At 32.4% G+C, this 67908-nt stretch overlaps 5 protein-coding genes, 1 long non-coding RNA gene and 1 other non-coding gene across 10 annotated transcripts; 3 read left to right on the top strand and 4 right to left on the bottom strand.

Moving 5' to 3' along the window:
• Window positions 1–6665: 6665 nt before the first annotated feature.
• Window positions 6666–13402, bottom strand: LOC133701081 (probable methyltransferase PMT14). Of its 2 annotated transcripts, none has more exons than XM_062124864.1 (7): window positions 13209–13402; window positions 11427–12088; window positions 10207–10417; window positions 9050–9332; window positions 7876–8262; window positions 7527–7604; window positions 6666–7134 (listed from the first exon to the last, which is right to left on the bottom strand). In XM_062124864.1, the coding sequence occupies exons 2-7, from the start codon at window positions 12066–12068 to the stop codon at window positions 6897–6899; spliced, it is 1839 nt and encodes a 612-aa protein (XP_061980848.1). In that variant the 5' UTR covers window positions 12069–12088; window positions 13209–13402; the 3' UTR covers window positions 6666–6896. The 2 variants fall into 2 exon arrangements, with proteins under 2 accessions (XP_061980848.1, XP_061980849.1); XM_062124865.1 differs by lacking the exon at window positions 13209–13402 and adding an exon at window positions 12487–12510.
• Window positions 13403–25919: 12517 nt separating this feature from the next.
• On the bottom strand, window positions 25920–27329 carry LOC133701244 (uncharacterized). The gene is made up of 2 exons (XR_009843531.1): window positions 27166–27329; window positions 25920–26822 (listed from the first exon to the last, which is right to left on the bottom strand). It is a non-coding gene; the product is annotated as an uncharacterized LOC133701244 (long non-coding RNA).
• A 1401-nt stretch (window positions 27330–28730) lies between these two features.
• LOC133700871 (vacuolar protein sorting-associated protein 55 homolog) lies at window positions 28731–31393 on the top strand. 2 transcript variants are annotated; one of them, XM_062124573.1, is made up of 5 exons: window positions 28731–28890; window positions 29100–29238; window positions 29349–29388; window positions 30793–30877; window positions 30992–31393. In XM_062124573.1, the coding sequence occupies exons 2-5, from the start codon at window positions 29140–29142 to the stop codon at window positions 31182–31184; spliced, it is 417 nt and encodes a 138-aa protein (XP_061980557.1). In that variant the 5' UTR covers window positions 28731–28890; window positions 29100–29139; the 3' UTR covers window positions 31185–31393. The 2 variants fall into 2 exon arrangements, with proteins under 2 accessions (XP_061980557.1, XP_061980558.1); XM_062124574.1 differs by having other exon boundaries at window positions 28733–28883.
• Window positions 31394–34956: 3563 nt separating this feature from the next.
• Window positions 34957–37695, bottom strand: LOC133701940 (uncharacterized). Its single transcript, XM_062126138.1, has one exon. The coding sequence runs from the start codon at window positions 37693–37695 to the stop codon at window positions 34957–34959; it is 2739 nt and encodes a 912-aa protein (XP_061982122.1).
• A 13562-nt stretch (window positions 37696–51257) lies between these two features.
• On the bottom strand, window positions 51258–51409 carry LOC133702455 (small nucleolar RNA snoR135). The gene has a single exon (XR_009843745.1). It is a non-coding gene; the product is annotated as a small nucleolar RNA snoR135 (small nucleolar RNA).
• A 3920-nt stretch (window positions 51410–55329) lies between these two features.
• On the top strand, window positions 55330–58038 carry LOC133701518 (pentatricopeptide repeat-containing protein At1g32415, mitochondrial). Its single transcript, XM_062125455.1, has one exon. The coding sequence runs from the start codon at window positions 55383–55385 to the stop codon at window positions 57615–57617; it is 2235 nt and encodes a 744-aa protein (XP_061981439.1). The 5' UTR covers window positions 55330–55382; the 3' UTR covers window positions 57618–58038.
• A 2164-nt stretch (window positions 58039–60202) lies between these two features.
• Window positions 60203–67900, top strand: LOC133701519 (uncharacterized). Of its 2 annotated transcripts, none has more exons than XM_062125457.1 (9): window positions 60203–60384; window positions 61664–61883; window positions 61974–62865; window positions 64080–64147; window positions 64767–64828; window positions 65597–65700; window positions 66586–66658; window positions 66800–66980; window positions 67493–67900. In XM_062125457.1, exons 2-9 carry the CDS (start codon window positions 61685–61687, stop codon window positions 67576–67578), a joined length of 1665 nt encoding a protein of 554 aa, XP_061981441.1. In that variant the 5' UTR covers window positions 60203–60384; window positions 61664–61684; the 3' UTR covers window positions 67579–67900. The 2 variants fall into 2 exon arrangements, with proteins under 2 accessions (XP_061981441.1, XP_061981440.1); XM_062125456.1 differs by having other exon boundaries at window positions 60203–60397.
• The last annotated feature ends 8 nt before the right edge of the window (window positions 67901–67908 follow it).

The raw sequence follows: 67908 nt of genomic DNA, 5'->3' as shown, positions 1-67908 counted from the left end.
AATTTATATTAACATATCTCTTGTTTATATTAACGAACATGATGTTTTTACATGAAATCATTGTTTCTCTTTAAACAAAATTATTGTATAATTGTCAAAGCAAGTTAAAAAAAATCAAAATAATATGTTCATGTTTTATGTGTGATTGAAAGCTAAAAAAAATCATAAATGTGATAAAATCATGTTCAAATCTATTTAAAAATTTTAACAATAAAAAAATAATTTGAATCAAATTTTCATGAACAATTTATTATTAGTATTATTATACACAATAATTGAAAAAAGAGTTATTAAAATTATAATAAAAAATTATAATAGTATTTAAGAATCATATCAAAACAAAACACACCAAACAACCAATTACACCATGTGCCACTTTAATAGGAGGCCCATGTCAAAATAATTCCCACAGCACCATGAAAGGATGCCTTTGAAGGCTAGAGCATGCTACACATGCCTCCTCCATATGACAACTCCTCTCATATGTAAGCGTGTGTTTTATACATGCTAGTTATTTAATTTAGTTCATGATTTTATAAAACTCTTCAACTGAGTCTCAGATTGCATCTCACCTGAGTTCAGTTCTCTTTTTTCAATCATATTTATTATTCTCTACCATCTTTAATTTCTCCTTTGATTTCATATGACTCAAGCTTCATGAAGGCCTAATCAGGGAGATAATAAGGGAAGGGAAAAGAAAGATACAATTATCGAGTTAATATATTATGGTTGTGTCTATGACTCGAATCATGAATTTTTCATTTAGCTCAAGTTGAGCGAGGATGATCCAGTATGTCATCGTTTCAATATTAAAACAAAAAAATGCCATCCTTATTTTTCTAGAGTTAATCAATGTTTTTACAGGTTGTCTAGGTTATCTTTGGATCCACTAAATTGATTGGGTCATGTCTTGACAACTTATATATAATTTAATGTTAAACTTGGGCTAGATAAGCAATCAGGTTATGAGTTTTCAAGGTTAATATGCTAGACCGAGTTTAGTGACATTATCAAATAGTTTACCATTACATGCCCATATTTTTTTATGTTCAAGAAAACAATGTTGTTTAGAATTTTTTTATGTTTTAAAAAAGTTTGGATAATGTTATCTTATGGATTTTTTTAGTTAAATCGGGTTTAATCTAGTCAATTTAGTATGATATAAATATATATATGATTTTTTAAAAAATCACTTAAGGACATTATTAACATGAGAAATAGAACTAGTAACATATAGAGATGTTTGACATGAATATTTTAAGATGTATTATTAAAATGTAATTACTAGAAATAGGATATCTGTGTTTCACTGGAAATGAAAATTTTAGTTATGGTTCTTTATTATATTTGGTTCGTCATTTGAAAACCCACGAGGAACTTGGGCAAGTTAAATATCTTACCTTTAAATATTAAAGTACTTAATTTGAAAGCAAGATATTTAATTTTTAAAATATTAATACATGTATTATTTATTTTTAAAACGAAATTATTGAAATGAGTACAATAATAATAATAATAATAATTTATTTTTATAAAATTATAACTTCCAAGTAAAATAATATATTTACTAACAAATTATATATCATACATATTAAATTAATCATTTTTATATGATATTATATTAGTCATTTCCTAGCAAGCACATATAAACAAGGGTATGCTAGTCAACTATGAGTATTTAAGTCAAAAACATATCAAATGCCTCTGCATCTCAAAATTCTTCTTGTTTTAAAAATGAAATCATATTTTCCAGCAATCTAACTTCCTTATGATATTTGAGATTACATTCTATTACTTTCTTAAAATTAAATTAGGAATAAGAACATTTAACCATTCATCATATGATTGCAATATAATAATAATAATAATAATAATAATAAAAATCTGTATTTTTATGTATATAAAATAAGCAATAAATTATTTTGAATTGATTTAAGAGTCTTATTTACATTTGTTGAATATACAATACATAAAAAATATATCTTTGCAATCATATATATTATACAAACAAAAGTAATTATATTTTCATGCAATAATATAAATAAAAATATAAACAAAAGTAATTATTTTATTGAAAAAAAACCCTTTTGTGCGTTTATAAAATTCCAATCATGCTAAAAATCTTATCCATATCGAATAAAACATGTACAAACCATTTCACAAAATATATGTGAAAATTGCAACCTATCGACCTTGAATTTCATAACATGCATTTACAACGCCTTTTCGATTCTATTCACGAGCAAGGGAGAATCTCATTTATTTTAAAGTAGAGGTAAACAGCTAATAAATATTTTCCCCTCCTCTTTTTCTACTTCTTATTTTTAAATGCTAAAAAATGTTTGTGGTTATATAAGTAGAGAGTAGATAAGAGATTAAATAATGAATTATGATTAAATTTTAGTAAGTGTTATATAATGGCTACTAACTGTTATAATAATAAATTATAATTAATCAAAATAAATTATAATTAAGTCAAAATAAATTAAATATCAATTAAACACTTGTTATATCTATGTTGGATTGAAGTTTATGATATTTTGTTAGTGAGGTTAACGCAGTATTAAAATATTATTTTTTAAAAAAGCTAATGACAAGATTTAGAGATTGTATAGTAACGTAGGAACCTTTGTTGTTTTTCCAACCATAAAAAAAAAATGTTTAGTTGGTCAAATAACTTTTTTTTATACTTGATTTTATATATAATTGTGTTTCAAATTTTAATTTTGTAAAAAGTAAAATAACTTATTTTTCATGTTAGTGAATATGTCATGTAGTCAACCGGTTGATTATATGTAATACTGATTTTATTCATGTAAAACATATTTATTATTAATCAAAGTTTTTTTATCTTTAACATTCATTTATATTTGATTAATGAATCTAATGTTTAATTAATGAATTTAGAATAAAGATAAAGTTCATAAAAAAAAATATTTTACGAAGAAAATTATAAAGTTGTTATAATTATGAGATTTTTATTGTATCAAAATATTGTTCTTAAATATTTCTAGTTAATGTTCTATTAAGATTAGATATTAATTAGAGTTGTTGAGGCCAATGCATATTATGTTTTTTTTGTATGAATCTAATGTTTAATCAATGCATATTATTTTTTTAAATCTATTTTTTGAAAACATTATTAAAATCAGTTTTTTTAAACCCTCAATCACAAAAATTACTGAAATGTCAATCACGCACTTAAATCTAAATTTTTTTACTGGATGGGTTTTTTTTACTTATTATACAATGGAACCCTTTAAGAACGAAAGTTCGGTTTTTAAATCATCATCCATTAAATTACCAATCTTGGTTGCCAAAATTGGTACAAGACATGAGATAGTCAAGACCCCTAGTCATTGTCTGAACATCTAGATTAGTAGTGGAGTTAAATATTCATACCATAATTTTCAGACTGGATTTTGTGATTGGCCCGATTCAAGACCCGGGTTCTAGGTTTTGACCGGATTAATTGAATTATACCGAATTTTTCTTTTTTTTATTTTTTCTTCAACCCGGCTCGATTCCAATTCCTAATCTGCCGGGTTCCGGATCAACCCGTCAGATCAAGCCGGATTTCAAAACATGATTCAACAACAATATCAAAGAATAATTAAATTAGATTAAATTTCAAAATATCAAGTATTTTTGTTTATTCCTTTTAACCCGGTCAGATTTTAACTATATGAATAGGATTGTGAGTGCACAGCCAAGCCAGCTTGGGTCTCCCGACCCTTTAGTTGCTGGTCATCAACCTTTCCCAACACTGACATCACTGATAAAGTTGTTTATAGCCTGTTTTTATGTTTTAGAAGATTTTAAAAAAAAATTATTATTATTTTACTTTTTACTTTAAATTAATATTTTTTTTACTGTTTTTATATTATTTTAATATACTAATATCAAAAATAATTTTTAAAAAATAAAAAAAATATTATTTTAATACTAAAAAACACTTTTTAAAAAAAATCAATATCATACTCTCATGCAACCATGCATTTAAGATTAAAAGTTTAGCAATCACTAGATGGAATTACTTTATTTTTGTTGGTTTAAGATGGCCACTCCCTTCCAATCACGGGGTATGGATAAAATCTCCCATCTTTCTGGTTTAGGATACAATTCAATTGATTTTTTTAAAATATTTTTATCTAAAAAATTTAAATTGATGTTTTTTATAGTTTTTTTTATATATACTTACAATGTTCCAATGCAAAAAATACCCTTACAAATACACTTTACCGTATTATCAAACACACATTTAGTTTTGAAAAAGTAGTACTGCATCTAGAGCTGATAACAAGAAGTTGTCTTTTATCTCCTATAATTTTGAATCTCCGTACTTATAAACCATGGAAGTTCTTCGAGGTCGCAGGATTTTGAAACCAAAGTAAATTGAAAACCTTGTTAGCTTTACTTGTCCGAACATGTACATATATGCAAATTGTCCGGCAGCAAGAAGGGAAGCAAGCTAGTTTTATAATATTTGCCTTTTTGCAGGTTTCCCTGTCCCACTACAGCACTACCCAACAACATCACCATTAATTCTAGCAAGGCATGATAGCCGATTGACAATAATAGAGAAGCTTTGCCACTTTCCCTCTCAGTGGACACCCTCCACGATCCCTTATAGGATATTTGAGCTCGTTGATTTTTAAAATATTTTTAAAATAATATATTTAAATATTATTAAAAATATATTTTTTATATTAATTCATCAAAACAATTTTAAAATATTAAAAAAATTAGTGAGCTGTTTGTCTCCTTCCTCGATCCCTTCTCATTGCTATTGAAAACTTCAAAGGGCTTGATCGATTTCGAATTTGACAGGGTAATTGTCAAAACCCAATTATACATACCTGCAATAACATCACCTCAAATATCCGAAAATCTGTCTTCTTGTCTGGATGAATAGTGTAGTAATTCAAGAGACGGACGCTCTAGGAATCAAGTTCCTGCTTTACTTGAGAACCACAAATTCTTACTCCAGGCATTATCACCACTTGTTATGTTTGCGTTTTCGTTTTGCTCTTGTCAGAATTGCACTATAGGATCAATTAACCTGCTAAATGTTATTAGAGTATTTTGCTTTGTTCTTGAAAACACATGCATAACTATTTGGATGATGTCGCAAACTCTATATATCTTACCCTCACCTACACCCATAAAAAAATCTAAAAAAATCCTGAAGGGTGTAGTTCAATTGATCAGACTCTAGTTTTACTTTATAGAAACCATCAATTCAAGTCTCACAAACTTTAAAGTCATTTGAAACTTATATAATCGTTAACTTTAGAGCTCGTAGGAGTAGTCGAAGTGTGCGCAAGCTGTTCTGGATACTCATGCTAATAAAAAAAATATCTAAAAGGACTCGTTAATATTAAAGCCAAGCAAATTTAGATTTTCCATGTCAAATAAAGAAAGAGATTTTTTAAATTTAAACAATTGCTTTGCTTTGCTTTGCATGCATCAAACGATCCAAGATTGAGTAAAATCGATATATTAAAGATGTTTAATTGGATGAAAAAGATCATGTAATGTAATTGTTTAGTATATTCTTATGTTTGATCTTGGGATTATAAAGATTATAATATAATGGATAATTACATTTGCAATTATTATAAAAAAATCCATAAGAAGCGATACAATCAACCATTACATGATTGAATGTGATCTTATGGGGATGTGATTGTAAAATTGTTCTTGATCACAAGGACATCTGTATTTTTTAAGGAAAAAAAATATAAGACCCATTTGAACCCATCAAAATATCTCTAAATGGAGAAATGTTTTATCAAGTCATCACTTGATCAAATACCAAGAACCAATTGATAGTTTTCAAGATGTTCAGAAAAAAAAAAACTGATTATGAAAATATTTATAGAAGAATGAAGTTCTTCTCTGATATGGAATGGAAGGTGACGATATTTACCTCAGGACAATAGCTGTTCATGCTGTCACTAGCCTCGAACGAATGAACATTTACTTCAAAAATAGTAAGAATTTTCATTCAAGAAAACTGACCCTTCCAAGCGTGGGACTAATGGCTAGCCAAGGGGCCATAGCATGGAGTATGGACTGTGGAGGGTCTTGAATGAACATTTTCTGAATCATCCATTATTGGTGGATGTTCCATCTATCCTTTACCTCAATCAACGCGGGGCCAGTCGGTCTGAACTTGGGCAGGCAAAGAAAAGTCATACAATTTCGATGATGGTTTCAACCCCAATAATGGTAAAACTTCGTTCGTTCAGTTCAGGCACATGGTTTACAAGCCCTCAGAAGTCAGAATTATTGGTTTGAGTCTCATCGTCAAGCCGACAGATGAAGTGTTATATCATTTGGCTAGAAGAAAGCTGGCTGCTCCTGACGACGATGCGTGTAAAGATTTTCATGTACGGGGCATTATTTGACATTGATGATCACTAGCAGAACTGGTTAGTTTTGGTATCACATGATTTATAATATTATTTTTTAGGGTAAAATGGATCCATGGCCCTTCAAGTTCCAGAAATTAGTGGTATTTGCCCCTCTAGTTCAACTTTAATCACATCATCCTTTGTTGGTGCTATGCTACAGTGCTGCAACCTCGGACAACAATGGACCCAGAGATTCTTTGACTTTTAAAGTCTTGGAAAATGGAATAAACTGAATATTGGCTGTGGTTAACTAAGAAATATAATCTTTGATTGTGAAGGACGTTCTTCTTGTCATCAGTATTTGCATTCGTGAAGCTTGATAATTTAACTGATCAAGCCACTAAGTTGTGCATATGCTCCACATCAACAATAACAGATTAATAACTTAAATCAGAATTCTTCAGTTCAGCAATTTAATCACTTGCTTGGCATTGTAATTGCTGGCATAATTTTGCCCTGAAAACAATGACTACAGGATTATTGATCACTTGATGTGCTGTTTCCTCTGCCACCAACCCAGTACTGTTTAACCACCACCAGTATCTTCTCAGGTACAAGGGGACCATCCTCATGATCCATCATTTTTGTATCCCATCTCATTCCTCCAGCAATTTTCTTAACCTTGTTCAGAACATCAACCTCATCTCGGAAGATTACGGTCCCTTCAGGACGCAAAATGCGGTCCATTTCCAGAAGGATGTCTTCCAGGTTACACCTGTTTCAGTTTCCAAGTATATTTGATTACAACTCAGTGATGATCAAAGTTAGATAATAGACCAGCACATGAGGTCCTCAAATCAATATTTTGCATTTTAGAACTGGAGCTGTCTATCAGATTTTATTTAAGAAAGGTTTAAAAAAAAGAAGATTTTCATGACACTATTTAATTTAAAATCACAACTTGCTCTCTGATAATATGTTAAGCAAAAGAACACATTACCACGAACATAAATGCATCATATGACTTGTCTATAAGATTAAAAAAAAATCCTCATTGACAAATTAATAAAATTGTGTAATGCTTGTATGAACAATCATTAGATATCATTGAAATTTGACCCAACTTATGGTATGCTGGAAGAAGAAGAAGATGGGGAGGAGGCTTACTTGTTCTGGTACAAACTAAATAAACCATTGGCATGGATAAAATCATATGTCCTTGGGTATGTTGAGAACCCTTCACACCTGAAAGAAGACAACCAATCAAAATGTCATGAAGATTTGAAAGCAATGACCTTTTTAGGTATCAATAGTGAAATTCTCAAGTTCATCTCTCAATTTATTTCAATTAAGAGATGGAATTCGAATGGGTAAGAAATGGTTTGTGATTCTCAATTTATTTGCAACGTCACAAGCATTTTGCTTGAGAAGACTCATAAGGGGCCAACAACAGGAAGAAAAAAAAAATCAGACCACAATTAGCATGGAATAACTAGAGAAGATTCGAGGGCCATACCAGTCATGATAAATACCAACTAAACCTCTCTCGTAGATAACACCTAAAGTATTCTTAGCAATGGTTGGAACTACATTCATCACCCATGATTTTGGGGATTCAAGTGCTGCTGCAAATCCTCCAAGCCCTGCATTCATATCCATGATGTTCCTGTATCTCGTACTGCCAATCAACTTATTGTTCCTTTTATAAGCATTTATATGCTTTTTCCAAAGTTTATTGTCCTCCTGGAAGGATTCAGCTGTGACACCCTTGACAAGTCCCTTGGCTACTCGAGGAGGAATTGCAAAAAGCCTCTCTGGAAACTTCTTTAACTCCCCTCCTGCTACTTCATTTGCACTGTTTACTTCAGGGAGAGGAGTTTTGCATGCTTCCATTTCCTTGTACCTAAAATAAACCGCAGGGAAAGAATTACAGGGGGTAAACATTGTTACTTCTAGATATTAAAAGGGCAATTATAGCAAGTTCTATATCCACCACAGTCAAAGGGGTATCACATGAGGGAATGCTAACCCGATTAGTTCACCATGGAAATGGATAAATGAGGAAATGAATGCCTAAACTGAAAATGTCGCATAGAATGAAATACTTCATCTGCAGGTTGACCTCCAATCATTTTATTTTACTTTTATTTCATATTTGTCCCTCCATCAATTACCTAGTCAATTCATGGTTATCTTAGTTAACAGCATGCATGTCATGAGCTATATATTGTTAGTCCAACCATTTAATAAGACATTTTCTAGTTTAGATGTTTGGTATGAATTCAAAGTTGAACGAAACTAAGCAATGGCATTGCATGAAATTTCACCCAAAACCATAAATGAAACAAGAGTGAACCTAGCACTATTATGTCTAGCAACCATAAACATTTCAAAGAGATGTTTTAACCTTGAAATGGGCTATCCTCCCCTTTAAAAAATTCTTCTCTTTCTCACCCTTCAAATTTCAACCAAATAGAACATGAGGAAGCAAACTCCTCTTAAGCTTCTTCTTTTCCTTGTAAACAGCCTCTCAATTCCATCTTTCTAAAAGTAAATGCAGTGAATTTGGCAAATGTCCGCACATTCCAATGCAACATCGTACTAGATGAACACAACATCTTCTAAGAGGCTGTTCAGACCTCTAACAGGTGTAATAAAAAATAAGCAAATCAAGGTGCATGCAAACTCACCAGACATCATCAGCATCTTTTGATTCACAAATACTAGCAGACTTCCTGCGGCAGTTTTTGTTATTTGCTTTTTTCCTAAAGATAGCAATATCTCCCTTCTCATACTTCTTCTCCCAGCAAAGACTTTCAGCCAGCTCTTCAATCCTTCTTTGCTCAGCTTGGAGATCAGCCTTAGACCGTTTCCATGTTTGGTAGTAGGTCTTCCAATTGATTGGCGGGCCAGAAAGGATCCAGTATCCACCAGGTCTGAGGACACGGTCAACTTCCATCAAGTACATTCCATCTGGATACAGGAATCCACATGTTAAAAAAATTGCAAGCTTCCACCAGATAAAAGAGATCTAGTTAATACAATCAGTTTAGGTATTGAAACCTCAAATTTAATAAGATATTTTGGCATGGAAGATAATAAGATAAGTAAAAAGTTAACTGAAATGAGAATATAGTTTTTGTGGAGCACAATCTTAAAAGCTCAGTTGGTGTTTAACTGCAATAACAAAACAAACCATCTATCAAACTAGAAAGTTTTCCTGATTATCATATGGCAACAGGGAAAAAATAGTGTAAAATCCATCTGAGGGCCAAGGCACTGATACTTCTAGCTTAAGAACATAGTTTCCAATAACCTCAAGTATCAATCTCCAGCTTATGTTCTGATTTTATTTGCAAGCCTGCCCTTTTGAGTTCATTATTTTTACTAGAAATGGTTTGTTCATGCTTATGTGATGTGAGATGCATCTTATCTTAGGAGTGATGCCTAAGAATTCCTAGGTGTGATTTCTAGGAGCTGTAGTGTGATGCTAGGTTTGTTTTCTTTTTCTTAAATCTACTTGATCCTTAGTTCCTTCTTGGTACTTCGCTAAAACACAGCCTATCACCTACTTTCCATTTTTCCAACCTATCAAATCTGTCACAACTTGTAAGTCATTGTACTAGGGTGCTGTGATTGAAGATCTTGCATCAAACATTCAATTATCAATCATCTCTTACAAACTTATAATTTTCATGAAGAGGGTCTTTATTGTTACAATAGCATATCTAGACTAAGTTTCACACATACAGATATCTATAATTCCATCCATCTGTTGAAATACTGAAGCATGCTTATAAGAAAAATAAACAAAATCATCACTGATGTTAATAGTAGTAGCACTAACCATTTGCGGTCCATGGAATTAGACATCGAGAGCACTGGGCCATATCAAAGGCTCTCGATGGGTATGGAAGATGTATTGAACCTAGAACCCCAATAACAGCAGGTACTCCCCGCTCCAATGCAAATTGTACCTGCGCTTCATGATTGTCTCGTGGTGCAAATGACATAGCCAACACATTTCTTTTCATCAGGTATGCTCCCCAGCTGGCTACCTATATGATAATTGCATTCATTAGCTCAGCCGCACAAAACAATAAGAAGGCATCAATTAAAATGAGTAGCTTTCATGCCACTGCATGCAAGATGGAGGGGAAGGGGAGGAAAGTATGTTGGGACCACTAGTGCAACATATGATGCATTTTTTTTACATTGTGTCCTGTGATTAACACATGTAGAAAAAATTCTCATGATTTGTCAGTCAAACAACCATCTCAATGTAAAAATTAAGCCATTACATGAGGCTCCAGGAATGGTTTTATATTACTTTTTAAGATACCCTCTCAAGTGAAAGTTCTTTGAGCTTGAAACTTGCAATGGGTCACACTACCTTGTGCAATTAATTAAATATAATTTGAAGATAGAATAAGAATAGTGAGATTTGAACCCCTAACCATTTGATTATTAAAACTTTGATACTTTGTTAAAAAATCATATCAATCCAAAAGCTTACGCTATTGAGTGAGCTTCAAGAATGGTTTTATATTGTACTTATATCACTCCAAACTTATAGGTCCTATTACAATGGGCGAGCCAGATAGTAAAAAGGTTTTTGTCCTTTAAAGAATAATCCACCTCCAAAAGCACAAAAACAAGGGATGTAGTATTAAACATTAGCGACTCCAGAATGAAGTCACATAAAGGTATCAGATCCTTTGAAGATGTGTGGTCAGCCCTTATTTAGCCATCACATCCAAATAAAGACAATACAAAGTCCTGATTATACATAAGACGAGTTTTCTTTAGCTCTTAAACTATAGAGGAGTATACAACCCAGTCAAACATTCTAGGACTATCAAGCAGCATTTAGGGTGGCTCCATACCCATGATAAATATCTCAAGATGAAAGACAACAGCAAAACAGTTACCAAAACGTTCTCACTAACCACTGAGAGGAACTGAATTCTAAGCTATTAGGCAGCTGAACATTTATATACACATCACATGCTCATAGGTTGACAACAATTTGATTGAAAATATTGATAATAAGAGCAATCAACATACCCCACAACCAGTATCTAGTGCGGTTCTGACAGAGCCATCTGCTATAGGGATCACCGATGCAAGTTCATCAATGTATGCATCTGCACCTTGAGGGAACATGGTCCCTCCTCCAGGAAATTTGAATACATCACCCTGAAATTGAACCCAGTTCTGAACAGCCTTCTCCACAGTCAGGCTTTTATGCGGAACATTAGCATAATGGACATAATCACGGCCTTTTGGCCAAGGAAATGGAGTCGTGTACCCTTTGGGTGCTGGAATAAGACAATGCAGTTTTTCTTCTTCACGAGGACAATGCCTTTCCCGGTATATCATATTCTCCCGTGGAAATGTCATGGCTCGATCTTGTTCTTGGCAAGGAGTATAATCAGTATACTTGACATCACATGGTTTAAATACTTTGGCTTTTGGCTTAGAAGGCTCAATAATCTCAACATCATTATGATGGGTTTCAAAGTTCAGATCAGGGAAGATTTGACAATCCGTCTGCTTGGACATCTGTACAGCTATGCCATCTCCTTTTCCAAAACCACTCTTCTGCCATGCACCCAGGATGTAAAAGAAACAGCACAAACAGATAACAATGAATATAGACAATGGACTTCGTGTTTTGAACCCTGCAGAGTTGTGCTTGTTACCCATGATGTGTTTGGGAGAATACCCTGAAGCACACAACAAGATGCAATATAGTTAGAAGATTTAACTTGTTGTGGAACATTTGGCAGAAAAGCTAAAGCTAAGAGGAAAGAACTTTTTGAAAAAAAACATGAAAAAATCATCTATCACGAGATAAAGAGCAGATATGCTTAAGTTATAAGTGGGTTAAGATGCCTACTGGCATCAAAAAGGCAAATGCAGGACTATTAATATACTCAAATAAAATACAAATATGATTAACAAAATGTCTTCTGACCTCAACAGATATGACAAATAGATTGATTTTCACATGAAATCATTGCTAACTTCAGATTTACTTCAATTAATAAATAATCTGCCGTCTCAATTAACGTTTTTAAGCTGGTCTTTTCTTTTTTTTTATCAAGATGATCAGCCGACTTACTAATAAAAACAAGATGTATCACAAGAATCTCTGGCCTGCGTCTTTAGAATTTTAACATCAGCAACTCCAATAAAATTCTGGAAGTAACTCAACTATTGGGAAAAACAGTAAACAAATCTACTGCCATGGAAGGATAACTCTCAAATTATCAACCACTAATTGACACGCAATTTAAGAACAAACTTAAAGAAACAACACCAATAGTTGATATAACAGCTGAACACTTGTCTGAATTTGAGATCTAGATTTAGAAACGAAGTCATCAACTATCATGAATCGTTACGAAAGCAGCTAAAAGAAACTTAGATTCATTTCCTGGGCCTAAAAAGTCCTAACTTGTTTTTAAGCTGTAATAGCTAAAAAAGGAAAAAGGAAAAAAAATACTCCACAGCTATTGCTGCAATTCATAGGCCAAATATTTGTTAGTCCTAAAGTTTGGTTATACTAAAGACAGGCGTGAGTCTTAAAACGGTTGTGGACTTGTGGTCGACTACAAAGTTAACATTGCTAACCCAACAAGATCATAAACCAGCAAACCAAAAACTGAAAGAAAGTAACACCTTTTGATTGCATTTCAAAAACCCAGAAAGGAAAGGTAGCAAAACAAGTAAAAAGACTGAGACTTTTGAGATCGTTTGATAGCATTTCCCAAATCCATTAAGCAAAAAGATTTGAACTTTTGAAGAAAAGAAGAGTAAAAGAAGTAGAGAAATGGATCAAACCTTAGAGACGAATCTAGCTAGCTCTTCAATGAGAGCTTACTTAAACAAACACACACACACACACACTCTCTAGATCTCCACAGTGCTTGAACTCGGTTTCAGTGTCCCAGTGTGACCGTGCGGGTAAAGAAGCAGAGCTGGGAGGGAGGGAGAGTATTAGCTATTAATAAAAGACGGATTTTTAGGAGTTTGTACATTAGTTAAACCAATATCCACACTAGGACTCCGGTAGTTACATAAGATAAAACTACGAGTTGTCTACAATTTACCATTTATCTGCTGTTAAGACTGGAGATTGGAGAGCGGTGGCAGGGAGGAGGATCTAGTGTAGTCAGCTGTATTGTACAAGATCAAACTCCACATTGAGTTGATTGATTCTAGTTAAGGTTAATGGTGCATTTGGTCCCTCTATTCTTAAATTTGTCTCATTTAGTCCAACATACTATTTCATATGGTAATATCATCCATCCATAATTCTATACCACTGCTATCTTTCCGTCCACATACTATTTCAAATGGTAATATCTTTTGTGTAACATTATTTTAAGAATTATATTACAAAAGTCCTAATTTTTTTTTGTAATTGTAATGTAATTCTTCAAATATTGTTGTTGTTTACAGTACACACAAACGAGCAATATTAGCACATAATAGAAAATTATAGAGCAAATTACTACATCATCTGACATCTTTACTGTTTACTGAGACAGTTTTTTGTATTTTTCTTTGATCCTTGAAGGGTTTTTTTCAATTCAGTCACCAAGTTTTTTTTTCATTTTCATCTGTGCACAATGTGTTATTTCAAATTTGGCCCTAAAAATTTATTTTTATTAGTTTTTCATGAGATTCTCAATGTGTCAACAAATATCCCACCTTTATGATGTTTGATTTTGTAAAAACATATTTGTGTATATTGATTTGAAAGAAATTGAAAATGAAGAGACCTGATTTGATATTATTGCTAAAACAAAGAATATTTTTACTGTTAAAAAGTATGCCTTTTCAAAAATTATTTTGCCCTTCAAATTATGTTAAATTTCTTTTTGGTCCTTTTAATTTGAAAATTATATGTTTTAACCCAAAACTTTATTTTATTGGCATATCAATCTTTGAGTTTAAGAGAGGAGAGAATATTGTAAAATAGTTAATGAGAGAAAAGACTTTTATTGGGGAGATTTCGTTAACAAAAAAAATTAATTTTAGTGTCAAAAATGTTCCTCTTCATTTATTTATTTTGTTTAGTCTTCTATGTTGAAGAAAATGTAGATTGAGGTTGAAGAGGATTTTATTTTTCTATTCAATTTTATGTGTTTGAGTTGATTTAGAGTTTTTTTTAGTTAATGAATTAGTTTTTTTGGTTATAAGGTAATATTTGGTTCCTATTTCAAGACAAAAAAACATAGACAATGAGAATGAAAAGTACATGTTTTTTTGTATTTTTTATTTTGAAAGTACAAATATTCCCTACAAAATTATTCTAGAGACAATTTTTTATGTCTTTATTTCTATTTATTCAAAACTATTCTAAATATATTTTTGTATCCACTATCTCCGTTTTTTATGTTTCAGAATAGTAACCAGACTTTACCTAAAAGTGTTTTAAATAAATATAAGTTAAAATTTGAATTTTTAGGTCTAAAACATCCTGACATGATTTTCTAACCACCTCTCAGGTGACCGTAAACTTAGAAAATGATATATTATCTATTTTTTTGTAAAAAAAATAAAATTATTGGTCAGACTGTAATTTTCATAAATTAAAGGGCCTAAGTATGCTTACCTGACCTGGCAAGCCCACATGCATGAGCTTATTTTTTATGGGACAAATTTGATGGATCACCCAAGCATGCATATCTGGGTTTTTTTTTTTTGCTTTTTTTCCTTTAGTTAAATTTCAGTTTCTTAAAATTAATTAATCTAAAATATATTAGATATATTATTTTATTAAATATCATTTAGTTTTTACTTTGTTGTCGAATAAAATTATAATAGTCTTTTTATAATAATAGTAAGCGTTTTTTTTATACAGCTCATCATTATCTTTTTTTTTATTACTTTCATGTCAATGTCTATTTTTATTATCATGTAATTAAAAGAATAATATTTTCAAAAGACAAAGTTCTTAAACTCATTTGGATCCATGACCTAAGTCACGAGTTTAACAACTTTGATTAGTTCATTTAGATCCAAGTGTTGTTGTCTTGATACTCAAAAAAATTACATCGTCATTAAATTTTTTTAAGTCATGCAGTGTTTTTATCAATTATTCGAGTTCCTTTTGGTCCTGCTTTGTCGACCAAGTCATATTGGGTTATTTCTTACATAATTTAATTTAATACCTGAGCTAGATAAAAGGTCAGGTTGAGAGATTTCAAGGGTGATTTGCTAGGACAGATTTAATGACACTACCAAAGAGCTCCCTACAATAATGCATGAATGTTGTGTTGTTGTTGTTGTTATGTGTTTTAATTACCATAATGTTATTTATATATATATATATAATTTAAACTTGCTTTTGAAATAATGATAGAATGTTATCTAAAAAATAAATGTTTTGATAAAAGAATTCCAAAATAAAATAGCATGTTAGTGAGACAAAGAAAGTTTTATTTAGAGAGATACATGTTTTATCCTTATTTTAAATCTTTTTTTTTATTTTTAATGTTTTTTTTATTTTTAATAAATAAAAGACATTGAACACAAAGTTAGAATTCTTTTATTGAAATTAAATATGTTAATAAAAAAGGGAAGACTTATACTAGTAAATTAGTTTGTTTCAATGAGAGTTTAATTATTACACTTTTTAAAAAAATTCAGTACCATATAATTAAGTAAAAAAAATATAAAGGCTCCCCACAGCACAAAATTAAATATCTTAATCTATATTTGTTTTTTCAATTTAATGACTTGATTTTTTAGTTAGCGTTAAAATTTATTTTTAATATTTATTAATGTATATAATTCTCAATATATTTTATTAAATGTATGCATCAAATTTGAGTTCATAATAAAAAAAATACATTTTTTATGTTAATTCATTTTTACCCAACTCATAGCAAAACACGGACCAATTATCTAGCAAGGCACTTAATAATTACAGATCTTAGAAATAGTAGGGCCATGTAAATAAGATCATCATCATTATTAAACATGATAAAAATTGAGCAAATATATATGCATGATATTTTCCTACTTATATTTCTAATATCAAGTTTGAATTCCATAATTTTTTTATTATAAGATCATGAAACTTAGGAATTTTTATATAAAATATTGAGAAACTTGATTGTTTCATAAAACAATACAGAGAAAGCTATATATAACTTATCATTGGATATTGCAAATACAAGAGGACTTAGATTGGAGTGGAGAAAAAAAAACCTAATTGATAATGAAATTGAGCTTTTATTTTTTAGGAAACAGAAGCAAACGAAGTTACATTGGAAAGTTTAGTTCAAAATATGTGTTTAATCTCTCAAAATCCAATTAAATTCCAATGATTATTAAAAATGAAAGGTTAGCAACACATTACTACAAGAGGCTTGCAAGTGGTTAAAATGGTGAAACTTAAATTTAGTTATTGATGTTTTGTCGTATTATTTATGTTTCAAACCTTTTCATTTTATAAATCTTATCTCAAAAATAATAAACTTAAATAATATCATTATTTCAATCCATCCATTATTAGTGTCAAATTAACAATTTAAAAGATTCATCGATTTTGTAAACGATTTACGCTTGCTCATTAAATATCTTAATCTAAAAGGTCTAAACAAACCCTAATCCATCCTAATGGAATCTTTAACACTAAATTTTACTAATAAAATGGTGAAATATTTAGTATAATTTGGCATTAAAACTATGCTTTAAGATAGGTTTGAGAGTATTTTGATGCTAACAAACATCATGTTCAAGTCAAATACAAATTAAAATCTATGAGTAGCAATAATAATGCATGGGTGAAAAGACACTATAGTCATTAGTTATTTAGGGTCAAGGCAAAGTTTTTGAGACCAAAAGGAATGATATTTTGGAAACTAAATTGAGATTTCTTTATGTTTTTTCCCCATTGTATAGAAGTACTCATTTATAAAAAAAGATCACCAAGAAAAGTGATCAATTCATGGATAGAACAGGAAAAGTTTGTTTGAATTCCATATCACACTCGTTATGCCTTTTGTTGACTAGTTGAAAATTAGGCATGTTCTTTAATGTAGTCTAGTTCAGTGTTTAATATGGCTTGGTTGATTAGAATAACTGTCAAAAAAAATAATTAAAGAAAAGAGCAATGAATAATTCCAACCATTGATTATTGCTTTTTTAAAGGTAAAATATTATCGATTTAGTGTTTGAACTAGTTTTGATGTTCGTGCTCTGCCACGAAGTTGAACTATTTTTTTCTATCAAAAAATAATGTTCAGCTACCACAAACATGGTTTAAAAAGAAAGAAAAATATGTGACTCGAGTCATAGACTCGAGTGGGTTAAATAAGCTGGTTTTATTTTAATTAGAAGAAAAAAAACAATAATAGATGGATTAAATTTTAAAAGAAAAGTGTTTAGGATAATTCGGGGAAAATATTTTTTTAAAAAAGGAATAAATAATGTATCTCAATTCACAGACCATTAAACATGAAAGAACAAAATGGGGTAAGAAAAACATAAAAAATTGGTTTTGATCAACCTAGGTAAGCATGACAAACCTGTAACCCCTGATAAACAGGGCTGAGCCAACCTAAAATATCCCGCCAAATACATGGCCCATATCATAAGATTTGAATAGCCTGATAAAAAAAATACTTGTGTTTACTTTTCAAACTTATGACCCGGGTCATTCAACCTAAAACACCTAATCTATAAAAATTATGAAATTCAATTCTCAATCAATAAAATATTAAAAAAAATCAGAAAATAATTTATGTATCAAAAGGATTAAAAAAATATCATTTAAAATAATAAGAATCAAAATTAAAAAAAAAAATGAATTTTATATTTGGTTGAAATGTGCAATTGAAAAGAAAAATTAATTTAGTAAAATGATCAAAAGAAATCAAAAGAATAAGGATCAAAATTGATATAAAAAACTAAAAATAATGTTTTGATTAAAGGGAAAATTGAAAAGAATAATAACTTTTACAAAGGATTAAGAAAAAAAAATAAAAATCAAAACAACAAGGACCAAATTGAAAAACATAATACCATCAATTTAAATTGAATGATGAAATTAAAAATCAATAAAAAATTTTACAAAAATGCCAAGGAAAAGAATTAGAAACAAAAAAAAATGAGAATCAAATTAGATAATATAATATTTAGTAAATTGAGATTAAAGAATGAAATTAAAAATAAATAAAACTTTTACAGAAGAGCCAACATAAAGAAACTAGAAATTAGAAGAATAAGGATTGAAGTTGAAATACCAATAACCAAGAGGACAAAGTTATGATTTTCGGGGGAGAAAAAAAAAGGCTCATTAACGACAAACTGGACCACCACCAGAGACATGCATCGCACCAGCAGGTAAAGGACACTAAGACGCTTCAATGACAAGGTAGAAGAGCACTTTTGGATGCCAAGAGGTGTCGTACGCATTGCCTGAATGGTGTGGGCGTCTCCTACACACTGATGCGTGTTATGCAAGCACCAATAGTTTTTTTTTTCATTTGTTTTAAATACTTAATTACCCCTCATACTACAGCATAATAACATAAAAAAAATATTGACGGAAAGATGAAAAAGCTTCTTGAGGTCAATTTAAATTTTTTGGCTTTTCAGGATATTTTTATCATTTCATTGTGTTTTTTTTTTCTAGGCCTAGTGAAATAACAAAATGTCTCTCATCGGACATGATAATTATGTAAAAACCATTATGAAAAAAAAGGTTCCCTTGACTCTAGTTTTATTGCAAGTAAAATAAAAAAAAATATTTGTTAGCCTCAATCAGTATGGTAATGACTAATAGGTCTTATAGAAAAACTAAAATACCTCCAATTACCAAAATAAAGCTTTTTTAGTGGAGGGACAAAATAGTGAAATCACTATTCTAATGAATAATGATTTCACTCACATGCTAGAATAAAAATACCTCCAAAATTATCTTTTATTAATATCATATTTTAATTAGAAGAAAAAAAAAAAGAAAACAATAGTAGATGGATCAAATTTTAAAAGAAAAGTGTTTAGGATAACCTGGGGAAAAATATTTTTTTCAAAAGGAAACAAATAATATATCTTAATCACAAACCATTAAACATGGAAGAACAAAATGGGGTAAGAAAAACATAAAAAACTGGTCTTGATCAATCCAAGTAAGTATGACAAACTTGTAACCCCCGAAAATCAGGGTTGAGCTAACCTAGAATATCCCGCCAAATACACGGTTGAGATCATAAGATTGAAATAACCTGATAAAAAAAAATACTTGTGTTTACTTTTCAAACCCATGACCCGGGTCATTCAACCTAAAGCACTCAATCTATAAAAACCATGAAGTTCAATTCTTAATCAATCAAATATTAAAAAAAAAATTCAAAAAAAAAATTCAAGTATCAAAAGGATTTTAAAAAATATCATTTAAAAGAATAAGAATCAAAATTGAAAAACAAAATGAATTTTATATTTGATTGAAAGGTGCAATTGAAAAGAAAAATTAATTTAGTAAAATGACCAAAAGAAATAAAAAAAATAGGATCAAAATTGATATAAAAAACTAAAAATAATGTTTTGATTAAAGGGAAAAATTGAAAAGAATAATAACTTTTACAAAGGATCAAGAAAAAAAATAAAAATCAAAACAACGAGGACCAAATTGAAAAACATAATACCATCAATTTAAATTGAAGGATGAAATTAAAAACTAATAAAAGTTTTACAAAAATGCCAAGGAAAAGAATTAGAAATCAAAAGAATGAGAACTAAATTAGAGAATATAATATTTGGTAAATTGAGATTAAAGAATGAAATTAAAAATAAATAAAACTTTTATAGAAGGGCCAACATAAAAAATTAGAAATTAGAAGAATAAGAAATGAAGTTGAAATATCATTAACCAAGAGGACATGGCTATAATTTTTGGGGGAGGAAAAAAAAAGCTCATCGGCAACAAATTGGCCCACCACCATAGACACGTGCCACACCAGCAGGTAAAGGACACCGAGATGCTTCAATGACATAGTGGAAGGGCACTTTTGGATGCCAAGAGGTGCCGTATGCACTGCCTGAATGGTATGAGCGTCTCCCACACGCTGATGCGCGCTATGCCAGCACCAATAAATTTTTTGATTTTTTGATTTTCTTCATTTGTTTAAAAACTTAATTGCCCCTCATCCTACCACATAATAACATAAAAAATTATTGACGGAAAGAAGAAAAAGCTTTTTGAGGTCAATTTTTCTTTTGGCATCCAAGGGTATTTTGTCATTTCATTATGCTTTTTTTTTTCTAAATGTAGTGAAATAACAAAATGTTTGTCATCTGACATGATAATTATGTAAAAATCATTATAAAAAAAAAGTTCCCTTGACTCTAGTTTAATGCAAATAAAATAGAAAAAGATTTGTTAGTCCCCAATTAATATGATAATGACTAATGAGTTTTGTAGAAAAATTAAAATACCCATAATTACCAAAATGAAGCTTTTTAACTGGAGGGACAAAATCATGAAATCACTATTCAAATGAATAATGATTTCACTCACGAGCTAGAATAAAAATGCCTCCCCAATTATATTTTATTAATATCATATCAGCCAAAAACGTTTATTGGATTTTAAACAGAAATTTGTAATTTCAAAAAAAGTTCATTTTACATCCTTTTTTTTTAAATTTGAATCTAAATAATTTTATATAAATAAATATACCTACCACTGGAATCAAGTATTGAAGGATTTACCTCTAAACTATGGTGCCATAGCAAAGCCTCCTACGGCTTGCAAATCATTATATCGTATAAATATAGTTTTCTCAAAACGAAACTTTTTTTTATTTTTTTTATTTTGTACCCCTGCAGTGACTAGGAAATAAGGAACAGGATAACCTATGGTGCTCTTGCAAGCAGAATAATATTCCTTGTTGAAGTAAAAAAAAGAAAGGTATGAAATCAAGCATTAATCTGGCATTATTCGTTGAATAAAGTCCGATCTTGTAGCCGACGAGAGAGATCTCAGGATTGCCTACCGACAGAATACATTGTCAAGGATCTAAGGCAGTGTTTGGATGGCATACATTAATTAATAATGCAGCACAAGATTTCATAGACGCCTCCCTCCCTTCTTTCTTTTTTCTTTTTTTAAAAAGAAAAAGAAAAAGAAAAAAACATAATGGGTGACCACGATAGCGCCGCCCCACTCTCATCTCATGTGCTCCCTCGCTACTAATTTGTAGCCAGGCTTTTGTTTTTTTGTAGAATTACAGAACAAGTTCATTTGTACAGAAGCTGGAAAGCCATATAGAGAGAAAAGTACATTCCATTTGTAGTTAAACAATTGCTTTGTTGTAGGTTAGATAATTTTTTATTATAAAAAAATAATGTTTAATTGATATAAGCATGTTTATAAAAAGAGAAAAAATAATGTTGAATAAAAAACCCAATGTCGAAAAGATTTTAAAAAAAAGGCCTCAAAATGTAATGTCAATCCATGTTAAACTATTAAACATATGACCTGAGTTATTTATCCAAAACTCAAGTCTGTCTGGGTCAATCTGTCAAATTCACGTGTCTATTATGAGATCAGGATAACTAAATGATAAGTAAAACAAAGAAAATCAAAAAATTCAATTTCTTAAAAAAACCATCGTTAGGTTATAAAACCCGTGACTCAAGTCACTTGACTAAAAACATCAAATATGAAAAAATCACGAAGTCTAATTTTTAACAAATCAAATATTGAAGGGTGATATTAAAAAAATACAACCACACAAAAGGATCCAAAAGAAGAAAGAGTGATAAAAAACCAAGAAAAATGGCACGAGCCCACTTGAGTTAATTCACCAAACCCCGCGGGCTGGGTTATGCTATTGTGAGAACTTGATAGAAAACAAATCCATGTAACCTATTTGATAAAAAAATCAATGTTGAGTAATAAGATCGTAAAGAAAATAAGTCAAAAAACAACAACATTAACTCATGTTAGCTCATAAAACTCATGACCCAATCTATTTTATTAGAAGCATCAAACCTAGAAAAATCAAGAAGCCTAATTTTCAATAAATCAAATGATGAAATTGAAAAAAAAACATTATACAAAAGAATTCAAAAGAAAAAATAGAAATTAAAAAAACAATGATCAAATTTGAAAAAAAAAAGAGGATGAATAATTTTGGATTGAAGGGTTAAATTGAAAAAAAATCAATTTCACAAAAGAATTAAAAGAAGAAACCACAAAAAAAAATAACAAATAAATTAAAAAAAATAACAAATATTTTTTTTCAAAGGATAAAATTGAAAACAATTGAAAGAGGCAAGAAAAAAAAAGAAATAAAAGGAATCATGACTAAAATTGAAAAAACAAAAAATGATAAGTTTAGATTGAAGTATGAAATTGAAAAAAAACAAAAACAAAAACCTTATCAAAGGGCTAAGGATAAAAATTACAAATCAGAAAAATGAGGACCAATACTTAAATACTAGCAACTAAAAGGACTTCTCTGGAATTTAAAATGATTAGCATGAATTTCAAGAAAAAAAAGAGAAAAATAAAAAAAAAATACATTGTCAGCGACAATTTATCAATAACCAACTTACATGCTCTAACTCTAGAGGAAGAAAGCCACAGAGAATCTAATGACTTGGTAGAGTAAAGTTTCTCACCATCAAACTTAGCCATACACGTTGCCTGAAAATAGTGAAGCAACTGATATGTGCATGAGTTAACAAATGTTTCCTTTTTTATTTTTATTTTTCAAATTATTACATTGCCTCTAGAATCAAGTAATTACTATGAAAAAAACTTTTATAAAATTATACAAATGCCCTAAAAGTTATGCTTTAAAAATTTTAATTTGAAAAGCAATCATATCCTTACAGTGTGCTTGCAAGAGTAAAAAGCCAAAAATAACTATAGATCATAGTTAAGTATTTTTATTTTTAAGGATATTCAAATAATTTTATTATGCAAAAAATCAGAAAAGAGCTGAGCTGCCCCTTAACAAATATAAAATGACAAATAAACCCTCTGAAAATGCTATTTCACCTCTCAAAACTAATTCATCCTACTTTTTTGTCAAATGCAAAGGTGTAAATTCAGTGTTCTAGTCGACGTTACAGTACTTTTGCCACACCGCATAGTTTTTTTTTTTGTTTTTTTTTCCAATCAATGGTAATTAAAGGGTCAGGTTTGAATGCATTAATTGTCAAAATCAGGTAGAAAAAAGAGGCAAATCCTGTTTTGGCTAATTAATCAGTAGTTCAACCATGCCATCAATTGAAAATAGAACCATCCGAATTTTGGAACTTCCGTTACCAAACAATTTCAGACCACAATATTGTGTTTGCATGTTACAATCGTTAGAAACCAAAAGTTTTTTTTTTTTTTAATCTAAAAATAATCAATAGTATTATTATTTTCATATGGCATATTTATGGATGATAAGGATTGCCATATACGTGTGTTTCTGCTATAATTTTCTACGATTCCTGTCGTGGTCCACTGGTTTGGACGGTTGTCTTGGTTTCTTGGATCTATTCCATCAATTTCCAAGTCATATCCATACATTTAAAGCCTTTTCTGTTTAATAACGTGTTTTTTTAGGAGTGTGGTTGTAATTATTTTTTAAAATATTTTTTATATTGAAATATATTAAAATAATATTTTTTTTATTTTAAAAAAATTATTTTTAAAATCAGCGTATCAAAACGATTTTAAAAATATAAAAAAATTTAATTTTTTTAAAATATAAAATGACCGACATTTCCAAACAAGCTCTCCACTTTGTAAAGAGCTACCCAATTTATTTCTATTGAGCAGATATCTCCACTTTGCATTTGGTTGGTAAGCAATCTAGTCTCGGGTCATCTTTCCGGATGCAGCTGCTTGCTCCATCTAAAGTAATTTGCATCCAAACAGGAGCCCAACTTGCAGAAAATCACATGTTAAATTGAATTACTGGCATTAATGTTCCATTTTTTTTTCTTGCTTTCAGGGATGGCACCATGATGTCTTTAAAACAAGATTAGAAGGAGCGAAATTGATGTATTCTAGCCTACAATAATAAAGATTTTGAGCCATAAGGTATGAGTCTATCATAATTAAATAAGAATTTTCTCCAAACAGATTACACAGATGACTTAACATATGTGTTTATAAATCAGTGGGATATGTTAAGGTTCAAGAGGAGACCTGGTTATATTGGGCTAAAATAACAATTCAAAAGGATCATGACTTTTAATCTACCTGTTGAATCACATTCAAATCTTTATAGGAGTTTGTGAAGGTTGTTTTTCCTATAGTAACCATTACGTTGTTATGTAGACCATCGAATCTTTAGATATTAAAAATATCGTTAAAACTCCTTATTTTGATAATTTTTGTTTTTTTCCCTTTTTATTTTTTAATTTATTGCTTATCTTGGATTTTATGCTTTTTTTTTCCTTTGTAATTTTGAATTTTTGTTTATGTTTTATAGCTGAGACAGACTTTGTAATTTCTAGTTTATTTAAACCTCTCATACACAGCATGGAAGATTCACAATATTAAGAAACGCGGTCCAAGAATGAAGAAGGGGTATAATTACTGAATGAAAACACAGCTATACCCGAGGCATAAAAGAAGAATTTTCTAAGGGATCCCGAAACCACCAGCCACCCCGACCTAATTCATGATGAGCCCACCAACTTCCTCGCAAGATGCCTACAGTTACCACCCACCAACATGTCGAGATCCAAATTCGAATATGGTTCCTGGTCCTGGTCAGTGAGCACTGTGTTCGCGCCGGCGGTCCAACAAAGAGGCGGATCAATGCCAATTGGAGAAGGAATGGGGTCCTCCAACTATGGCCCAGAGCACTGGGACCGAATGTAATGAGACAGACTTCATTATCATTATTTTTAGAGGGAATAAACTTGCGCGCAACTCCTTTCCTCCATTTAACATATTCTGTGTTCTATGAATGCAGTCCAATTATTAGAACTTAAAAAAGTCAATATCCAACTCTAATTGGAAGCTGAAACTTGCACTGCCACTTCTTTCATGAGATAGAGCAAAACATGAAATCTCTTGCTAGTGGATCAATTGCAAAAGTTCTGGAAATGTAGTTACATTTCTAAAGGCAAAAAAGCCAACAGCACTAGCTACATTTCAGATTATAAACGAAAATTCCTATGCCAATACAGAAGTTTTAAGTTTCCGTCAATTAGCAACAATCAAGAGACAGAAGAAACTGTATAGCTAGGACACCCCCCCATTCTCTAAAGCCTGACTCATCCATGGATCTCAAAGAGGTTCTCCAGAACTCACAAAAGCTTTACCTCCTTCTATCATGTTTTCTTCCATCAAAAAACGCCATCCCCTACACTAACTTTCACGACCAGAAAGAGTGTTATTTGCAACGAACTTACCAACATGAAATTTGGTTACTAACCTATTATGAACTGAAAATTTCAAGGGCAGTCAGTAGTGGGCACGCCCTGAAAATCTTCAACTGAAAAAGTTTGGAATCAAACTAAAATTGAAAAAAAAAATGTTACCGAACAATAATCAAAAGAAAACATTGAAGCTAATTTGCAACTGATCTTGCTGTTGGTAATGACAATATTCTTATAGTGTTTCCATCCATCAAACATCTTATACAAGTTTGATTCAACGCACGAGCTAGGAGAACTTCCCAAACGTTAGCCAGGATTTGATCGTTTTGGCTCATAAGTGAGGACCTGGCAGCCCAGATCAAGTGTTTTGAAATGAAATCCAAGAAAGTTGCAACTTGAGGAAGGGAACAGGCCAAGTTCAACAAGTCACTGGATGAAGTGCAATTGTGAAACAAAGATCATCAAATTACGAGCTCACCAGGCTCCAACTCATGGCGTTCTTTATAAAATTTTCTCTTATGCCATCATTGGACTTTAATCTGCTCGACTCTGCCTTTTTTTCTCGTTCTCCCTTAGCTCAACGAACATTCAACCACGGAACAAAGAGAAAACACATGGCATGCTGGTGCAGAAAGCAAGATACACTGCAAACTACACAGCTGCAAGCTCTGGTAAGGTGCCACTTCAGAAAGAATTTAAAGATCCCTTCATTAATTTCGTAACCCATGTTTTTTTGGCCACTGCTATGTAAACATGACAAGGCCTTCTGGATTGATTTTAATGTAAATCATTCCATTGGTTCCACAATGCAGAGTTTTGGTAACTTGAGTTTGCTCACATCAGGGAATCCTATTATAATTTATCTGTCCCATTTTAATTTCACAGGGTCTTTTGTTACCCAAAAGCCCGTTTTCTCAAAAGATATTTTGTTTGGAATTGTACTCTGCATACCCCATTGTTGGTAGCAATGAAAAGAAGGCAATTAGGACGCAGTTTGCATGAGAAAGGAAATAACACAGCTTTTGTACCTTGCCCATTCCCACAGCACTTTTGATTCATCCTTTACTAGCTTGGGATGCCGATCTACTCCTCAACCTATATGATTTGAATTAATCATCACCATAAAATTAAGATCATTAAATGCTAGCATTTTTATCAGGTGTAGAAACCACTGAATAGTAGAGCTCCAATACAAATGAAAAATGCTATGAAATTCAATAGAAGGGATTGGTCTCAAAATGTTCGAGTGCAGGAAAGAAATTGGTGAATTTACGAAACAAATGCTTTCAAATGCTCTCATTAAGAGGATAGAGGAACCAATCACCAGACCCATCAACTAAAGGAGGTCAACTCATGAGCGAATACTGTTTTGCTTGCAATATCAATCCATAGGGAAAGATCCACAATCATAGACATGATCAGATTCAGAGATTAATACCTTTTTCCATAAAACAGGGTCGTTCTGGATGAGAGCAGATGATCTCGTAATCGAGAGGCCACCGCCAAAGGTTCACATTTTGCATTTACTCTCTTTCACATCAAGGCACTTTCCTCGAATAAGTAATTCCGGGTTAGGCTGTTGAACTCGAATCATAAAATAATTCTTATTTCATGTTTTGTTGTAAAAGGATCCAATTATATATATATATATATATATATATATATATATATATATATATATATATAAATCACTTATAAATTCGTGACTTTGATTCTTATAATTTGATTAAAGTTATTTTAGTTTTATGATATGATTTTGACAAGTTAATTTAAATTGATTTGAGTAATTTTTTAATTTTTTAATTTTATTATTTAATTTTTAATTGATTGAGAATTTAATTTTATATTTTATTATTTATTTTATATGAGGTTATCAAGTTTCATAATCTAAATTACAAGTTTTTCAGGTTAGCCATGTTAGCTTGATTTTTTTGGGGTTTTTTTATTTAAATATTTTTTTAATTTTATCATTTAACATTGAATTGATTAAGAAATTTGACTTTATAATTTTTTTTATTTTCTTTTTATATATTTATCCCGGTCTCATGATCTGAGTTTGCCAAATTAACCTAAGTTGACTTAGGGTATTTTTTTAAGTGATATTTTTTTAATTTAATACTTCAATATTAGGTTGATTAAGAATTGTGCTTCATGATTTTTCTTATTTGATTTTTATGAAGTTATCACGATTTCATGATCCAAGTTGCAGGTTATCCTAATTGCTCGAGTTTTTTTTTGTCCTTGTTTATTTTTTAATTTTATTTATCAATATCGAGTTGATTGAAAATTATGTATCATAATTTATCTCAGTTTATTTTTTATGAAGTTATCCTAACTTTATGACCTGTGTTATGAATTTGGTTGGTTAACTCAGATAATTTTTTATATTTTTTTAATTGATTTTTTTTTTAATTCCAACCTTCAATATTGAGTTGACTGGGAATTAAACTTCATTATTTGTTTTAATTTTTTTATATGGTTATCTTAGTCTCATAATTAAGGTTTAACAAGTTAACTTGGGTTGACTAGACTTATTTTTCCAATTGAATTTTGTTTTAAATTTCATCTTTTAATATTGAGTTGGTTGAAAAGTAAATTTAATGAATTTTTTTATTTATTTTCTATAGAGTTATTATGATCTCATGACTTAAATTAAAGATTTAACAGTTTAATATGAGTTGATCCAATTAAATACAAGTAGATCTAATGTGTTGTCGTTTTAATAATTTTAAAAAGATATTGTATTGATTTTTTTAACTAAATTATATTTTTATTTGTTATTTAAATTATTTTTTGACTTGTAAAATTAACTATATCATATCATATTAATCTTTATATAATTTTTTTTTATAGAAAATATAGTAACCTGAATATTTGTTTAATATTAAATAAAATTTGATGAGACCCGTAGGTAACGTGACTATCATGCAGTAAACTACCACACCAACAACAAACATACGAGTACCCTAATTAGTTTTTAATTAACATTCTCAATAATATTTATAATAATAACAATAGCAACAACAATAATAATAAATTCAATAACTGCAAGGCTGTAACCCATACACACCCAAAAAGGGGAGGCCATAGGGTGTCGTTTAGATTCCTTGTAAGCTCTTACTGCTTCGTCTGTCGGAGAATAATTTTAGAACCCCGGTAAACAGTACGTAAATCTCTCTTCTTAATTTTAATTTTAGTTTAAATCTAGTTTCTCTCCCTGATCCCTCTCTAATTTTAAACTACCCTCTCTTTCTCTCCTTTCCTCTCTATGTTTGTGATAGATTGTAATTTAAATCGGTTAAATAACAAGTTTTTGTACTGTTTTAAGCTTGAATTATTGATGGGTTTTTTCCTATTTCTGCACGAATGAAGTTTCAACAGGATTTGTTTCCACGGATGATTAGGTGAGGCCATGGCGGACTTACCGGGCTATATGCGTGCCTGTTTGCATACTGGCAAGCTTGCTTTCCTGGCCATTTTGGTTTCTGGAGGAATTGTGTTGCAAATTTTGGTTTGTGCTCTTTTCTTTTATAATCTCCTTTAAATTTTGTTTTTGTTTAATGAGTATTTTTGTGGCCAAGTCAATCGTAATTTTCTTGCTTGTCATGTTTGGTGTTGCAGGCATGTGCCTTGTACAATAATTGGTGGCCGATGCTAACCGGTAAGACTAAGTGACTGCGAGTTTCTGTCTAAGATGATTGTATTTTGTTATTTTTGTTGATGATTATGATTGTCTTCGCATTTTGTAACTTTGGATTTTGATTTCTTACCCAACCTTTTTTTTTTGGTGTCATGGGCTCATGTCTGCATAATCTAGTTGTTGAAAGTTAGAAATATACCATGTTCCTGAAAATGCAAGGTTCATATTTACAGGAATCCCTTAATTTCCACTCACACTATCATTTTCATATTGTACTCATGCGCGGAATCCTAAAAGATAGTCTAAAGCTTCTTTCTTTGGTTCTAAAGTATTCTACTCACGTGTAAGGAGATAAATTGTGATTGAAAACATGGCGTCTGATCAATTGCATGCCCTCTATTATGCATGTTGTGCAAGAATTTGTATCAGCTGAAGTTATGATTCTGGATGGACTAGTTGTGTCTAAATCTGAATTTGCTTAAGCATCCACTCTATTATCATGAGGTTTTTCCTTACAATTTCTAGTTGTGTCGACCAGCTAACTGAACCTATCCCTATTGTGCCATGCCTTTGTTACAAAACCCTAGCTCGTCAAAACCCTTTCCAAATACTCACAACTCTTCACAATTGGCAAATTGGCGTGCTGACACTTTAGCAATTCTGACCATTATCATCTACTGCATTCCTGGAGACGTAACCCTGCCTGACACTATTAGCACAAGTTCATTTTGTTCCAAGTGACCTGTAATGCTGGATACCTTTTTCTGCGCTCTTATATTAGTTCTAAACTTCTATTCCAGAACTAAAGTTGATATTTATGCATGTTAGAGGTTCTGGTGATTCTATCTACTTGTCATTGTTGCTTTCCTTGTAAATGAAAGCAAAGTATGCTATTTTCTTGTACCTTGCTTAACATTACTTTCTTGCTCAAGAACGAATATCACCAACCTGTTATATGACCTCATTTAACCTCCCTAAATTATATGCACATGGAACTGACAAGAGCATGCACACACTTTAATGCTTGCTTGCATGATTTTTATTTAGTTTTAAATTTTGCTTGTGTAGGTTCATTCACTAGTCTCAGGAAAGTTATACTTCATATTACTATCTAGGAATAAGATTTGGCATACTTCTTTATTGCTGGATTATGGTGTGTGGTGTCGATTGGTTTGAATTTGTACATATAATTATCATGAGATTTTGACTACTGAACATGCAAGAGTCTTTTGGTTCTGCCTCTTTAATTGAATTTGTTGTTAGGTTTTTTTCCATTTCCAATAGATGGTGCTTTGTATTCCTCCTGAATAATTTTTCATGCAGATAAATTTGATGCTTGAGGAAATGAGAGTGGCCTTTATTTGTTATTAATAGTATCTAAAATTGAAATCAGCCATGATGATGACAACTCATTTTCGCTTACAGTAATAATGTATGTGCCTCTTCCAATGCCCTTGCTGTTCTTTGTGGGCTCCGATAGCTCCTCGCTCCTTACAGAATCTGATAGTGGGTAAGACTCTTTAAAATTTAAATGATTCCAGGTCAGGATTTGACTTTTTGTCAGCTTAAAAATGAGTGCTAAAGCAGTTATTAATGCCATGCATCATGGTTACTGATGAAACAGTTGGGTCAACGCAACGAAGTTCCTGACTGGAGCTTCAGTAATTGGAAGCATTGCAATACCAGTTATCTTAAAGCATGCTGGTGTTATTGGCTGGGGAGCTCTAGCATTGGAGCTTTCATCATTCTTTGTTTTTGTGATTGCCATAATGTGTTACATTGGCACGAGTGATGAAGCTGATTACAACATGCTCTAAGATACGGCCACTTGATTCATGTGTAAAAGTGTTGATTCTAGTGCTTTCCAGGACTTTTCTTTCTTGTCACAGCGAGACTCACCATCTTATACGTTACTGTTTAGCAAACACGGTGTTCTAATTGAATGATATTTTCTGTACATGATGAGTGTCTTTACTGTGTAAGCACAATATTTAAATTTTTTCATGAGAAGCCAGTTTTTTTTTTACCCTTTTCTGAAATCATTCTGCTTGTGAGAGAGGGAATTGATTGTGCTGTTTCCTTTGGTTGAATTCTCATGTATTTGCATATTTCAAAGCGGAATGTCATCTAATTGAAACTGGCAATATTCGTGCTCCGTGCAAAGAAATGCTGTGAATGTGCGTTTTGGAATGGTCAGGATTCAGGGATGGACGGAGGTGTTTGCTGCTGTCATCAAGCACCGCACCCCGACCCGCAAATCTCTTACCCCGTAGGCTCCCAAGCAAAATCCATGATTTTATCATTGCTGCTCTCTAACTCCAAAGATTAAATCGAAATGTCTCGCCCTTTGACAAAGAAAAACTCAAACCAATAGCAAGTGTTTTTCTTTGTTACTATTTTCAACTTCAATGGCAAGATATTAACACTGTAATTACCTTTTTTTAAAAAAAAAACACACTAAAAGACATGAGTTCATTATGAAATAACTTAATTATTCTTAAAAACAAAGAAAAATATTAAACTTTCTTAAAGAGATTTTTTCGTACTTTCAATTTTTAAGCTCAATTAATGGCTTAATTACTATTAAAATATAAAAATAAATCTTAAATTTACATTTAAAGGTGTTTTTGTCTTTTCATTATGATTTTTTTATTATAATCTTGTTCATTAGGGGTTATTTTATAATTTTAATATTATTAAAAAAAACTGCATATCATCACATGGGTGACCCATGCATCCTTGAGTGGTAAGTGCAAAGTCATCCGGTAACCAAACTCCACTTTACGCGATGTCATTTGAATCATTTAAGCAGCCTCTTCATGATGTGGCGGCACGTGTGGCTAATAGACTTTTAGTTTTGCGTGTATCAAGTCTTATTAAGAAAGTTTATGTATATCAAGTCTTACTTTCTTATAATAAAGAATCTTATTCAAATAAAAATAACCTTTCAACTCTGAAAACAATCTAATAAAGTCTTTCTTCAAAGAGTCCCCATCAAAGAAGAAATTTCATTATAATAAGGAATGTATCTACGAATAGGATGATTATGAATTAAGTCTCTAATGCTCCATCTTTCATAAATACCATTGTTCATATAAATACGATATCTATATGGATTTCTAGAAATAGTACTGGGGTTTGCTTCGCTACGAGATATAAGTCTTTGAGCACATTTTTCTCCTTGTCACCATTCTTATTTACACCTACTCCTCGTATGTTTCAAGTGTTTGTATTTTGTGCTAATGAACATTTCGCTTGACTTGTATCCATGATTGAGTTCTTTACCCTAAATTAAATGGTCCCCACTCCCAGGTCGTGGATTGAAAAGTTATTATCGATATCTCCAGCCATCAAACAGACTAATCTACTTTGATACAAATTGAAACAATGTATAACATGGATAATATTTCTCAATCCTTAAAGTTTTACAGTCCTAAACTGTAGAGGAAAAAACTAAGTTCTCAAGCATAAGATTCATAAATTCTCTTTTTAAAATAGCCTAAAAGGATATTTAGATACAAGAAAAATACCCTAAATAGTGAAATCCTTATTAAATTAAAATTATTATTTTAAATAACAATAAGAATAAAAAAACAACTAGAGAAATAGAGAAAATTCTGAAATTTCTAATTTTAACTTGAAAATGAAAACAACTAGCAAGCTAGCTACTCCTGTGTATATAGAATTTTAGAACGATCTAGAAAAATTTAAATCTGATTCAATAATATAATAAAAAATTATGCTTGTTTTTAACAATTAAAAAAAATAATTATATAAGAATAGTGGAAATAGTGCCGCCGAAGTCAGTCGTCACTGAATCTTTGCACATGGAGAGGTGTAACATATATTAATGAGTTCTGAATCCAATTGACATAAATTAAATGCTACATTTAAGGTGCATCACAGGGCATATCGGATTACCATGATAAAACTGATTAAATTAATTAATCTAAATGAATTTCTACATTGTTCATCAAAAAACAAAAAAAATAAGAAAAATAAAATGTCAGAGATTTCATTTTCAGCAAAAGAGCAAAGACTTGGAACTTTCCAAGCAAATCCAAGTCTACTCTACGCGAGTGATATGTCGTTGAGGTTTTGTATAACAAGACAAATGGAGTTGACCATGGAGGTTTTGCGACCCGTTGCAGAGTGCACGAATAACTTGTTGTCTAGAACAGACAATCACTTTACTAATAAGAGCCGGATTTTTACGCTAGGTCCCTTTTAAAAAAAAATATTTTACTGAAAAATATTTTCTAAATTTTCCCACATTTGTTCTTCAAAAACACTTATAAGGCTTAAAACTTTTGTCGTAAAACTCTATTTGCCGAACAGGGTTTGATTTCAACTAAATTTTTGTTTGGTCTGGTTTCTATTTTTCAAAATTAGTGTAACTCGGTTTTTCTGATGCTAAACCGAACCAAACCATGAACAGCGCTACAGTGACTACGATCTTTTATTTGTTGGACTATGAAAACGATGAGGCTGGCCTGAATTTGTACGGATTAACGAGGGCACAGATACATAAGAGGCCAGTTGTAGCTGTCATCCAAATAAGATCTCCCTGCTTTGAAGAACAAATGAGAAAACTGAAGCTCATTTTGACTTGCCGAAGTTAACAATGTGTGAGTCCACGCTCATGGAGAGCTATGCTTCAAAAATCAATCGATCCTGATGAAGATAAATCAGAGCTGAGTCCTAGCAAGGCTTGGATATTTCCAACACGGTCTCTCTGTCTCTTGAGTACAGAAAGAAGAGTAGGAAATGTCGATGCAAACCCAAGTATACGGCAAGAATAGAGAGAGTGAGAGAGAGCAAGAACAAAACCCATTATTCCTAGTGCACGCTTGAAATTGCACGCAGTTGTTTAGCCTTGCAATGTTTATATCTATGCCTGTTATAAAATTTGCTGATATCCAGGTTAAAAACCTTAAAATCTACACACACACATATATAATGGTTACATAATTTATCCACAATGAACAGCGATTTCAATCAAATAATCAACTTGACGTTTTCCAATTTCACAACAGAGCAAAGACTTTCTACTAACGGAGTAAACACTTGACATCTATGTCTTAAGTTCAAGAACAATGATGAAAATGGCCGAAATCGTATGGTGCTTCTCGGTATTTCACCCCAAATCTGAACAAAGACTCGTGTTTAATGGAGTTGAAGCCGTTAAAACGTACCTTCATTTACTAGAAACAGGGAGCTACGAGGCTTCAACTCATGTTTAGTGCATCTTGAATTGCTAGAGCATATAAATTGTCTTCCTATCTACTTGTAATTGCGAATGAAGATATGATCATGCAGGGAAGTCTTTGCAAGCAAGAGATATAAAGTCAGGATTTGGAATAGGCAGCATTCACAACAGAAACCTTTTCGCTTCCACAGATATATATAAAAAGGTAGAAAGACTTTGTTGCGCGCAGCAACGAAATTACATGTAAAATCACACATGAAGATTTATTAGTCATTTTATAATAGCAGGGGTCCTAATATTTTAGCCCAATCACAAACGGCGAGGAGAGGGGGAGAGTGTGGTGATAAAAATCACATGCAGGCAAAAGTTTGAACCACAAATTATGCGTCACTAGCCACTGGTACTTTCTCATATCCTTCTAGCTCCTTGAATCTTTTTGGCATGAAACAACAGCCACCGAAGCGCTGCTGCAGGTAGACGATAGCAGCAAAAAGAAGGCCCACTAGAGGAATAATGACATCCCAGGCAGTGGAATAATAATCTCCACCTGGGTCGGCATACATGTATGATCCATCAAAATCTTCAACATAGTAGTTAGCCCTGTATAGATCGTATGCATGTGGGAGCAAGCGCACAAATGTGGTTCCTAAGTAGAAGAAACGAGAGAGGGCATTTTCTGTGGAGTTGTGGAAAATGTTGAGGAGGATTTGAGGGAAGAGAAAACCATCGAGTACCAAACCACCATAAGATCTTAAATCCACCCAAATGGAACGCTGATAAGCGCTGCTGTAAGCGTACTCCATGCCCTCACCAACCTTGTTGTTCCTCCAATTCACATACAAAGCAATTAAACCTCCAGATATATATAGTGGCAAAGACAAATAGAGTGTCGTCTTCTCAGCAGCCAAGAACGCCTTTCGCTTCCCATCAGCGAATCGTGCAGACCATACAAGCTGCAGAAGTCGGAATTGCAGCAGAAAAGATACCATCGTGATTACCCTTACAATTACCTCATTCGCTTCCACCCATCCACCACTCCTTCGAAGGACTGTTGTGCGACTTTCCTTTGGCACAAACAAAGCTTCAAAATTCAGCATTAGAGGGATCATGTGCCCGAGAGCAAGGACTAGAAGCATGAGAAGTGAGATGAAAGGGAAAACAGCGGGATGCTTTTTCACATACGAGATCTGGTATCCCACAAAGACACAAACGAGAGTATTAGAGATCAAAGACATGATGATCTCCAGATCCATCCTCCATATTGACTCCCTCGAATGCTGACCGTAAAATGAAGCTGCAGAAAAAGAAAGAGGCTCGAAGTACAGAGGATCGGATATTTTCCGAGTGTTTTCAATGGTTCCCTGGATATAATCATTTGAATCTACTGGAGGGAACTGGACATTTATAAGAATCTTACAGTCCATTGAATCATTGTCTGATGTCCGATTGTTTGAGTCAAGATATCTGCACCCCACCATACAAAGTTTTCCTGTTTCAGCATCATAAATTCCTTCAGAAAAGACTTGAACATAAGTAGACTCATTCAGCTGGAAGCTCATGCGGTAGCTGATGTTCAGTGGGATGCTGTGGTTGGTTTTTCCATCAACCGGAGAGTAAGCAGCCCTCGAGCTTGATGAAATCACAAAGTCGTTACGTCGAGAAATTTGATCACCCACAGCGATGGGCTGAGAGTAGCCCCATCCTATTCTTCTTCTCTTGGAGTTCCTGACCACCATATCGAACCTCATGTTATTCGAATTTGCATCTGGATGCTTCTTTCCTTTCTTCTTTCTAGGCTGCTTCTCTGAGCATGACTTTCTTGCTTTATCAACAACAGTGTACTGGTACTTCGACCCGGGGATCCCAGCTACAAAATTTTCATAACTTCGGAACATGATCGTATTGAAGTAACCCCGATCATTCTCATGTTTGTTACTCCAAATATGCCCCATCATACCACTAGTATTTCTGATTGACCAAACGGCAGGGAATCTGAAACTCAACCTCAATGAACAATCCTCAATATGAGATTTATTGAACGAGTTGGCTGAATTCAAGATTCGACAGCCAACAACACATAGCTGATTCTTATTCACATCCCATGATCCTTCCGCAACCAATGTTGTGTTTGGAGTGAAGGGGTGGTAATAATCAACATAGCTACTGTTGTGGAATTCTATCAGGAATCTCAATCTTTTTTTATCTTCTAAACATTGAATTAATTTCAAGGACATGATTTGGGGTAAATATCCAACACCCTCACCAAAAGGATTGCAACTACTTGTGGACTTGCAACCACTTGAATACTCCAGTTTAAAAAAAGTATCCCAACGAGTGAATGCATTGCAAATAGGTGTACTCAGCTTTAAGCTTAGTGACAAACTCTTTGGAACATCAATCCCCCCGCTACAGACATGATCGAGTGCTTTTCCAACCTCAGTGAACTCGTAATTATTTTGAGGGAACATCAACAAGGAGATTGGCTTAAAATATCCTGAATCACCAGCAGTACTCGAGCTTTCCAATATTCCCCTCACCAAACTACTGATAATGCTGGAATTTCTAACTCCATCAAGCTTGAGTAGAGCGGCAAGAACAACATGTTTACCCTCCTCTGAGTAAGTTGAACCAGAGCCCACCATGCAAAGCTTGCCGGTAGATATTGACCAGAACCCTTTTACTTCAAAACTCAAAGGACCCCTCCAAGATCTGTCGTCGTACACGTAAAACTCCATATCCGAGGTTCTCAGGACCAAACTCGCCTCAACCTTAAAGACATCATCAGCATCAGTACTATAGACACTGTGGGTATTAATGAATAGCTCTCTCCTGTTACTCGTTCGATAATGGTAACGAAATGAGTTTGGATGATTCGATATGTCTTCCCCGCCAAGAAAGTACCCACCTTGCTCTGCAGCAAAAGGGATGGTGGTGAATTCGGGAACATCATTGGGAGTTGATTCAGGGACAATAGAGGCACAGTGTTTGTTGTAATTAGGGTTGTCAATTTTGGAGCAAGAGACCATGGGGGTGTAGAAGGTGGTCGAAAGGACCAAGAACATTGCAACGTGAAGCCATGATAGACAACACCATGTGCTTGGAGAGGAATTAGAGGTCATCATCCGATATTTCTTGGACAATGAGGATGGTAAGGCTTGTCTGAACATATGGTGGAATGAATCAGCGGATATATACTAGACTAGAGGTAGCAGTCATCCGGCAAAGTTTTCTTGCTTTTAACAACTACTCAGGATTGGAAACCTCATCTTGACTTGCAACAGTCTGAGTCTACGCCAATGGAGAACATTACATCACGCGTCATTTACTCCTGGGACCTGATTAAGATAAGTGACAGCTGAGAGTATCTTTGGGGATCAAAGACTTGTGCACAAGACTTGGAAATTCCTCACCATCCACCTGTTAGAGAATAATATAAATTATATTTTGAGATTTTATCTAATAGCTTAAACTTTTGGGTTGAGATGATTCTTTGATATGGTATCAAAGCCTTGATAACTAAGTGGTCTCGAGTTCGAATCTTACCATCCCCATTTATTTGATAAAAATTAAGCACAAGGTAAAATGAACCTGTACAAGTTTCAAGCCCAAAAGGCTTTTACTTGAGGGGGTGTGTTAGAGAATAATATAAATCATATCTTGAGACCTCACCTAACAGCTTAAGCTTTTGGGTTGAGATGGTTCTTTGACACATCCCATATCTTAAAAGTCTATTTTTGCACAGGAACAGAAGACTTTGAATTTTCAGCAGCGAAGACTAAAAAGCTCAACACGCAGTAAAAGAGAAGAAGACAGACAACCAACCGAAGCAGCTGCTCTGTGCATTCATCATTAATTCTATCTCTCCACAAATTTCAAGCCCGAAATGCAAGGTTAGGAGATAAGTTAGTCTGGATCACTTTCGACATTTATTATACTGTATTTTACATTAGTTTTTTTTTTGTTTTTTTTAATCTAAACAAGCTCTTAAAAAACGTTTAATTCCATGTTAAAACTATAGTTTCCTAATCACTAATGGATTACATAATTTATCAACTCTCAAGTCTGAGCAACAATTTCAATCAAGTAATCAACTTGCTAAAAACCCTTTCAATTTTCTTTTTTATTTTTTTACTTTTTTGTCTACAACATATCATTCAATCTCACAACAAAGCAAAAAAAAAAAAATAATAAGTCGTAATTCAAAAATCATTTGTCATAAAAACTTGCGACAAAAAAAAAAAGTGAAGTTAAAAACATGTATAAATTGTTTTCCTCGCTATTTGTGATTGATTAAGGCCTGCTCATGTTACTGCTACTATTTCCAGCAAAATCACTTTGGAAAACTAAATCAGCTATTTAAAAACACATGGTAAATGTAATTATAGTTATTTTTTATTTTTTTTAAAAATGTATTAAAATAATATTTTTATTTTTAAAAAATTATTTTTGATATTAATATATTAAAATGATATAAAAAAACCAAAAAAATATTAATTTAAAGTAAAAAAAATAAAAAAAATAAATATTTTTAAAATAAAAAAACAAAATATTCCTCGTCTCCCTGATTTATGCTAAGCTCTAGCTCTACAAACGACGGCAAACCAACAGCAAAATGATTGCGGCCACATCACATGCTTCATAAATTACACATTGTCATGAGTAAGGTTGTTAAAATCGCGATTTTAACACGGCACGAAAAATGCAATACAAACTCGGATCGTAAAAACGGATCGTAAAATCATAAAATCATAAGGAATTTTAAATACATTAATAAAAAATTCATGCTTCAAATAAAAATTCATACATAGTTTAAGCACCTGAAAATACATGTTTCAAATAAAAATTCATACATAGTTCAAGCACCTTAAAATACTTGCTTCAAAATAGTTCAAACATCTTAAAATACATAATTCAAATAAAAATTCATACATAATTTAAATAACTTTTCATTAGCCAATAATTAACAACCATCTTAAGAGGATTATTAGTTTACATGACACAATCTGCAACAACCAACTCGCTAACTGAAAAAAGAAAAATTAGCACATAAAGCAATATCAAATTGATCGGGTTAAATAAATGGTTAAAAATATAATCGAAGTAATCAAATTTATTAAAATTAGTGTTTTTATTTGTATAAATTAAATTATGACACGAGTTAAGCTTTTAATTATGAGTTTCGCGAATCAACCTATTATAATAAATATAATTTTTTAAATTATCCCGTTACTATTTTTATATTTAATTTATATTTATAAAATCTCTTCTACTTGCTATCGTACTTTTAAAAAACATAAGTAATTTAAGGGGAATGAATAGTAAAAGATATGGGGAAAAAATCTGAATTAAATTAGAATTTAATATTATTGCCTTGACGAATTTTGTTACATTCTATCTCTGCAGCCCTCTTGATTTCTAACATCCACTTCTTTATGGGGCTGTTTGTTTCTGCGTTTCAAAAGCACTTTTAACAAAATTTTAAAAAAATTTATTTTTTTATTAACTTCAAATTAATTTGTTTTTAGTGTTTTCAAATCATTTTGATGTGCTGATGTTAAAAATGATTTTTAAAAAATAAAAAAACATCATTGGCATGCATTTTGGCACGAAAAGCTATTTGAAAAGCAACCACAACCACACCGCCAAACAAACCCACATGTTCTGCAGCGAGTGAAGATCGCGTGACTGTGCATTTAATTGCACAACCAATAGGCGCTGGACAGCTGGAGCAGGGGGAGACATTTTGCTTCAGTGCATGCGCTCTGTTAAAATCGTGAAATCGGCCCTAAAATCATGATTTTTTGCGATTTCACTCGATTTTAACGATTTCACCCGATTTTAACCCGATTTCATCCATTTTTGATTTTTTCAAACGATTCAGCACGTAAAGCATGTTTTGACTCGTAAAATCGTATGATTTTACGAGTCAAAACGCGATTTTAACAACCTTGAGAAAAAAAGATTTATGTTGTATACTTGTCAGCAGATGCGAACGACAGCCTGAACATTACAAGATTTATCCACACTGCTACCATTCCAACTCAAGTGAGAATTGGCTTGAAGGCAATCATATCGAGTCACAAATGACTTGAATACCAAGCTGAAATCATGTTTCATATATTTATCAGTCAACTACATCAGAAAAGTTTCTATTTTCAAAAGTGTTCATTGAGTAGTGCTGGTTGCTTAAGAATCTAACTATCTAAGAAGATGCAATGGCGATTAGCAAGGCAAATGTATAATTTTTTTTATTTATTTTGGATTCTAGAAAACCCCACCTTCTAGAAAGTGTATTTTATGGATCCAGATGAGTGAATAAAACTCTAGTTGTCCCAGACTCTTATAAGAAGACAAATGTATAAATCATTTCCTCATATATATATATATATATATATATATATGAGAAAACTAAAATTTAAAAAACCATAGAAAATGAAAAAGAAAAGTAGAAAAACTAAAAAATATTATCATTTCTCGTGAATTTAAAATTGATTATGAGATTTTTTCTTGTTTTACACTTTAATTATTTTCTATTGAGTTTTTTCTTTTCTTTTCTTAACAAGTTCTTAGAAATTGTTGATATTTAATTTGGGCATAAAAGATTATAATTGAAAAAAAAAACATTTAAAGATAAAATAAAATAAAAATTTTGTAGTGCTATGGATTGCCACGATTATTTACCATATTTTGTAATAGACATGTGATACAATATTGAGAGTTGGGATTTCTTGCCTTTGCTCATGAGTCATTTGATAAGCCATGACTTGAATTATGTCGCGACTAAAACTAAAATGACTTAAGAGTTTTGAGTGTGATTGTAATTGATTTTTAAAGTATTTTTTATTTAAAAATATATTAAAATAATATTTTTTTTATTTTTTAAAAATATATTTTTTGATATCAATGCATTAAAAAATATTAATTTAAAATAAAAAAATTAAATTTTTTTAATAATATTTTTAAAATACAAAAACAAACATGCTAGAATTTACATGGTTCAAATCTACTAATTTATAACACACAGTCGATATGATTATGCTATAAAACCTGCACAGCAGAATTATGACTCTACTTTTTGAACTTTACTCTTCTCAAGTTAGAATTAACATTATATATTGTGTTAAGTCAATCCAAATCCTTGATTATAAAATTGATGGCTTGGATTTCCTTATAAAGGAAAATAATTAAGAAATATTTTTAAAAAATTCTAACCACCCATTAATTGATTGATTGAGTAAAATAAAATCCTGACCATTAAAATTCAAATCAATAATTTTTTTAGAAAGCAAAAATTGCTAAACTTTTTTTTTATTCAGAGTCAGTACTCAATTTCTCTTTGATTGATATATATATTGTAGCTTGGTACTGGCTAATCGAAAGAAGGATATTTATATTGATGGTCTAACTAATGATTGTAGAGTTCTATTTATGAACAAAAAAATAAATAAAAATTAAAAGAATGATCTTTAAGGTTTGACTGTTAAGATCATTATCTAAAATATTAAAACGCATATATAAAAATGAAAACGAAAATTAAACTAAGAAATAAAAAAATCTAATAATTTAGTTACAAATATTTTCCCCTATCAAATATTTAATATTAGTTTAGAAAATACCACTATAAAAAATCAGCATCTAATGAAAATCTTTTCGTCAATAATAATTGAGAATTATTTTTCTTCTTCTGATTAATTGCGTGTATGAGAAAATGTGGCTTTAGATAAGTCTTTTTAAATAAATGTGGGTTTGTTAACGTCACTATTTTTTCTTCATTTCTTATTACATTCGAACCTTTTAATTTCCCTTTTTACTATATTTTTCACGAGTAGTATTTTTAAATAGTAGTAAATAAATTATTTCTTTTTTTAATTTTATGATAAATTTCAATTGGTTTTTAATCCAGATTTCATATTTTATATATGTGTTTTTTTCAGATAATAATTTTATTGGTCAATGAACAAATTTTTTATTCGTGTCTCGTGATATAAAAGAGTTGGATGGAAGGGTAAAAACATTAACAGAATATATTATAGAGGGGTAAACTTCATAAAAAAAAAACCTGCACAATGAAAAAATCAATGAAAAATAAGAATACAAATGGCCTCTGGCCTAGTTTTTAGAAAAGAAGAGCATAAACCTAAGTAATAATAAAATAAAAAATTATTTAGTCTTAAGAGTTGTTCATACTTTACTAACATTTTCCTTTTCTTTTACCACGTGATAATTCATTAAAATGAAATGAAGAAAGATATATATTTATAAAATGATAAAAAAAAATACTTGGTTGCAGAGGCACAGTAAAGATAAAATAAATATATTTATAGGTTTAAAATGATTTTTCAAAATATAAAAAATAATTTGGATCAACAATCTATTTTTTTAAAGATGACAAACCTTAATATTTTCACTAAGAATATATTAATCAATTACGCCTAGCCATTAACCAAACCACAGTTATTAAACTTAGACTGACCCAGCATGTCGACTTGGAACCCGGTTGATCTGATGGCTCAATCGGTCTAGATAAAGCAAAAGATTTGGGTAAGCAAAAACCCGACAAACTCAATGGACCTACCGGGTTGACCCATGACCCGGCGACTCGGTAAAATCCAGTTTCATATATATATATATATATATATTAGTTGGTTATTAACTATTTTTAAAGTTCATTATATAAATAATAGAAGAATATTTTATTTTTTAAATGTAATATAGTATTTTTTTAATGTGGGATACAAAATTTTTTGAAATAATTTTTTAAACTTCATTATTTATAACATGTATAGTATATATTCACATGTATTGTTTCTTAATTTTTTTATATGAAATATTAAAATTTAATTTTTTTAATTTTTTCAGATTAATTAAAGATAATTCAGACTAACTCGAATCAACCTGTATAACTCAAGACCCGGAGTCTTGGCAAATCAATCGTAACTATGATGCAAACAATGGACGTCCAACCCTAGCAGGTTAATATATATATATATATATATATATATATATATATATATATATATATATAAAAACCCAACTTCCTCCTTGGCTCTTTCCCTGCTCATGTATGTGCTCTTAAGGCACCCTCTACTGACAACATCTCCCACCCTTAACCTTACAAATTCCACACACCAGCACTTAATTTATCATTCAAAGAATATGATAGGGATAGATCAAGATTACAGTGAGTGATCAATGGTCACACTACTGTTCAAAAATAAAAACAAAAACCCTGGCGGCACTGGTTATTCATACACAAAATATTGGACATATATAGTTATTTTGCGAGCTGAGGACAATATGATTTCCCAGAACGCTTATTGCACAAGGCATGAGCTAATATATCAAATTAGAAAACCCAACTGTATGTTATATAGAAATCAGCTGGAAATAGAAAAGGTGGATTAGATCAAACTTGATTTTGGATTACTCTCTGCTACCTTATGTCAGTCAAATGAAAGAAAGAACCATGCACGGTAATCTATCTAATCTGACAAGTCTGGAAAAATTACAGGCTGCATAACTGAAACAATTCAATGTTGATTAAGATTGCAGAAGATACAACCCCCAACATCTACTTGCCGACTATCAATTTTGCTCTCGCGTGGCCCTTGTTGATCTGGAACTGGTCCGCTAGGCCAAAATGAGCCATCAATAGCCAAACAAAAGTAATAAGCTCTCCACCTTTACTTACTTGTTGGGCATGGGCATATGCTCTGCAATGGCCTGCCGCGTATGACAATAATTCCACCCACACTTTGCTCAGTAACTCCCATTTCTTGTCCTGCTCTTGTAGAAGCTTGGCGAGCTTACTTGCATCAAACAACACAGACTTGCTTCTATCTCCTTTCACGTCGACAGGCGCGACCTCTGTGTTCACATCAAGAATGTTTTCACATGCTCCCCGTTCTTTATTAGACCCCAAATCCCTTCTTTTGAAAAACCTTTCAGCTTCGGCACAGGTATCTCGAAATCTTATTTTACCGATACCAGCCACAGCTGCCATCATGGTTGGCTGCATAATTAGAAGATACATCATGTAATCTGAAAGGAGCTTACTGAGTTCTTTTTCGTCGTATTTCTGATCTGTACTATCATAGGAGTTGCACAAGCAATCTAAAAAGAGCTTGCAGAAACCTTTATCATCCGATCCCTGATCAGAATTATCATCAGTGTTGTACAGGAGCTCAGTCGCTATGTGCCACAGAAGAAGACTCTCATCATAAGTGACATTCATAGCGTAAGGCATTAGTTCATCCTTAAGTTTTTTATCCCAGTCATTGTCCTGGAGTGCCAAATTACCTCTAGCCGAACATATTGTCTTGGCATCTTCTGGATCATCTGCGATACCGGATTTCTTTTGCAGCTCATCAAAGATAACTTTCCAAAGTTCATCAGTGAATCGCTTGTTGGACACATGAAATATGCCATCAACGAAATCCTTGAGACCCAAAAAAACAAGAACTTTGTCTTTGAAAATGCCTATCCTGCTTTTAGGTCTGTTGACACAGTATCTTATCAAATTATAGCCTTTGACAGACTTGGACCAACTGCGGAAACCCATGTGCTTAAAGATGGCACGTTTGCCGTTGAAAAGAGGCACTTTCCAAGCAGAGAAAAAGGCAAGATTTCCAGCAAGAATCGGGCTGCCTCTCAGACTTCTTGAGATCAGCCACGGTCCAGTCAGAGAAAATGGCCCTGATGAAGGCTAATGTATCAAGCCAAATGGAACCCGACAACAATAAATATGTAAATTTAACATCAAGCGGGTGAAATTTATCCTTCTTGACATTGAAACGAAATAACGCAAGGGCTACCAAAACCAAAGTGAAGGAGAAAAGGCGGAAAACATATCCAATTATGGAGTGCACAACAATAGCCTTTGTGAAGAGAACTTCATAGATGAAGTTGAGCTCTACCTCTATTACTTTCAAAGCATCCTCTGCGTCAATGCTGAGGAAGAACTTTCGACTGTCATTCCGATCCTTGAAGCTGAAGATTAGATCAACAATCAGTCCTTTGAAAATGTTGAAGTAGTAATAAGCTTTTTGCACAACCTCGAGATCATCTTTCAGTTTTCTTTTTTGAATATCGCGAGCACTAGCCTGCATTTGTTTATCAGGCTCCTCTATTATTATTATGTCTGTCGGAATCTTGGCCTCGATCTTTGAATCATATTCCTCCATGAGCTTGGCATAGTTGGGTCCCGGATCTGGATCTTCTAGCATAGAGTCACGAAACTGATCCATGCTTGCACGGTATAAAGAATATGTCCGCTCGAAATATTTGATTGCACCAGCAATAAACAGGAGCACTGTTGGGATCCATACCTTGTCAGTAGTAAGATTCAGGATGAGGACATAAAGGGTAGCAAAGCCTTGAGTTGCGAATGTAAGCATGTGCCTAAGCCAGAGAAGCGGTGATGGTGTCCGGGCCACCAAGGTGCACCAAAAGAAATGGAGCCCAAAACGCCAGGAGCTCATTGTTGTCTTCATACTTGGAGTCGGTGGTTCTTTGGCTGGTGGAGATGTGCCCTATCGCAAAGTTTGCCACTGTATCTGCCAGCAAGTAACCCGACCATATCAAGAAAATAACAAACTTGTGGGAAGTGCGTTTCCTCCAGGAGGCAAACAGTATGAGAAAGACCTGCAAGGAGAGGCTTGCAAGAATAGCAGATCTGATATTCCAATGATCCCATAGCCTCTTGACGCTATCTGGTATGGGTTTTCTAAAGCTAATTGAGAGATGCATGGGTGGTTCTAACAAGAAGCAGCAAGAATTGGGATGGAGGCATGGAGCAACTGTATTTGCTATTCACCGTAGTCAAGTCAAACTCTTTATCCAAGCACAGTTAGGTGACTGCAAATAATGCAAGGTTCCACGTCAAAAGTTCAAAGTTAAAAAGCAAGCAAGAAAGAAACAAAAGATTCTGCGAGTCGGAACTTTTATCATCAGGTGGGGACTAATTTGCAATAAATAAATTAATTATATGAGAAAGAGAAATACATATAATTCTCACTGTAGTCTGTAGCGCACAAGCAGGGGTTGCGCATGTATTAAATACGTAAACTACATAGGACGTGAATGTAGCATATACGCAGCCTATTACATGCAGACCTATTAAAATACCAGTTCTTAACCATTTCCGTCGTATTTGTGATTGTGATTGCGGTTTAAAGTATTTTTTACTTAAAAATATATTAAAATAATATTTTTATTTTTAAAAAATTATTTTTGAGATCAGCACATCAAAATAATATGAAAACATTAAAAATATAATTTTTAACAAGAAAAAAAATAAAATTTAAAAGAATGCAGTTTCAATCGCGTTCCCAAACAGACTCTCTCAACTCCCTACCTAGCAAAAACACAATTCATAAAAACAAAAACAATAGTTGAAGCTAATATTTCATATAATCACATAAAAAAAGCAACAACATCCAATAAAATCACCTAATTTTCATAGTGGATAAATTTATAATTAAAAAAATTAATCTCAACATCAAAATAATCTGTTACAATAAAGAATATCAAATCATTTACAAATTAATTAAATTACATAGTTAAACATCTAACAAATTAACTTATTGATGAGCCTGCATCATCAGAATCACGAGTATGTTGTCATAGTGCATGATAAGCACGGTTATCCTCTTCTATTGCATTGTCCAAACATTGAGCCTCATCAATCTCGTCAAGTAAAGAACAGTACAATGAGAAACAAGTATTGAAAACACCATGCACAACATCGTCGGTAGCATCATGAATTGCGGTTGCAGCTCTTCGACCCTCATGTATTAAAAAAATTCACCTAATATATTAGATTATATTATCGTTTTTAAGATATAAATAAGAATTTTATTACATGCTAAAAAAAATTATCCATACATATCAATCTATTATATCTTGGTGCACGAGACTCATAATTATTCGGATTACGTGCGGCTGACATGAAGTGTCATATGAACATCTCGTAACATGCTCCTATGTTGGTGTTATGAATTATCATGTTATGTTCATGTATCAAGGCATAGAAAGATTTAAATCATTAAACAGATATAGCTCTGTAAATATGTGATCTCTCTTTGCATACCACAAATAACATATTGTGTATAAATCACCAACGAATCATCTTTCTCTTTACCTCGATGATTAGTAGCATGCGGGATATCAAGTGTGTCAACATCATCATGTATGTGTCAACATCATCAAAAAAAATGAAATTATCTTGATTTTAATTAATCTGGTCGCAAATATATTACATTCATGATCTATAAGTTGAGCATCTACTACAAGGTTGTCAAAACGCATTTTTGACACGACACGGAAAGTCCAATATAAACTCGGATTGTAAAAATGGATTGTAAAATCGTAAAATCGTAAGAAAAGTTTTTTACATTAAGATAATAAAGAGTGGAATTATAAAACATAGTTCAGCACTTGATAGTATATGATAGAACGAAGCACTTGACAGTATATAATAAAGTGAAGCAATTAAATATGCAAAATATGCAATCCATCATGAGAGGAGCATGCATCTAAGTTCTTTTTATTGTCAAATCTTAAAACTGAAATTCTCAAACAAAGTGGAAGATTAAGGACAATATCTCAGACAATATTTAAGCTTAAAAACTAAATTTTAATCACAGCTAAACCCAACTTCATCACTTGTCTGGGTTCAATTATGCTGGTCATTGCCAATTATATAAGTAAAGATTTGTTATTTGCTAACAAAATCTCCCAATAGTTTTAAATTCCAGGATCAAGTTTCTCTTATTGAGCTTTCAAGTGAGCTTCCATCTCTTCTAAATATGCAAGTTATAATCAAAGTAATTCTAACTCAATGACAGATAACTCAAAGTAATTCTAACTCATCCTGCAAATAAAAATACAATGTGGTGATTAGAACCATATAAACCTTAAAATAATTGATAAGCATGCTAGAAAAGGTTGTTCCATAAACCCTTTCCTGACCAATAGCAATAGAACTCATGACAGCCTCTGTAGGTTAAACAAATTCAGCATAAATGCAGCACTTCTTAGTTTTCTTCCAGACCAGAAACGACCATTTAAGCTATTCTAAATCAGAAAAAGAAAAAAAATCAATACAAATTTCATCAGTCATTCTCAACAAATGATCAAACTCAAACAATTAAAAGTAATTATCTAATTTGTGGAAATTTTTCCTTTGATTTGTGAAATACGAACCCCTGTTCATCATTACCAATTCAAGAATCGACAGCCATATTCTAATCAACAAAGGATCAAACTCAAGCAATTAAAAGTAATTATCTATGATTGATTGAATGAATTCAGCGTTTCTTCAGTTGTGGTTTGGATTGATTCAGATGCACAGAACATGTGAAGAATAGGAGACATGATCTAACAACAAAAATAAAGCGGGATTGAAAACCAAAATTGAATAAAAAAACATACTTTGGACTGAAAATCAAACCAAATACATTGTGTGGACTGTGGACCATGATCATAAGGTTTACTGGAGGAAAAGGGCAGCATATCTGGCATGATTTAATTTGCAAACCCAAAAACCCTTTCTTTCTTTCACCTGCAACCAAATTAAACCAAACCAAAGAGAATTGAAATCGAACCAGAATATCAAGGACAACAACAACAACAACAACAAAAAATCACAAATTAAAACAACACTAACTCTTTCCAGTAGCCGAGCACAGATTTCTGTACTGGGATTCCTATTAGCTAAGATGGTAGAGAGAAGGGCAAGATGTTGGGCCATGCTCTTGCTGTAAGTAACCATTGCTAAGGGGATGATTTTTGGAGAGAAAGAAAGAGAGTGGAGACGTTGTTGGTGTTAGCCTGCTTCTTCTATGGTTGAGTCGAGATTTGAGAATCAGAGGATGTGAGATTTAGGGAAGGGGGAATTTTTGTTAGACGGGATGAAGAGGAGAGGAGAGGACTGAGAAGAGTCAGTCAATGGGTTTTGTTAATTTTGTCAAACTCGGTCCGAGTTTACCGTGTTCATCGATTTTGACCGATTTTAACCGAGTTTGATTGAGTTTATTGGTTTTCAAGTTTTCTATCTAATTTCACATTGTATATTTGTATTCACTCGTAAAATCATATAATTTTACGAGTCAACTCGCAAGTTTGACAATCATAATCTAATGTACGTGCAACCATTGTTTGTGTGTTAGAGTGGGAATTATTGATCCAACTATGCTAGTTTAGGAAATAAATTTTCCGCTGTGGGAAAATACTCTATATATTGGACATTGTCTTGTTATGTTATTGGTGTGAATCAATGAATTGATAAGGTCATGTAGCAATTAAACTGAATATGACCGATAAGGCTTTTTTTTTTGTTTATACAACACCATCACTCCCTCTATTGTTTGCATGAATATGATTTTATTGAATAAACTAACTATTTTGTTTTTATTATTAAAATTTATGTACAGATCACTTGTGCATATCTCGATTAATCTCACGATCCTGAAGTTAATAACCATAAAAGTTTCTAATGACTTTAAAATTTATAAAACTCAAATTGATAATCTTTAAAGACCAAACATGAAGTCTGATCGCTCTCATGGCTAACCAACCATTCTTAATTGCGTGGCAGGGCATCCTCCTACAGCTAATCAGACAAAAACACTAAAAATAGCAGATCGAAAATTGATCATGTGCAGTGTTAGCACAAGATTTGATTATGTGTAAGGAGGGAGGCATTCCAGTCATGTACTCGTGGATGAAGTCCAGTGAAGTAGCTTAAAAAAAAACCCCATGTAACTAGCCCATGGCCGTCAAAAAGTAGCTTCGGTTCCTTTTGTCCACTCTTGTGCGCTGTTTGAATTTCTTGTGGCGGTATTATAATTTGTTTTTACATTTGAAAAGTATTTTTAAAATAAAACTATCCTGTTTAATTTTACATTTCAGAAATATTTCTTTTAAAAAAACTGTTCAAATTAAACAGGATAGTGGACATGGATGAGATGCTTGGATGGTATCAAATGTCAGGTCTTGCAATTTAACATGGTAAAAGATGGCCTGCAATGTTTTCCTTTCTTTTTCGACACTTGATTTCATGTTTTCATGTGGAAATCGGCAGATGACTCGGTGCTTGCACACCGACTCAGATAAAAACCTGGTGCCACCCCAAAAAGATCGATTCCAGACATGATGCATTTCCCTCCTCCATCATTCTAGATAAGTTATCTTGTAGACAATTTAAGAAACATGGTTCATAGGCAATAAACAAGGCTTCCACAAAGGGCTGTCTATAGCTTTGAGAGCAATGGCCAAGAACAATTGAAGCAGAAACAGTTGGTCATGAGGATTGTCCACATTAAAATAGATAATTTTCATGTGTTCTCCTCACTTTTATCATCCACTAGCAAGACCTTGCATATGAAAATTAAGTGAACTCCATACTGATGCAGCTAAAAAACATAATCGACAAATCCCAGCTAAAGTCCTCAACCAAAAAACCTATACTTACAAATTTTCTTGAACTTCCCCAATTTAATCAAGGAAAAGTAGTCGCAGTAAGCAATTTTCATAAAGCTAAGAAAACTGGGTTTGTGGTTTAAAAGAAGCAACACCCGTTTTTCTGAACAACAATTTTAAACGCAAGAGGAAAAAACAAACAAATCAGATGAACGCAAAACACCCATGATATTTTGAAAAAAAAGACAGATAATAAAGGCGATGTAGGGAAGATGATTGTTGAAAAGTTTCAACAAAAGAGAATGAAACACAACTGCCCATCTTCCCAAAGAAATCAATATAGCAGGGAACTCTTTCGGATTCAGAGTGCATTTATTATAGCACAGCGCCGATACACACAATCCCTGCTTACTGCCATGACTCTTTCATTACAGAGAATACTACTACTAATTGATTAGCCCCACAATGTTAACTATTAACCAAAACCAATGAACAAGTTATCAAACTAAGCAAAGACCACAACACAAATCAAACAGAAAAAGGAAAACGACGGAAGGAGATGTCAAACGGCTTCATACTTTCAGTTCCTTGGAATTCATCCAAGTGATGGGATATATAAAGGTAGAAGTAGGGTTTCAATGGCCTCCGCGTAATGACTAAGTTGCCCTGGACATTACTAAAGTGTAATAATCTTGGGCCTGGTTGAATTAAACAAAAAATTAGTACAAAGGCCCAATTAAAAACTCTTTTGTTTAGTTTATTAACTAGATAGCTGGCTCCCAGCAAGGCAGCCGATTTAAAAAAAAAAAACAAAAACTAAAAAGCAATCATCATACACTGTTAGCGTGTTAAAAACAAATTCACCACGCAGTAATAGATTCTTCCAATAAGATAGTTTATTTAATTATGTATTAAAAAAACAATGAAGATAAATATATTAAATCTTAAAAGAAAAAGGGATAACAATGAGGTGTAAGATAAAAATACTTGTCAAAATAGAAAAAAATCACCAAGTTAAATTCTAAAATAATCAAATATTAAAAAGATAAAAATTAAAAAAATAAATGACAAAATAAGATGTCTCAGCATGACAAATTCTTAACCTAGGTTGTGAATCTTGACAACCAACTTCATGAAAAACAAATTGAAAAAAATAATAATGGTGAATTCTCAACAATAAAAACGTATGAGAATGGAATCGAGAAAAAATTGGTTAATAAAAAAACCCAAAAAAATAAAATGCATGCAACCCTAGGCAAGGCTGCAAATATCACGAGCTGAATCATGTAATAGAGATAAACTATTAGAAAGCAAAATAAGAAATGATGAAGTTTGATTAAAAAAATCAATTTTGAAAGAAGAAATTAAAAAAAAAGATATAAAAAACAACCATAGAAAATATCCAAGTAACCAGCCAAACCTTCTACCCAAGTTATGAGATCATGATACCTGATTGAAAGGAAACCAAAGAAAGTCACAAAACCCATTTTTTTAAAAAAAAATAACATCAAATGATGAAATCGAAAAAAAAATAGTATAAAAAAAGATGTCAACTCGTGTTAACTTTTTTAAACCTGTAACCCGAGTTATTAGACCAAAAACCCCATATCTGAAAAAATCAAGAAACTCAATTCTCAACCAAACAAATATTGAAGAATAAAATTGAAAAAAAAAATTATACAAAAGGATCCAAACACAAAAAAAAAAACAATTAAAGAAATGATGACCAAATTTAAAATAAATAATAAGTGAGAGAATAACTTATAATTTTGAATTGAGAAGGGAAATTCAAAAGAAAAATCAAATTCACAAAAGATCAAAAAACAAAAAATAGCATTCAAAATAATAAGGATCAAAGTTGAAATATCAGTAAATTAGAGGACAACTCTAAAATTTTAAATGACCAACATGAATTTTGAGGAGAAAAGAAAAAAAAAAAGAACAAAAAAAAAACAGAGGTTGGTGGCAACACACCATCACATACTTGACAACACGAGTACCCCATGCGGAAAGAGACACCTTGACTCTTTCAATACCGCTATGAAAATCATTGTTTGGATGTGATGAGATGTCACTCGCACCTCTAAAAGATTGTAGGCACCTCCCACTCTCTAGCATTTGTGTTGCACGTACCTGCCATCTTTCAATGTCCATTTATAGCAATCTCATACTTGCCAAACTTTCAATTTTAGTATGTTAATACTTAATTGTTTTAAATTATCCAAATTTTATTTTATAAAACCAAACATTAACTAAGCACTAAAAATTCACATTGATATTACAAGATATTTGTATTAAAGTAACAAAAATAAATTATAAAGTCAAATCATAAGTAAAATCAAATCAATTTAAAAAGATCAAATTAAAAAAAATTAATGAAGCAGGAAAAAAAAACTTACCTTGATCTGATCATGATCATGGGAAACAATATAAATAAAACTTAATTCTAAAGGCCTTTTTCATTTTTGTTTTTTTTTCATTTTTGTTTTTTCATTTTTTTTCTATAGTCGAATTGAATTAGTAGCAATATGGCATTTTACAAATGTAAAATATTCTTAAAAAGGAAAAGTGATTGGAAAAGGTATGGAGTGTCCTCTATTTATATTTCAAATCCAATTTAGTTATTAACCTTTTAATTGCTATTTTTTTTGTTGATTTTTTTCTTCAATTTCATCTCTAATAATTGGGTTTCATTTGATTTTAATATCAAATTTAATCTTCATTCTTTTAGTATATTTAAATCCTTCCTCTAATTGAATTTTATTTCAGTTCCATCATTCATCATTTGATTTTAATTTTTTTCATGTTGATTTTGACCCTTGTTTTTTTTATTGTTGTTTATTTTGTTCTAGATTTTTTTTATGTATTTTATTTTTTATTTCATACCTAGATATTTTTTTTTATCAGGTCACGAGCTTTGAAGGTTAATACATGTTAACTTTAGGTCATTTCATAAAATTGACTTTTTTTTTCAATTTTATTATTTAATAATTGATTTTTATGGAAATGATCTCTATGCTTTCTTTTTCACTTCACTTTCCTTTCCGTAAGATTATCCAAATTCTATGCTCATGTTCATGATATTGGTAGATTAATCCTAATTGACTAAAAACAAAATTATATTTTAATTATTTTTAGTTTTATGCCTCGACATTTTTTGTTGGGAATTTTACTTCATTGTTTTTTGGGCTTACCTTTTATGCTATCAATCTACCCTTATGACCACAATCAAGAGTTTTGAAAGTTAACACAGATTGATTTTTATATTTTTATGTTTTTTTTTCTAAATTGATATTATTTTCTATTTCATCTTTCAACATTTATTTTTTTAGGAATTGGTATATGTGGTTATCTCAATTTTGTGTCAATGGTTATAGGGTTAGCAAGTTAATACAGGTTCAGCCATATATATATATATATATATATATTTCAATTTTATTATTCAACATTATGTTGTTTTATAGTTGGACTTCGTAATTTGATTCATTTCGCTTTGGTTTATGACTTCTTTTACCTTTTATTAGCACAAATAATCATTTTATTAAATGAAAAATATATTATAAGAAACATAATTATTAAACAAAAATTAATATATATTTTTTTATTTCATCATTTAATATTTATTTTTTTCAGAATTGATCTTCGTGCTTTTTATTTCACTTTCCTTTCTATGGGATTATTCTAATCACGTGTTTATGGTCGCAAGATTTGCACATTTACATGGGTTGACCCAAATCTTTTTTTTTTAATTTTTTTCAGTTTCATTACTTACATTGAATTATTTTAAAGTTGAGTTTTATAATTTGATTTAGTTTGTTTTTATTTATAATTTTTTAAACTTTTTATCAATACAAATAGTCATTTCATTGAGTAAAAATATATTATAAAAATATCTTAATCTTTGTTATATATTGATTAAATATTGATTTAATTAATTAATTATATATATATATATACACACACACATTTGAAAAATTTGTATATTTATTTTTATTTTTTTAAAAAATAACGTACTCACAGTGAGACTCGGGTACAAATCTAGTAGATGTTAAAACGAATAGCGTGTTTGACAGTGTGATTGTGAGTACTTTTTAAATAGCTTTTCGTATCGAAATGCATGCCAATGATGTTTTTTTATTTTTTAAAAATTATTTTTGACATCAGCATATCAAAACGATCCAAAAAGTACAAACCACACTTAATTTTAGCAAAAAAAAAAATTTAAATTTTAACGAAACGCATTTACAAATGCAATGCCAAACGGTGCCGAAGTCTACCCAGTCTGACTTGGATCAATAATTGCACACGACACCGTTTTCTGCACTGCCCCAGCAATGCGATTTCAAAAGGAGCTGTCTGAACCGTTTCTTTGTAAAAACAGGTGATGCCCGCCTTTTGTTTCAAAACCCTGAAGATGTCTCTTTCAAAAATTTCACTCAAACTTCGAATTTTTTCACCCCATGTTCGGTTCCTTAAGTCCCAATCAGAAATTTCGAAAACCCATTACTCTAAACTCACATTAGATGACTCTCAACTTCTCTGCTTGCTCTCTCAACAAAAACTCCAACAAGCACGCAACCTACTTGACAAGTTTCCCGAGAGAAGCCGCCATAGCCGAATTGCTTACTGGACTTCCTTGCTTACAAAATACTCAAGAATTGGCTTCATTGACGAATCCAGAGTTCTTTTTGATATCATGCCTGAGAGAAATATTGTTAGTTACAACGTGATGTTGTCAGGGTATTTGCAGTGCGGGAGGCTGAGTGAGGCAAGGGGGTTGTTTGAAGAGATGCCAGAGAGGAATGTTGTTTCATGGACTTCGATGCTTTGTGGGTTAGCTGATGCAGGAAGGATTTGTGAGGCAAGGGAATTGTTTAAGGAGATGCCAGAGAGGAATGTTGTTTCGTGGAATGCAATGGTTGCTGGGTTGATTAAGAATGGGGATTTGGAGGAAGCAAGGCGGGTTTTTGATGAGATTCCAGAGAAGAATGTGATTTCTTGGAATGCTATGATAAAGGGGTTTGCAGAGAATGGTAGAATGGAGGAAGCCAGGGTTTTGTTTGAGGAGATGGAGGACAGGAATGTGATAACCTGGACTACTATGATAGCAGGTTATTGCAGGATAGGTGATGTTCAGGAGGCTTATTGTTTTTTTTGTAGAATTCCTGAGAGAAATGTTGTTTCTTGGACAGCCATGATTAGTGGGTTCACTTGGAATGGTTACTATGGAGAAGCATTATTGCTTTTTCTTGAGATGAAGAGGAGGTCCAATATAGCACCAAATGGAGAGACCTTCATTTCACTTGCTTATGCTTGTGCTGGTATGAGGTTTCATCATCTTGGCAAGCAGTTACATGCTCAACTGATAATTAATGGGTTGGAATATGAGGATTATGATGGCAGGATAGCCAAGAGCCTTATTCACATGTACTCTTTATTTGGTGCCATGGATTATGCACACTGTGTCTTTAACAAGAACTTAAATAGTTATGCTGTTCAGTCTTGTAATCATATGATTAATGGTTATACTAGGATTGGACAAGTGGAAAAGGCTCGAAAATTGTTTGATACTATACCTGTTCGGGACAACATCACATGGACTTCAATGATTGTTGGGTATTTTGATATTGGAAATGTTTCTGAGGCTTGCTATCTATTCGAAAACATGCCTGATAAGGATTCGGTTGCATGGACATCAATGATTTCAGGGCTTGTCCAAAATGAGCTTTTCCTTAAGGCAACCTCTTTCCTCTTGGGAATGCTGGCTCATGGTGTTCCACCATTAAGTTCTACTTATGCTATTCTTTTTGGAGCAGCAGGTGCAATTGCTCATCTTGAATTTGGGAGGCAGTTGCATAACATGCTGATGAAAACACTATCAGCCTGTGACTTGATTCTTAGTAATTCTCTGATCTCAATGTATGCGAAATGTGGGGAGATACATGATGCATATAGCATATTCACAAACATGATTTATCGAGACTTAATTTCTTGGAATACCATGATTATGGGATTAGCACATCATGCTCTGGCAAATGAAACACTGAAAGTTTTTGAAACCATGCTCCAATCCGGGACTCGCCCAAATTCAGTTACTTTTTTGGGAATCCTGTCAGCATGTAGCCATGCTGGGTTAGTTAGTGAAGGATGGAAATTATTTAAAGCAATGAGAGACGTTCATGCAATTCAACCAGGTTTGGAGCATTACATTTCTATGATCAATCTCTTGGGAAGAGCAGGGAAAGTAAGTGAAGCAGAAGAGCTCATATTGGGACTGCCTTTTGAAACAAATCATGCTATCTGGGGGGCATTGCTTGGTGTATGTGGGGTTGCTGAGAAAAACGCTGACATTGCTCAACATGCTGCCAGGCGACTCCTTGAGTTGGATCCTTTGAATGCACCAGCTCATGTTGCACTCTGCAACATATATGCAGCCTGTGGCAAGCATATTGAGGAGCAAAAATTAAGGAAGGAGATGGGTTTGAAGGGTGTGAGGAAGGTCCCTGGATGCAGTTGGATAGTGCTAAATGGAAATGTTTGTGTCTTTCTATCAGGAGATGAGCTAGATCCTGAAGCAGATGAAATGCTATTATTCTTATCTGAGTCTGGTGATGGATGATAGTAGAAGTCATGGGATTTTCAGAGTTCTGATTGCATGGACACTGCAATTTTGCTAACTGTTCAGATTTGATATGTGGCACTATCTTGATGATATCTATGAGGTCCGATTCAGATAATCCCTTGGTTGGGAATTATTGGATGCAATCTGGAGTGGCTAAACTTTTTTCTGCAACAAACTTACTTTTTCCTTCAATGCTCTGCCATTGTTTCCTATATATATTGAAAACTTTGATCACTGAAGGAAACCACCTTCGTTTCCTCCACATATTTTTGTATGTGTATTCAGAGGGCAATATCCATTTGTTCATTATATCATCGTACAAATTCTTGTAATAGCACAACACTGCTTACAACCTGAATGTTACTTGTTGTCGTTCCATGTAAATAAGCCCAGTCTGGATCTCAAACTAGTTGGACCATCCAAGTGTATCCTCTTCCTATGTTAAATTTGTTTCGGGTCAAAAATTTCTATACAACAGCTGAGGGATAAAGTTTGCTCGGCCCTTTTATAGTGACCTTGTTGATATGGTCGGTCTCCCCTATTATCCTTTTTTGTTGCAAGGTTCTTTCTCACTTTAATTTACTATTATGAGCTTCAATGTTCAAAATTGCTTTTTGAGATGGCACGTGTTGGTTTTGATGGGTGACTTACAAAATCTTCAACGTTCAAAACTGTTGTCAGTGGAGGAGCATCAACCGTGACAACACTACCGGAGCTTTCATTTCCGTTGAAATCCACAATCCAGATTCACTATGTTCAGCGGAATATTCAAGCGGGTATGGATATTTGACCTTGAGTAGGAGAATTACACCTTATTGTTAAAAGTATATTTAAGATGATGGTAATAATTATTTTTTAAAATATTTTTTTATTTAAAAATATATTTTATTTTTAAAAAAAAAATATTTTAAATATTAACATATTAAAATAATTTGAAAATATATATTAATTTAAATAAAATAAATAAAATAAATTTAAAATTTTATAAAAATATTTTTGAAACATAAAAATTACAAGTCCTCCAATTTAGTCCCAACCCATTTAATAATATCCCAATTCCTACATTCTTAGGATCCAAAAGCTTCGACATTTCCATCAGGAATAGAAGCGTTGGCACATTTTGTGCATGGAAAAGGGTCTCCGATGCCAGGTATGATCTAATTATACGTGAAAAATTAATATTTCTTGTTTTACATGTGCATGGAATTGATATGAATATGTTTATTAATTAGATATCAAGTATGATCACTTACCCTTCAATCATAAAGATGCTATAAAATTAATCTTCCAACTTTTTTTATTTTTATTTTACTGAATTTGGCTTGTGAATTTTGCAGTTGGCTTGCTAGATTTTTTGTCGTTGAATTGTTGATATTCTTCCTGAATTCAAATTACACTTAATGAATTATTTTTTGTCTGAATTTGTTCATTAGTTTCTAACTTACAGTGGACTGTTTAGGTTTTCTTGCTTAGGTTTGAATAGGTAGACTTGGTGGGCTGCAAATTGAATTTTAAAATTAAGTTTTGTGTCCGTTGGAAAATTTTCAATCTGCTGTAAGGTAGAACATCTGATGAATTGCATATAATTCAATTCGGCTTGGTATTGGATCTTTGTTACAAAAGCCTAAGCCTAATAAAAAAATTGTATAAGCCCACTTTAAAATAGACTTATTAAAAACCCAATACACAAGCCCATTTAAATGACATTTTCAATGAAAAAAAAGGACCCGACTGAACCGAACTGGTTTTTAGTTCAATCTAAGTTAAATTTTGCAGAAATAAAATTTTTTAGTTCGGTTAAGTATTTTTATTTAAACCAAACAGGAATTGATGGTGAACACCCCCAGCAATAACCACATGCAATATTATCAAAATCATGAATTGATTTGTAAAATCGTATTATTTTACAAGTTAATATATACTTAACGTGTAAAATCAAACTAAAAATTTAAAAACTAATAAAATTGATCAAATTTGATAAACTCATACCGATTTTACGAGTTTAAAAAAAATATAAAATTATGCAGTCTAGTAATCTATATCTTAGCATTTTCATTGTTTCAATTTATATATTACAAAACCTTTGCAATCTAATAACCAAGAACTTGATTTTTACTATAATTACTATAATTTTTTTAATAATACGAGTTATTTGTGTATTTTATTTCTGTAAAATAAAAATATTTATTTATTATTAACAACTCCTTATGTAAATTATTAATATGTCTTAATAATTTTCTCTGTTTTAGTTGGTAAATATATAAAATAAAAATTATAAATTGACATATTTAATTTTTGGAATAATTAATGTTAAATTCTCTATCAAAATTTAAAGAACTCATTTTTTTTTTTATAAATGGTGAAGTAAGTGAATTGATTTGTCTAAAAATATTAAGGAATTAATGTAAAAAGAAATAAAATTATTTGGGTTTTTTTAATTTTTTTAATTTTAATTTTTATTTGAATTATGTTATATTATTAATTATTAATTAATTAAAATTATTAATATATAATTAGTTAAAATTTACCAAGTTTACAATTCAAATTTATATTATATATTCGTGCAGTGTCAAAAAAAAAAAAAAAAGTTTTTGAAAACTTGACAACGTACCCAGCCTCTCTTTTCTCTCGGTCTGAAACACAAAACAACCCCAAATCAAAAAGCAACTGAAGTTCTGCCGAGACCCACAAGCTGCCACCTCCTCCACGGGATCCATAGCCACCACCAGCAACAATATATTCTTAAAGGAAGGGAGGAAAGCTGGTATACTAATAAGGTTTCAGTCTTTTTCAATACCCTCTAGATTGAAAAATCTTACTTTCTTTTGCTTGTTTTGTTGAGATTCAATGTGGGCTTCTCTTAATTTAGTCTAATATACTTGATTTTTTGTGTGTATATAATGGGTATTTCATTTTGCCCTCGTCCGCTAGGATCTTGACTAGGGTATCTCTTTGTTTTTTCTGAAATTGGCAGCGTTTTGTGTATACTGGTTTGTTGCTGTACATAGGGTTAATAGGTTTTCTAATTCTCTAATGGGATAGTTGTTTTCTGATAAAAAAATCAATCTGGGTGTTTTAGTTTCGACCTTGTTTTGTCAAATTCTCTCCCTTGTACATGGAGAGGGAATGGCAGTTCATGCCGTAACAAAGATCATAGAGGCTAAAGAAGCAATGGTAGTTCTTGAAATTAAGTTGTATGTCCTCTGATTCCTCTTGTAACTTACCATAAAGAATCTGATCCCCTACAAAATGGTTGACCATTGCTTCAATATGCAGTCCTCTACGAAGCATTAGCATTAGCTTCATTACGATTTGGAGGCACAAACTTCATAATTCAACCTATGGAAGGAAGATCAGTTGGATAAGCCAAAAGGGCAAGGAACCTACTTTAGTTGGTGTTTCTTCATTCTGTACCTTGCCGGTGCAATAATCTTCATGGCTATAATCTTCACCCATCACAACCCAAAAATCTGTAGGCTCTAAAACAACCAGTTAGAATCAAAACCATCTCCTTCCCAAATTAAAATTCAAAATCCTTGCTGGTGTTTGGCTCCTACGAAACTTGATCAGAGAAATTCTTTCAACTCTCCTCCCAATTCATCAAACTCTGAATATTCCATTGCCTTTTATTTTCTATCACCACTCTCTCTCTCTCTCTCCATCTCTTGGTTTATCATTTATTGTTCTTCAAAGTTTCTCTTCCTCTTTAATCTCCTTGCTAAAATAAAAACTATCGAATTTCAATTTCAACCACAACACACTCCCAGCCCGTTTAATTTATTATACTTGCCATTGGTGACTGATTGATGCCTCCACCAGACTTCTCCTCTGGCTGCTGGAAATACTCCTTCACTGGTCCAATTTGACTCTCTATCTTTGATTCTATTAATTATTGAAGTTTGAATTGCTTATCTCTAAGTTTATGATTATCTATTTTAAAAATAAAGATTACTTGTTTTTTTTTTTGTATTAATTGTTTTCTCTAGTCGATTATTGTTAACTTATTTGTGGTATGTAGTAAGATGTTTTAAATGTCATACCAGGAAAGATAATTATATTAAATTATGGCGTCTTCGACTATGGGATCCAAGTCATTGAAAGAATATTTGAAAAAATATGGAAGTGACAATCAAGAAGAAGAGAAGAAAGTGAAAAAGAAGAAGAAGAGAATTAAACCGAATGCCTCTGGTGTTTTAGTTGTGGATGAAGACCCTGTTTGGCAAAAGCCAGTGAAGCTTGAAGAGGAGGAAAATGATTCAGCTGGTAAAAAAAGAATCATATATTACTAAACATTATTTTATTTGAGAGTTTGAAGTTTGCTTTGATAATGTTTTGTGTGTTATGATTGTGTAGATGAAGAGAATCCTCAAGTTGATGAAGACATAGAAGTTAAACGAATGAAGAGGCTGGAGCTAATTAGAGCTCGACGCGCTTACAATGCAATTGCTGAGGATGGAAGTGGTTGGGTTATATTATCTCCTAACCATGCCAATTCTGCTGATCCTTACCCTGATATGTCCCCTCTTCATAAAAGGAAGGTTCGGAATGACACACCCTCACCTGAGCATGAAGGGAAGCCTTTGCATAATGGTGGAGATGATGCAGATTTGTCTCCTCCACGGCAACAACAGAGACAGCACCATAGCCCATCACCTGCTCCTGATACAAATTTGAATTCAGATTTGTCGCCACCCCGTAAGAGAAGATATCGAAATGATACACCATCTCCTGAGCCGCAGTTGAAGCCTTCAAGAGAAGCTAGTGATTTGTCACCACCACGAAGGCAGCGAAAACACCATCAATCTCCATCACCCAAGCCCTATACAAAGTCTAAACACACCAGTGTTCTGAATTCTGATTTGTCACCACCACGAAGACGGAGGACTGATACTGAATCACCTAAATTGAAGCCTTTGAAAGAAGATACTGATTTGTCTCCTCCAAGACAACAGCGGCGACGACACTATACTCCATCACCAAAACCCGAGCCAGATCTTTCACCCCCAAGGAAAAGAAAGAAGGATGTTGGGAGATCAGGATTGCCTGATAATTCTCATTTATCACTACAGCTTTCAACTCAGAGTGGTAATTCACGTGCATCCATGGCTCAAGACATTTCTCCACCAAGGAAAAACAGGAAAGAATCATCTGATCCAGTTTCTTCAAAGGAACCGCCAAAAACTGGTCTGATCACTGGTCGTGATATGCGGGAAGAAATTAAAACTAAGAAGGAAGCATCATTGTTGTAAGTTCTAATGATTATTTAAAGTGCTCTGACCTCTTTGCTCATTTCATGCGCTGACTTTGTCTATTTTCTGGTTAATTAAGTGGTTTTTTGCTTTCTGTCTGTACAATGTATGTTCACATATTCGTTTCAACTGTGAGTTATTTTAAATGCAAGCCTCCATTGATTAGTGTTAGCTCTCTGGCACACACTAGCCATATGGATTTTTTTCACATGATTGTGGCAGCTACTGTTTGTTACATTATAGACTGAACTATGGGGTAAAGATGTTCTAAAATGGGAAAGATTGTACTTGTTAAGAAACGTTTTCTTTGTGGTTTTCTAGTATGTGGGATTAGTGTAGTAGAAATGTCATATATCATGTTAGAGGTGGTTGGTTGTGGTAGTGAGTTTTTCGCACTCCAAAAGTGTAAAAAAAAAAAAAAAAATACTCCATCAGTTTCAATTGTTTGGTGTAAAACCAATCAAGTCTTGCAATATTTTACACTCTATCCAAACACAAGTCAAAACACATTTGAAGTTTGGTGAACCTCATTTTATGGTGAAGTAATCGCCCTTTTATTTTTGTGCTTGCAACTTTGAAAATGTTAGGAAGGGACTTGTGGTGTAAGTTGCTACAGGGGACTGCTAATGCTCATGGTCAGATAATTAAACACCAGTTATAGACTTCTCTGTATCATTTGCTGAGAGTTCAATATGTCTGCGTACTGGTGTTTCATGAAGATTCTGAGTTTTTGTGATAGGGTCATATAGTTATTTAACTAACTTTGAGATATGAGTGATATTTCCAGCATTCAGCTCACAAATACATTGAAGCAGCAAGAAAAAAAAATCAACACTAATGGCTGGAACACTCGAATGCTCCTTTGTCTTGGAAAAGGAATAGTTCTCCTTTCCTTCTATAATTCTCCCTTATTTCACCATTAAATTGTACCCGTGAATTTCTTATTACAATTTTTGTCTTCTATTTATTGATTTTAATTTAATCTAGGACATTTTGGTGGTCCTTGATGAACATCATGGTGTAGGGAAGCTGCATTCTGTGCTCTGATTTCATATAGCCAATGCCCAATCCTTTCAGATTGAATTACTTTCTATAATTTGACATTTTTACTTACAATAACATGGAGAAGTGAAGGAACTGGTGTTATGCTATGTTTTGGTGGTTTAATGAACCAACTTTCTTGATGCAATTTATTCATTTCCTTTTGCAGGTTTGACAAGATGGATCCTTCTATAAGTGGACGGGGTGCCGAACCTGTATACCGTGATAAGAAAACAGGCTAGTGAACCCTACGAGATGTTGATGCCATATATGTTTCATGTTTGAGAACTAATTTTTTATTTGTAAACCTAAGATTAAAGTTTATGATCATATGCTAACAAAGATGACATTTTAGTCTAAGGAAAAGTGTCCTAGGTCCTTAGTGCTTGTATTAGTCCTTAATTTGTTGCTGATCTAGTTTATTTACGTTTTCATGCTTTATTAAGTCGATATTATTTATTTTGGGTGGGTTTTTTTTTTTTTTTGGGGGGGGAGGTGGTGGGGGGTGGGTGGGGGGGCCTTGTTGAACAAACTTCTGTCACATTCCAGCTGGGAACAAGCTAAACTAAATTGCAGCATTTTTTATGTTTTTTCTTTGTGATACATATTCTTCTAGCCTTTCCCAGCCAATTAATTCATGAAAATCTTCCTTGGAACTTTAGCAACTGTAGTTTCTATCTTGTAACAAATAATAATCGTACTATTATCTATGAACCCCAATCCCTGTCCTTAAAATTGTAAATTTAACTCTGATTAAACTTTATCCCACCAAAAAGCTCATGAAGGCAGAGCCATCTGCCAAAACCAGTCCTGCTCGAACTTGCTTTTAACCATGCTTTACTAATTAACGCTGCAGGAGAGCGCATATCAAAGGATGATTACTTGAAATCAAAACAAAAAGTAGAGGAAAAACCCAAGGTACTAGTTTAACCTGTATTTATGAACGTTCATTTTTGAATGGTCTTATATGTCATAATTTGATGAAATTGTTACGATAGTTGTTTCCGTGGTTGTGGATTCACTATGACTTGAATCTGATTGGTATTATCTTGGAAGCTATATGATGTTTTGGGTTAAAAGAGCCCGCCCCGTTGACATTAGTTAAAGTTGTTTTCAAAGTTATTTATACACATGGAAGGATTTTTATTTTGCAAGGATTGAGGTTTCACGGTTTGACAGTTGTTTAATGGCGCTTTATCTCTTCTCGTGTGTTGGTTTGCATGCACATAATTACCAGAAACATCCAACATTTGGTTTGTGGATTACATAGATGGCAGGCTTAGTTGGTAAGTTAATTTGAAACCTACTCTGGTTTGGACACATATTTGGTTGTTTAGAGCAATAATATTATGATGCCATAAACAAACCTAATATTTGTCCTCGAGGCATTCATATCATGAAGCCTCCAATAGATTTGCTTCACTTTGACATCATAATATTCTTTCCGAACACAAACCAAATAGGTGTTATAAGCACACAACAATCCAAATTAATTTACCAACCCAAAGTACAGAGAGATTCCACAGATTCGTCCAAGTGTGTGCCCCTACACTGCAATGTGAATGTTCCTTGGAACTATTTTTGGACCATTCTGTATCAATTTCGTTCTTTTTGTGTGTCATTTTATTTTATCCTTTGCCATGCACGGAGCATGAGTTTTACTTATTTGCTGCATTCTTTAATCAGGAAAAGAAGTTAGAGTGGGGAAAGGGCTTGGCTCAAAAGCGGGAAGTTGAAACTAGGCTGGAGGAGTTAGAGCTTGAGAAGGACAAGCCATTTGCACGGACTAGGTAAGACTAAACATACCAAACAATGCCTTAGTGCTAGTCTTTGCATTGAAAGTGTCATAATTGCATGTTTCTGTCAGACCAGTGGAATATCTCCTTCTCTCTCTCTCTCTCTCTTTTTTTTCCAGTTCTTTTTTGGACTCTGCAAGTCAAATTTCTCACCATGTCATGCTATTCCTTAGCTAAAGTCCAGATGATAATTTTGCTTGTTGCAAACTAAAGTAGTCGTAGATTAACTATTGGACACTTTTGCTATTGTCATCATTGTTGGTGGTGTGTATTGACTTTCGGCTTCCTGTAAAAAATAACAAAAAAAAAAAAAAACCTTCTACTGGATTTGCTAAACCCATCATCCTGCGCAACAAAGATTGTTAGTTTGGTATAACAATAGAAACTGGATGTGAATAGGAAGCTGGAGAAGCTACCCCATTTTCAATATCCATTTTTTCTAATTTTCATCCAAGGCTACCTGGTTAATATGCTAGTTTAGTGATGAACAATGTTTGTATGTAAAAATAAGCAATGTAATTGTTCTGAAACTGAAATTTTGGATTGAATGTTTCTTAAAACTATATTAGCGTATTGATGAATAAGATGCTTGATGAATGGTTCCTATTTATAACTTTTATTTAACAGCATTGTGGACTGTTTTACCCTTCTTCCGCGTGTTGAAGGATTGCATAATTTTTTAGGCTCTTTTTTAACTTTATAATATTGTTGTTTTTTTATGAGAAAAGATTTTGGGTTATTTGTCAAATCTTCTTTTAGATCCACAGAAAGATGAGAAAATAAATGACATCCCATGATCAATAAATTCCTGAAAATATATTTGTTTTTCACCCACCTTGGATTATAGAAATTTGTTGATGCATGTTGTTATGTTCACAGGGATGATCCGGAACTTGACAAAATGCTGATGGAAAGAGTAAGATGGGGCGATCCTATGGCACATTTGGTCAAGGTGATTAGTTGACTGATTATGTTGGCTTAGATTTTACATAGTTTGATGCTTAGTTTTTTATGTATCTGAAAAATACAAATGATATGCTGTTTGACATTGATACTTAAATACTGAGCTGGACATTATTTTGACATGTTGCAGAAAAAGCATTCTGAACTGGTTCTTGCAGACCTAGGGGATAGCGAGAAGATGAAGGAATCAGGATTTATAATTCCCCAGGACATACCTAGTCACAGCTGGATAAAACGAGGATTAGATGCTGCTCCAAATCGATACGGTATAAGACCAGGAAGACATTGGGATGGGGTGGATCGAAGTAATGGTAAGTTATATTTGAACTGATTGCTTTCTCTTTCTGCTAACCAGAAAGAAAAATCTTTAACGAGCCAGAAAGAAAAATCTTTAACGAGCCAGTTCTCCTTCTCTGCTTCTTTCAATTGTTTTTAGATCCATCATCCATGCTAAACTATGGTAAGTTACCAGTGTGGGGAGTAATTAGGTGGTAACATGTTCCATAACATGTGTTTGCTAGAGTTTCATATCCAACACTCAATGGGACTGAGAGCCCATCTTTTCAATCACTTCCAGTTTTTATTTATCTGTTTTTCCTTTTGTGTACATTCCGTCTAAGTCCTATGTGGAGGATTTATTCTTCCTGTCACGAAGCTGGCTTTCTACGTGCTTAAGAAAATACAATTTTCTTGCGCCAAAAAAATGTGAGGCTCCTGGCCCACCTAGCAGTAGGTATCATTTTTGGTTATAATGTGTTTAGCTAGTCCTGGAGAGAATTCAGTGTGTGTGTAGAAACTGATAATTTTGATGTCTGTGTTGTAGGATATGAGAAACAACTTGTCAAACGGATGAATGAGAAACAAGCTACAGAGAGGGAAGCCTATCTTTGGTCTGTGTCTGATATGTAACTGCAAGTGTGTGAACTGGAGTGAGATGGTAATTTATTCCTTTAGACCTTGGCGGCCACTGTCACAAATTAAGCATGAATTTTACAAATTAACTTCTGTTTCTTCTCTCGAATCCCACTATTAGCCTGTTTTTTCTTTTTTGTATGAGCATATGGTGCTCTCTTGGAGTACATTTGTAGATCCGATTGATTAGATTTGTCAAAACAAAGAATCTTTCAAAAATCAAAACCTGTTCCGGATTTAATCCCCCATCCAGTGTAAACTGATGAAATTCCTTGTATCTTTTTTTAATAATACAAGAGTAAAATAGATTTTCTTATAATTTATTGT

Source organism: Populus nigra, chromosome 8, assembly GCF_951802175.1.
Source record: "Populus nigra chromosome 8, ddPopNigr1.1, whole genome shotgun sequence".
Taxonomy (NCBI): Eukaryota; Viridiplantae; Streptophyta; class Magnoliopsida; order Malpighiales; family Salicaceae; genus Populus; species Populus nigra.
This window is presented reverse-complemented; position numbering and strand designations above follow the sequence as displayed.

What these genes read in the sequence shown, in the direction of transcription:
- LOC133701940 (XM_062126138.1), bottom strand. Translation starts at nt 37,695, where the DNA reads ATGACCTCTAATTCCTCTCCAAGCACATGGTGTTGTCTATCATGGCTT.
- LOC133701519 (XM_062125457.1), top strand. Translation starts at nt 61,685, where the DNA reads ATGGCGTCTTCGACTATGGGATCCAAGTCATTGAAAGAATATTTGAAA. An exon ending in GGAGGAAAATGATTCAGCTG is followed by an intron (nt 61,884 to 61,973) that starts GTAAAAAAAGAA and finishes ATGATTGTGTAG; the next exon opens with ATGAAGAGAATCCTCAAGTT. An exon ending in TGGGGTGGATCGAAGTAATG is followed by an intron (nt 66,981 to 67,492) that starts GTAAGTTATATT and finishes TCTGTGTTGTAG; the next exon opens with GATATGAGAAACAACTTGTC.
- LOC133701518 (XM_062125455.1), top strand. Translation starts at nt 55,383, where the DNA reads ATGCCCGCCTTTTGTTTCAAAACCCTGAAGATGTCTCTTTCAAAAATT.
- LOC133701081 (XM_062124864.1), bottom strand. Translation starts at nt 12,068, where the DNA reads ATGGGTAACAAGCACAACTCTGCAGGGTTCAAAACACGAAGTCCATTG. An exon ending in CACTAGATACTGGTTGTGGG is followed by an intron (nt 10,418 to 11,426) that starts GTATGTTGATTG and finishes ATTATCATATAG; the next exon opens with GTAGCCAGCTGGGGAGCATA. An exon ending in AAAGATGCTGATGATGTCTG is followed by an intron (nt 8,263 to 9,049) that starts GTGAGTTTGCAT and finishes GGTTTATTTTAG; the next exon opens with GTACAAGGAAATGGAAGCAT.
- LOC133700871 (XM_062124573.1), top strand. Translation starts at nt 29,140, where the DNA reads ATGGCGGACTTACCGGGCTATATGCGTGCCTGTTTGCATACTGGCAAG. An exon ending in GAATTGTGTTGCAAATTTTG is followed by an intron (nt 29,239 to 29,348) that starts GTTTGTGCTCTT and finishes TTGGTGTTGCAG; the next exon opens with GCATGTGCCTTGTACAATAA. An exon ending in CTTACAGAATCTGATAGTGG is followed by an intron (nt 30,878 to 30,991) that starts GTAAGACTCTTT and finishes CTGATGAAACAG; the next exon opens with TTGGGTCAACGCAACGAAGT.